The sequence below is a fragment of the Arachis hypogaea genome, chromosome 20 (assembly GCF_003086295.3).
Source record: "Arachis hypogaea cultivar Tifrunner chromosome 20, arahy.Tifrunner.gnm2.J5K5, whole genome shotgun sequence".
Lineage (NCBI taxonomy): Eukaryota > Viridiplantae > Streptophyta > Magnoliopsida > Fabales > Fabaceae > Arachis > Arachis hypogaea.
In genome coordinates this window covers 127,279,810-127,351,898 of record NC_092055.1, presented here as the reverse complement: position 1 = coordinate 127,351,898, position 72,089 = coordinate 127,279,810, and the positions used below count along the sequence as shown (strand labels likewise).

The window sequence follows — 72,089 nt, the reverse complement described above, 5'->3', positions numbered from 1 at the left end:
AAACACCTATAACCCCTCATGGAGAAATCACCCAAATTTCTCATGGAAGGATCAACAAAAGCCTCAACAAGGCTTTAATAATGGTGGAAAAAACAGGTTTAACAATAATAAACCTTTTCCATCATCCACTCAGCAACAGACAGAGAACTCTGAATAAAATACCTCTAATTTAGCAAACTTAGTCTCTGATCTATCTAAGGCCACTGTGAGTTTCATGAATGAAACAAGGTCATCCATTAGAAATTTGGAGGCACAAGTGGGCCAGCTGAGTAAAAGGATCACTGAAATCCCTCCTAGTACTCTCCCAAGCAATACAGAAGAGAATCCAAAAGGAAAGTGCAAGGCCATTGAATTAATTACCATGGCCAAACCTGTAAGGGAGGGAGAGGATGTGAATCCCAAGGAGGAAGACCTCCTGGGACGTCCAGTGATCAATAAGGAGCTTCCCTCTGAGGAACCAAAGGAATCTGAGGCTCATTTAGAGACCATAGAGATTCCATTAAACCTCCTTATACCATTTATGAGCTCTGATGAGTATTCCTCTTCTGAAGAGAATGAGGATGTTACTGAAGAGCAAGTTACCAAGTACCTTGGTGCAATCATGAAGCTGAATGCTAAATTATTTGGTATTGAGACTTGGAAAGATGAACCTCCCTTGTTCACCAATGAACTAAGTGATCTGGATCAACTGACATTGCCTCAGAAGAAACAGGATCCTGGAAAGTTCGTAATACCTTGTACCATAGGCAACATGATCTTTGAAAAGGCTCTGTGTGACCTTGGTTCAGGGATAAACCTCATGCCCCTCTCTGTAATAGAGAAACTGGGAATCTTTGGGGTGCAAGCTACTAAAATCTCATTAGAGATGGCAGACAATTAAAGAAAACAGGCTTATGGACAAGTAGAGGACGTGTTAGTAAAGGTTGAAGGCCTTTACATCCCTGTTGATTTCATAGTCCTAGATACTGGGAAGGATGAGGATGAATCCATCATCCTTGGAAGACCCTTCCTAGCCACAGCAAGAGCTGTGATTGATGTTGACAGAGGTGAATTAGTCCTTCAATTGAATGAGGACTCCCTTGTGTTTAAAACTCGAGGTCATCCTTCTATAAACATGGAGAGGAAGCATAAAAAGCTTCTCTCAAAACAGAGTCAACCAGAGCCCCCACAGTCAAACTCTAAGTTTGGTGTTGGGAAGTCTCAACAATGCTCTGAACATCTGTGAGGCCCCATGAGAGCCCACTGTCAAGCTATTGACATTAAAGAAGCGCTTGTTGGGAGGCAACCCAATTTTTATTTATCTAATTCTATTGTTCTTTCATGTTTTATTAGGTTCATGATCATGTGGAGTCACAAAATAAATATAAAAATTGAAAACGGAATCAAAAACAGCAGAAGAAAAATCACACCCTGGAGGAAGACCTTACTGGCGTTTAAACGCCAGTAAGAAGCATCTGGCTGGCGTTCAACGCCAGAACAGAGCATGGTTCTGGCACTGAACACCCAAAATGGGCAGCATCTGGGCATTTGAACGCCAGAATTGCACCCTGGAGAAGAGCTGGCGCTGAACGCCCAGAACAAGCATGGTTCTGCCGTTCAACGCCAGAAATGGGCAACAAATGGGCGTTCAACGCCCATAACAAGCACCAATCTGGCGCTGAACGCCCAGAGTTATGTGTAAGGGCATTTTGCATGCCTAATTTGGTACAAGGTTATAAATCCTTGAACACCTCAGGATCTGTGGACCCCACAGAATCACCTCAGGATCTGTGGACCCCACAGGATCCCCACCTACCTCCACTCACTTCTTCTCACCCCTCTTTCACACAATCCCATAAACACTCTTCCCCAAAACTCTTCACCAATCACCTTAATCTCTCTTCCCTATCACCACTTCACCACTCACATCCATCCACTCTTCCCCATAAACCTACCTCATAAACTCCACCTACCTTCAAAATTCAAAATCAATTTCCCACCCAAAACCCACCCTGATGGCCGAACCTTACCCCCCCTCCCTTCCCTATATAAAGCCCTCCATTCTTCTTCATTTTCACACAACCCAACCCTCTCTTCTCTTCTTGGCCGAATACACCCCCCCTCTCCTCCATATTTTCTTCTTCTTCTTCATCTATTCTTTCTTCTCTTGCTCGAGGGCGAGCAATATTCTAAGTTTGGTGTGGTAAAAACATAAGCTTTTTATTTTTCCATTACCATTGATGGCACCCAAGACCGGAGAATCCTCTAGAAAAGGGAAAGGAAAGACAAAAGCTTCCACCTCTGAGTCATGGGAGATGGAAAGATTCATCTCCAAAGCTCATCAAGACCACTTCTATGATGTTGTGGTCAAGAAGAAGGTGATCCCCGAGGTCCCTTTCAAGCTCAAGAAGAATGAGTATCTGGAGATCCGACATGAAATCCAAAGAAGAGGTTGGGAAGTTCTAACAAACCCTATCCAACAAGTCGGCATCCTAATGGTTCAAGAGTTCTATGCCAATGCATGGATCACAAGGAACCATGATCAAAGTAAGAACCCGAACCCAAAGAATTATCTCACTATGGTTCGAGGGAAATACTTAGATTTTAGTCCGAAAAATGTGAGGTTGGTGTTCAACTTGCCTATGATGCAAGGAGATGCACGCCCCTACACTAGAAGGGTCAACTTTAATCAAAGGTTGGACCAAGTCCTCATGGACATATGTGTGGAAGGAGCTCAATGAAAGATTGACTCCAAAAGCAAGCCGGTTCAATTAAGAAGACTGGACCTCAAGCCTGTGGCTAGAGGATGGTTGGAATTCATCCAACGCTCCATCATCCCCACTAGCAACCGATCTGAAGTTACTGTGGATCGGACCATCATGATCCATAGCATCATGATTGGAGAGGAAGTAGAAGTTCATGAAGTCATCTCCCTTGAACTCTACAAAATAGCCGAAAAGCCCTCTCCTGGGGCAAGGCTAGCTTTTCCTCATCTTATTTGCCATCTATGTTACTCAGCTGGAGCTTCCATAGAAGGAGACATTTCCATTGAGGAAGAGAAGCCCGTCACTAAGAAAAGGATGGAGCAAGCAAGAGAGCCCATTCATGGATCTCAAGAGACGCATGAAGCTCATCACCATGAGATCCCGGAAATGCCTCAAATACATTTTCCTCCACAAAACTATTGGGAGCAAATCAACACCTCCCTAGCAGAATTAAGTTCCAACATGGGACAATTAAGGGTGGAACATCAAGAGCACTCCATCATCCTTCATGAAATAAGAGAAGATCAAAAAGCAATGAGGGATGAGCAACAAAGACAAGGAAGAGACATAGAAGAGCTCAAGGACATCATTGGTTCCTCAAGAAGGAAACGCCACCATCACTAAGGTGGACTCATTCCTTGTTCTTACATTCTCTGTTTTTCGTTTTCTCTATGTTAAGTGCTTATCTATGTTTGTGTCTTCATTACATGATCATTAGTATTTAGTAACTTTGTCTTAAAGTTATGAATGTCCTATGAATCCATCACCTCTCTTAAATGAAAAATGTTTTAATTCAAAAGAACAAGAAGTACATGAGTTTCGAATTTAACTTTGAACTTAGTTTAATTATATTGATGTGGTGACAATACTTTTTGTTTTCTAAATGAATGCTTGAACAGTGCATATGTCTTTTGAAGTTGTTGTTTAAGAATGTTAAATATGTTGGCTCTTGAAAGAATGATGATAAGGAGACATGTTATTTGATAATCTGAAAAATCATAAAAATGATTCTTGAAGCAAGAAAAAGCAGCAAAGAACAAAGCTTGCAGAAAAAAAAAAGAAAAAAAAATAGCGAAAGAAAATAAAAAGAAAAAGCAAGCAGAAAAAGCCAAAAGCTCTTAAAACCAAGAGGTAAGAGCAAAAAGCCAATAACCCTTAAAACTAAAAGGCAAGGGCAAATAAAAAGGATCCCAAGGCTTTGAGCATCAGTGGATAGGAGGGCCTAAAGGAATAAAATCCTGGCCTAAGCGGCTAAACCAAGCTGTCCCTAACCATGTGCTTGTGGCGTGAAGGTGTCAAGTGAAAACTTGAGACTGAGCGGTTAAAGTCAAAGTCCAAAGCAAAAGAAGAGTGTGCTTAAGAACCCTGGACACCTTTAATTGGGGACTTTAGCAAAGCTGAGTCACAATCTGAAAAGGTTCACCCAATTATGTGTCTGTGGCATTTATGTATCCGGTGGTAATACTGGAAAACAAAGTGCTTAGGGCCACGGCCAAGACTCATAAAATAGCTGTGTTCAAGAATCATCATACTGAACTAGGAGAATCAATAACACTATTTGAACTCTGAGTTCCTATAGATGCCAATCATTCTGAACTTCAATGGATAAAGTGAGATACCAAAACTATTCAAGAGGCAAAAAGCTACAAGTCCCGCTCATTTAATTGGAGCTATGTTTCATTGATAGTTTGGAATTTATAGTATATTCTCTTCTTTTTATCCTATTTGATTTTCAGTTGCTTGGGGACAAGCAACAATTTAAGTTTGGTGTTGTGATGAGCGGATAATTTATACGCTTTTTGGCATTGTTTTTAGTATGTTTTTAGTAGAATCTAGTTACTTTTAGAGATGTTTTTATTAGTTTTCATGTTAAATTCACATTTCTGGACTTTACTATAAGTTTGTGTGTTTTTCTGTGATTTCAGTTATTTTCTGGCTGAAATTGAGGGACTTGAGCAAAAATCAGATTCAGAGGTTGAAGAAGGACTGCTGATGCTGTTGGATTCTGACCTCCCCTGCACTCAAAGTGGATTTTCTAGAGCTACAGAACTCAAAATGGCACGCTTCCAATTGCATTGGAAAGTAGACATCCAGGGCTTTCCAGCAATGTATAATAGTCCATACTTTGACCGAGTTTAGACAACGTAAAAGGGCGTTGAATGCCAGTTCTACGCTGCTGTCTGGAGTTAAACGCCAGAAACACGTCACAAACCAGAGTTGAACGTCAGAAATACGTTACAACCTGGCGTTCAACTCCAGAAAGAGCCTCTGCACGTGTAACATTCAAGCTCAGCCCAAGCACACACCAAGTGGGCCCCGGAAGTGGATTTATGCATCAATTACTTACTTCTATAAACCCTAGTAACTAGTTAGTATAAATAGGACTTTTTACTATTGTATTTGACATCTTTGGATGCCTGGTTCTTAGATCATGAGGGCTGGCCTCTCGGCCATGCCTGGACCTTTCACTTATGTATTTTCAACGGTAGAGTTTCTACACTCCATAGATTAAGGTGTGGAGCTCTGCTGTTCCTCAAAGATTAATGCAAAGTACTACTGTTTTCTATTCAATTCAACTTATTCCGCTTCTAAGATATTCATTCGCACTTCAACCTGAATGTGATGAACGTGATAATCATCATCATTCCCTATAAATGCATGCCTGACAACCACTTCCGTTCTACCTTAGATTGAATGAGTATCTCTTGGATCTCTTAATCAGAATCTTCGTGGTATAAGCTAGATTGATGGCGGCATTCATGAGAGTCCGGAAAGTCTAAACCTTGTCTGTGGTATTCCGAGTAGGACTCTGGGATTGAATGACTGTGACGAACTTCAAATTCACGAGTGCTGGGCGTAGTGACAGACGCAAAAGGAGGGTGAATCCTATTCCAGTATGATCGAGAACCTCATATGATTAGCCGTGCTGTGACAGAGCATTTGGACCATTTTCACAAGAGGATGGGATGCAGCCATTGACAAGGGTGATGCCTCCAGACGATTAGCCATGCAGTGACAGCGCATCGGACCATTTTCCAGAGAGGATAAAAAGTAGCCATTGACAACGGTGATGTCCTTACATAAAGCCAGCCATGGAAAGGAGTAAGACTGATTGGATGAAGACAGCAGGAAAGCAGAGGTTCAGAGGAATGAAAGCATCTCTATACACTTATCTGAAATTCTCACCAATGATATACATAAGTGTTTCTATCCTTATTTTATGTTTACTTATTATTTAATTTTGAAAACTCCATAACCTTTTGATATCCGCCTGACTGAGATTTACAAGGTGACCATAGCTTGCTTCATACCAACAATCTCCGTGGGATCGACCCTTACTCACGTAAGGTTTATTACTTGGACGACCCAGTGCACTTGCTGGTTAGTTGTATCGAAGTTGTGAATGAAAAACGATTTATTAAGACGTGCGTACAGAGTTTCTGGCGCTGTTGCCTGAGATCACAATTTCCTGCACCAGTCTTCTTCATTGGAAATTACTGCCTTTTGAGTCTCTCCAGGTTCGGCCGTGTGGGGTATATTGATGGCCTTGCACTCTCTTTTTGGATTCTCTTCTGTATTGCTTGGGAGAGTACTAGGATGGATTTTAGTAACTCTTTTACTCAGTTGACCCACTTGTGCCTCCAAATTTCTAATGGAGGATCTTGTTTCAGTCATGAAACTGAGAGTGGTCTTAGATAAATCAGAGACTATAGTTGCTAAGTCAGAGTGGCTCTGCTTAAATTCTCTGTCTGTTGCTCAGAAGATGATGGAAAAGGTTTGCTATTGCCAAACCTATTTCTCCCACCATTATTACTGAAGCCTTTATTAGTCTTCTGTTGATCCTTCCATGAGAAATTTCGTTGATTCCTCCATGAAGGATTATAGGTGTTTCCATAGGATTTTCCTATGTAATTCACCTCTTCCATTGCAGGATTCTCAGGGTCATAAGCTTCTCCTTCAGGGGAGGCTTCTTTAGTACTGCCTGATGCAGCTTGCATTTCAGTCAGACTCTGAGAAATTATATTGACTTGTTGAGTCAATATTTTATTCTGAGCCAATATGGCATTCAGAGTATCAATCTCAAGAACTCCTTTCTTCTGAGTTGTCCCATTACTCACAGGATTTCTTTCAGAAGTATACATGAACTGGTTATTTGCAACCATTTCAATGAGTTCCTGGGCTTCAGCATGCGTCTTCTTCAGATGAAGAGATCCACCAGCAGAGTGATCCAATGACATCTTGGACAATTCAGACAGACCATCATAGAATATACATATGATGCTCTATTTTGAAAGCATGTCAGAAGGACACCTTCTGATCAATTGCCTGTATCTTTCCCAAGCTTCATAGAGTGATTCACCTTCTTTCTGTCTGAAGGTTTTGACTTCCACTCTAAGCTTGCTCAACTTTTAAGGTGAAAAGAATTTGGCCAAGAAAGCATTGACCAACTTTTCCCAAGAGTTCAGGCTATCTTTAGGTTATGAGTCCAACCATATCCTAGCTCTGTCTCTTACAGCAAAAGGGAAAAGCATAAGTCTGTAGACTTCGGGATTAAACCCATTGGTCTTAACAGTGTCACATATTTGCAAGAATTCAGCTAAGAACTGATGAGGATCTTCCAATGGAAGTCCATGAAACTTACAATTCTAATGCATTAGAGAAACTAATTGAGGCTTAAGCTCAAAGTTGTTTGCTCCAATTGCAGGAATTGAGATGTTCCTTCCACAGAAGTCAGAAGAGGGTGCAATAAAGTCACCAAGCATCTTCATTGTATCTCCATCATTGTTATTGGGTTCGGCCATGTCTTCTTCTTTTTCGAAAATTTCTATTAGGTCCTCTCCAGAGTGTTGTGCTTTAGCTTCTCTTAGCTTCCTCTTCAGAGTCCTTTCAGGTTCAGGATCAGCTTCAACAAGAATGTTCTTATCCTTGTTCCTGCTCATATGAAAAAGAAGAGAACAGAAAAGAAGAGGAATCCTCTATGTCACAGTATAGAGATTCCTTTATGTGAGTAGAAGAAGAAAAGAATAGAATGAAGAAGGGAGAAGAAGAAGAATTCGAACACAGAGAAGGAGAGAGGGTTCGAATTATAAATAGAAGAGAAGTGTTAGTAAATAAATAAATTAAATAGAAAGAGATGAGAGGGAGAGAGTGTTTTCAAAAGTTAATTAAAATAAAATAAAAATATTTTTATTTTTATTTTAAATATTAGTTATAATTCAAAAATTAAAAAGAGAAATGAAATAAAATTAGAATTTAAAATAATTAGTTAATTAAAAAGAATTTTGAAAAAGGGATTAGTAATTTTCGAAAAATAGGGAGAGAGAAGTAGTTAGGTATTTTTGAAAAGGATAAGAATTAAAATAGTAAACTTTTTAAAATCAAACAAAGAGTCAAGTAGTTAATTGAAAAAGATTTGAAAATCAATTTTTAAAAAGATAAGAAGTTAGAAAAGGATTTTGAAATTAAATTTTGAAAAAGATATGATTGAAAATCATTTTGAAAAAGATTTGAAAAGGAAATTAAAAAGATTTTATTTTTGAAATTAAAGTTGATTACTTGACTAACAAGAAACTAAAAGATATGATTCTAGAATTTAAAGATTGATCCTTTCTTAATAGGCAAGTAACAACTTGAAATTTTTTTTTAAATTGAAATTTTGACTTGATTAACAAGAAACAACTAAAATTTTAAAAATTTTTGACTAAGTCAAACCAAAATTTCGAAATTTATGAGTGAAATAAGGAAAAGATATTTTTTTTATTTTTAAATTTTTAATGAGGAGAGAGAAAAATAGTAAAAATGATGCAAAACATAAAAGTTTAAGATCAAAATAGAAAATGCATGCAAGAACACTTTGAATGTCAAGATGAACACCAAGAACACTTTGAAGATCATGATGAACATCAAGAACATATTTTTGAAAATTTTTAAGAAAAGAAAGACATGCAAGACACCAAACTTAGAAATTTTCAATGGTTAGACACTAAGAATTCAAAAATGCATATGAAAAATAAGAAAAGACACCAAACAAGAAAATTTAAAGATCAAATAAGAAAAATCATCAAGAACGACTTGAAGATCAATAAAGAACACATGCATGAATTTTCGAAAATTTTAAGAAGGATTAAAACATGCAATTGACACCAAACTTAAAATTTAATACAAGACTCAAGCAAGAAACATAAAATTTTTGGTTTTTATGATTTTATTAATTTTTTTTGTATTTTTCGAAAATTATTTTGGAAAAAGAAAATAAAAGGATACAAAATTTTTAATAAGAATTCCAAGAATCATGCAATGTTAGTCTAAAGCTTTGGTCCAAAAATTTAGACATGGCTAAATAGCCAGCCAAGCTTTATGTGAAAGCTTCGGTCCAAAAGATTAGACATGGCCAAATGGCCAGCCAAGCTTCAGCATACAAATACAGACATACAACAGCCAAATAGAATGGAATCCAAAGGCTCTTGCCATGATAAGTGGAAGCCTCAGTCCAAAAGATTAGACATGGCTTAACAGCCAGCCAGGCTTCAACATATCTCATGAAACTCTAGAATTCGTTCTTAAAAATTCTGAAGAACATTTTTTTTCTGAATTTTTCGAAAACTAAAATTTTTTTGTATTTTTTTTCAAAAATAAAAATAAAAGCTTAAACATGAAATAAAATTACCTAATCTGAGCAACAAGATGAACCGTCAGTTGTCCAAACTCGAACAATCCCCGGCAACGGCGCCAAAAACTTGGTACACGGAATCATGATCTCACACTTTTCTCACAACTCCGTGCAACTAACCAGCAAGTGCACTGGGTCGTCCAAGTAATAAACCTTACGTGAGTAAGGGTCGATCCCACGGAGATTGTTGGCTTGAAGAAAGCTATGGTCATCCTTGTAAATCTCAGTCAGGCGGATTCATATGGTTATGAGGTTTTGATAATTAAAATATAAATAAAATATGAAATAAAATAAAGTTACTTATGTAATTCATTGGTGGGAATTTCAGATAAGCATATGGAGATGCTTTGTTACTTCTGAACCTCTGCTTTCCTATTACCTTCTTCCAACCATGCGTTACTTCCTTCCATGGTAAGCTGTAAGATCCTCTCAGTGAAAATGGTCCTCTACGGTTTCTGCACGGCTAATCAACTGTCGAATTTCTCGTCTCAGATGAAAAATACCAGGTACAGCTACCGCATGACTAATCATCTGTCGGTTCTCGCTAGCATCGGAATAGGATCCATTGATCCTTTTGCACAATATCACTGCATCCAACATTCGCAGGTTTGAAGCTTGTCACAGTCATCCCTTCCCAGATCCTACTCGGAATACCACAGACAAGGTTTAGACTTTTTGGATCCCAGGAATGGCTGCCAATTGTTCTAGCCTATACCACAAAGATACTAATCTCACAGACTCGGTCTGTGTATTAGATATCCAAGAGAATATACTCCGGCTGTCGTCCAATGACTACGTTGAACATCATGTAGACCGCTTGTGGTTGTCAGGCACGCGGATCTTGGCTAAGCGAGTAACGAAGATTGGGTGATTGTCACAAGTCACCCCTTCATTCTGACTTAACTGAATTAAGTACGAGAGTATATCTTTGAGAAGAAGTAGGCGTGAATTGAATAGAAAACAGTAGTAATTGCATTAATTCATGAAGAACAGCAGAGCTCCACACCTTAATCTATAGGGTGTAGAAACTCCACCGTTGAAAATACATAAGTGAAAAAGGTCTAGGCATGGCTGTGAGGCCAGCCTCCCTAATGGCATAAGATATTCGAAAAAGGGTTCAAAAGACTTAAAATAAATCTCTAAAAGTAGTTTTTATACTAAACTAGTAACCTAGGGTTATAGAAAATGAGTAACTAAGTGCAGATAGTGCAGAAATCTACTTCTGGGGCCCACTTGGTGTGTGCTTGGGCTGAGCATTGAAGTGTTTTCATGCTTAGGCTGTTCCTGGAGTTAAACGCTAGCTTTGGTGCCAGTTTGGGCGTTTAACTCCAATTCTGGTGCCAGTTTGGGCATTTTACGCCAAGATGTTTTAGGCTAACTTTGAACGCCAGTTTGGGCCATTAAATCTCGGACAAAGTATGAACTATTAGATATTGCTGGAAAGCCCAGGATGTCTACTTTCCAACGCAATTGAGAGTGTACCAATTGGGCTTCAGTAGCTTTAGAAAATCCACTTCGAGTGCAAGAGGGTCAGAATTCAACAGCATCTACAGTCCTTTTTCAGTCTCTGAATCAGATTTTCGCTCAGGTCCCTCAATTTCAACCAGAAAATACCTGAAATCACAAAAAAATACACAAACTCATAGTAAAGTCCAGAAATGTGATTTTTGAATAAAAACTAATAAAAATATAATAAAAAGTAACTAAATCATACTAAAAACTATATAAAAATAATGCCAAAAAAGGTATAAATTATCCGCTCATCAATACACATTATCAATTACAGGGACAGTAGAAAGCACGATAATATCTATCCAGTCTAGGTCGGATGGAACTTTAGAAAATATGTTGAGTATTACTGAACGAGACATAAAGCTATACCTATAACACAGCAAAAGAAAACCATCATAACAAGTCAGAAAGGTGGGTACAACAACAAAAACATTCAAACAAGTCCGCAAGAGGTCGGATCATCTTCAACGACAAAGAACTTCATAGTTCTTAAAACCTCTTGTGAACCCAGAAATCAAACCATATTACTAGAACTTGAAATGGTGCTATTTTCAGAGGTAAAAATGGCACCATTTGGGGGTACAGAGCAAAGCCCCACATCCAATACACAAATTCATAGCAAAGGAATAATTTTCAAAGAAAAGAACGCAAAAGATTAGAACAACCATGAAGATACAATTTCAAAAGAATATCAATAACCATCAACAGGAAACTATTTTTTCAATAAACATCAAGAACGATTGTATCCAGAAGCACATTATCCAGCAAAGAATAGGGGTGTGGAAAGCAAAGTAAGAAAGGCAAGATCAACCTTGATCGAATGCAAAATGAAGGAGCGCACATAGTAGCAAACACACAAAGTTCCAATCCCCTCAAGAAAGCACATGCGAAAATTCATAGCAGAATTTCAAGATGGAGAAATCTTGAAAGCGAAAAAGGGTTACAACGAAGAAAATGAAAAGCTTTAAGAGAGAATGAAGTGAAAACGTTTTAGAAGAAGCAAAAAATACGAAAGAAAAAATGGGTTGAGTATTTATAAGACTCTAGGGGTAGAATGGTAAATTCACTCCTCCCTCATTTATGATGTGCATGGTTACCAAAGTAATCATAAGAAAACATGCAAATGATTACGAAAAGATGCAACATTTCACATTCATAAAAACATGTCCAATACCCGACCTAATCCTTCGGAAGGTGGTATATCCGACGTGATAAACCGACACCACAAAAAGACCAGCTCGACCTATAAATGCTTGAGTCTGACCTAATGAAGCTCGGTCTCAAACAGAGGCAGTGTTCATGCCATGGCCCAAAATACAGCCAGGCCCAAAGTGAGCAAAGTCCAATACAATCTACATACTATGGTTTCATCAGCACCTACCTAACCTTATGCAGGTTGAGCTCGACAACACCAACCTTGGTCTTATCTACTTGAATCAATAAAACTAACTCCTACGATCAACTCTCCTTCATCTAGAAGGAAGATCCCAACAACCTCTCTAACAAAAGGGATGGTTATCCACCATCAAAGGTGGAACTACTCAAAGGAGTGGTTACAGAATTTACACTTACCATTATATGTACTCGAACACTCTCATGTATTCTTCAGACCCAATCTACAAAAAATCTGCTTAAACCCCTGCTAATTTAAGTATCGAAATCCCTTGCAGGTACCACCCCCACCTTCTCACGAGGAACTCAGATGGAGGTACCTCGATACCAGCAGAATTCGTATGCTGCCTCAAAAGGAGTCTGAACCTCACGTCTAGGCCCAAAAGACACTCAGTTTCAGGTAACCCAACAATTTTCACTATCTTTTAAAGTAGTATATACACCAATTCCCAAGGATTCAAACTAATCCTATCAGGGACAAACAAAACTTCTACCCAAACTTGATTTCGCTAGGTTCACTCTCTAAACTTACAACATACTAAGTGCTCACCCAACTTAGCAAGGGATACATCTCAAGTACGAGATACATAACAAAAATACAATCAAAAGAGACATGACATAAATCTTGATTTTTCTCTCCAAGTACCTTTCTTTGTCTTTTCTCTCAATAGTTTTTTCTTAATGCCTCTCATACATGCTTTTTTCCATTAAAGTAAAATAAAGAAAGATAAAACATACAAACAAAATATGCAATGATAAACCATGAAGGAGATGATGTAGAACAGCTCTGAAGTTATAAGATGAATCGGATTCAGCTCTCTCATATGTAGCTCTCCATCTTGGCAGAATATTCCTTTAATTTAGAAACACTGTCCAAAACATTGAGCAAGAATAGTAGAGAAGTTCTCAATGAAACCAGATTTTAGTTCACTCTGCTTACCCAAAATTGAAGTTGATTTTTCCTTTCTGTATGGAGTTCAGTTGCCAAGGCTAGGGTTTGCTGAACTAAGTCAACTCATTGAATCTTGAACCAGCTAAAGTCTTCTCTTTCTTTTCGTCAATCAGACTATAAAATTAGGGATTGAGATCAGAGTTAAGCAACGTAGAAGAGATATGAGTAACAACAGCTTTATTGATTTGGGTTCCTTAATGAGTTTGCCAAATCCAAACTCTATATGGTGCTTTGGCTCTAAGTTTCAATATCAACTATTAATTTACAGCAGAACAAAGTAGCTTTTACTGTCTTCTTGTTACCCGAAATGCTTGTGCAGAGAGAAGGTGAAATCAACAAGTAATTGACTTGCATGTTAATGAAAATCTTTTACCTATTTCTTCTGATTTTGCTTGACTTGAGCACATTGATTTTGGCTCCATTTTGATTTGACATATCCTCCAAGATTTACTTTTTTTTTTCTTCTTTGATGATAGATAGAAAAAGTAAACCCCTATTTTCTTCTCTGTGCCTTACTCGAAACCACAAAGCTCCACCTGCATCACATTAATTTTCTTTTTTCTCTTCATGAAGCAAGTGAACTAGGTTGTGGACTTGGTCCCAATCAGCAGCCTTGGATGCACATATTTCTTCTTATTGGGTTGCTGGTTTTCTTTGTTTGGGCTGCACAATAAAATTTGGGCCTGAGATGGTGAGGCTCTAGCTTCAATAGCTTATAGAACTCTTATTTCCTTTGATTAAAGATCAGCAACTTTGTTTCTCAAAATTATTACTACCCGAACTGATTTGGACATAGTACAGCATCAATGAGTCTCAATGTATGTTTTCGTTAGATCAGAAAAGGCATCAGCTTGTAACTCCATTCAATATTCAATTAGCCCAAAATAGTTTAGCCCATTTTGTCAACTATCATATAGGCCTGCATAATCAACATTCATATCAAACAAATTTTTGGACTTTTAACCCAACCGAATATATATTTGTTATCACCAAAAATATAATTAATGTTTCCTAAACTCAACAGATACTTTTAAAGATTCTGATTAATAGAAGTTAAGTTCTCTTCCAATTATAACTTGCAAATTCTTACTAGGTTTTGTTCAAAGCCTTCGATTCAATTTAGTTTAGAGTTATTTGTTACTAAGAAGTCACATTTGAAATTCTTTTTTCTTTACTTTTCTTTTTCTTTACTTATCTTGTTTCAATGGGTGTTAATACTCATGAATTAGCCTCTTAAGTTGAAAATTTAGATTTTTGTACAATCAGTTCCTACATTCTTTTAACTACAATATATAATTGGGATTCATTTTTACAAGTTTATTGATATAAGTTTTCTTTAGCCTCTATACTAACTAGAAGAATGTAGTTCCATCATAACGTATGATTTTTAATGTTTGCTACTTTTTTATATCTGGCTTTATTGTTGAAATAATTTAATATGTTACAGATTTATTAAGATCATAAGACTTTAGTTAATATGATGCTTTAAATTTAGATAATATTTAAAAAAAAATTATATTAGATTATAATTATTTTTTAGTGTGTTTATTTATTATTTTATTACAAAATAATTATTCCGGTTGAACTATGATTGAATTGGTTGAACTAATAAATCAGTAAACTAGTAATTAAAACGATTCGATGATCAATCTCATTTTTAGAATTTTGTTAAACTCAACTGCATAGGAATTTTGTTTGATTCAGAAATTAGGGATTCATTAGAAATGGGTTCTGGTTAACTAGTGAAAAAACTAGTATTTATAAAATCAAAACCCAAATAGAAAAAGATTAAAATTTATAAATTGTTTGAAAAAATTGGTATTTTAAATCTAGTTAAGATTCTTTAAATGGTTAATTAGCTTTTTTTTTTTCCGAATGAAGCTCTGTTTACAAAATGTTAAGCTATTTTAATGAAAAAAGTTGAAGCTAATATATAGTTTAATTTTGATGTAATGATGTATTTTAAAGAATTGAATTTAAAAATAGATTACTTTCTTTCACGGTAATATAACATTATCAAGTTATTTTGATAATTAAATTTAATTAAGTTGGTCTAATAATTTAAGCATTGATAACTAAAAATTTTAGTTGAAAAAATAAAAGAGAAGAGACATAAGAAGAAGAAAGATTTTATTGGACTTGTTACAAAAATAATTTATTTATTTAATATTTCTCTTTTACTAATATAGTAATACATTATTTGATAATTATGTAAAAAAATATATTTTATGTATAAAAATTAAATTCTTATTTTTAATTTTTTTTCTATCTCAAAAGTTGTCTGAAATACTTTTTAGGTGTTATTTTTGTGTTAGATATAATCTTTAAAATAATACTCAAATAAATAAAATATATACTCAATTATATAATCTATTAAATTCATTAAATGAACATTGTAACTTTGTTATTGTGATATTATGATAAAGATTCAATCAAAATATTCTCAAATAAATAAGATGTACTCAGTCTGTCTGTCATATTAGTCATACTCAGTTATCTTTGTTATTATTTTGTTTATGTAATATATTTTATGTAATGTGTTTTCTTTTAATGTTGTTAATCTTAATTAGGTACTATCTTAAAGTCTAATTCGCGTGTAATATTTTTTAAATATGGTATATAATTATTAATTTGTAATTCTATATATTTTTTTAGTTAAATTTTTAGAATTTAATTCAAATTATTTAAAATAATTAAAAATATTTAAAATAATTAAAAATAATTTAAATTAAAATATGACTAAGCATTATAGTGATAAATCTCACATTGAGTTTAAATCAATTTTTATGATATATAGTTTTTGTATGGATTTACAAAAAATTATATGACAATTCAAATGAGAAGTCTCGTAATTATTCTTAAAGCTTGTTTGAAAATCATTTAACATAAGAAAAGAATTCTATTTCTTTTAAAAAAAGAATTCATTTCTATTTGAAATTCAATTCCATGATTTAAAATGACTATAATATATTAATAAAATAGAATTCAAATTTGATGAGTGTGTGAGTGGATTTGGAAATCAAATTTCTTTTAGTTTGATTTACAAATGAAGTAAAATTGAGAATTAAAATTTAAAAAAATTTAAATCTATTTTAAAAATAAAAATTAGGGTTTGAGGGAAGGAGAAGAGAGAATAAGGAGAATGATAGGAAATTCTATTATTAATTATATATGTTAGAAAATAGGATTTGGATCTTCTAAATTTTGAATTTCACTTTAGAGAATAAAGTGTTATTTTTTACTATTTATTTTATAGGTGGGACCAAGAGTAAATATGAGAGAGAAACCATCAAAGAGTTGGAGATCACATTTTATTCTCTAAAATAAAAATCCAAAATTTAGAGGATCCAAATTCTAAAAAATATAAGAGGAAGTCTAGAGTCAAACTCTTAGCCAAGAATCCAACTCTTATATTTATAACAAAATTATTTATTTTTAGTTGTTCAAAATGTTAGAGAATCGTTAGAATCAATTTAGATCAATTAGTATCGTCTATATTTACATAGTATATCTGTATATTAATTGTAGGATTCTATGTCTTTATTACTTTGATTCATCTAGCACCTATAAATAGCTCTTGTATATTGTACCTTTGCATACACTCAATAATACACTTTTCAGATTACTTTCTCAGTCTCTTGTTTCTAACATGGTATCAAGAGCCTAAGATTTTTTTTTCAATGAATTTTTTTTCATAGCCTTCTTGTTTTTCTCCTCCGACCGTGCCTCTTTTCTCTCGTTTTTCGATCTGTTTTCGACGCTTTGGTTCATCACCTCTGGCATCATCGTATTCTTCTCTTCGTCAGCTTTCCAATGCCGCTGAGATCGCCGCCAGCAGCCACCAGACGCGCCGTCACGCGCCGCCGGAAGTTCGTTGTCCACCTCTATTGTTTCTCCTTCCAGAAGCTTCAGCAGCCGTTAGATCTCGGCGCCGATCGGACGTTCCTCGCACTCCCACGTGTCGCGACGTCAGCCTTTCTCGCCCTTCAGTTGTCAGCAGCCGTTGATCTTGGTGCAGATCCAACGCTCCTGGTGCTGCCACATGTCGCAACGAAGCCATCCTTGGTTGACCCGCGCGCAACCCGGCCTAACCCGCGGTTGACCCGCGTCCACCTCACTGCCAGCGTGTCTCTCTCGCTCCTCTCCAGTGCCGCCACGTGTCATCGCTTCTCTGACGTGGTGCTGACGTGACTGCTGACGTGGCGGACAAGCGGGACCCTCCCTAAGATTTTTTGGTGAGCTCTTTCCGATTCCGCGCCCTATTTTCTCGTTTTCTGCCCCGAATTTACAGTTTTCTTCTTCCTTTTTCTATTTCTTCTATTACTATAGAAAAACCGGATGTCTTTCAACCTATCCCTGTTATCCTTAATGGCTCCAACTATGCACATTGAATTGAAGCTATGCGAGGATTTCTTAAAGGGCGAAAATTATGGCGATATGTGACTGGTGATATTGTCTGTCCTATTAAGCCAACTGTGACTGACAAATCCAAAGATGGTGCCTCCAAATCCAAGGAGGATGCTAAGAAGGAGAAGGACTATGCAGAGAAATTGGAAGATTGGGATAGTAAAAATCATCAGATTATCACTTGGTTCCGCAACACTTCTACTCCTAGCATTCATTTACAGTTTGGGCATTTTGAAACTGCTAAAGAGGTATGGGATCATTTGGCGAAATGTTTTTGATTTTCTTGCTCCGATGGAGATTATTTGGGATCAGTTGACCTCTTGTGAGCTTGTTCTTAAAGATCCCACTGATGCTAAGGCATATGAGGATTATCGGAACCGGACACGTCTCATCCAATTTCTGATGGCACTTACTGATGACAATGAGCTGGTCAGGGCTTCTCTTCTTCATCAGAATCCCTTGCCTAGTCTTGAAGATGCTCTTCCTCGTCTTAAGTCTGAAGAAACGCGCTTGGGATTGCTTCGTTCTAAAAGTGAAACTGTCTTTGCTGCCATCGACAGAAAGGGCAAAATCTGTCGCAACTGTAATCGGCCTGGACATTCCTTCTCCGACTGTCCTTCTATTGAATGTCGTAAGTGCAAACAAAAAAGCCACATTGGCTCCAACTGCTCGAAATTGTTTTGCCATTATTGTAAGCTCTCAGGTCACTTGATTGCTACCTGTCCTACTCGACTACCACGCTCAGATCAGAACACGTATCAACCTCATCCCAACAACTCTCTGCATGTGCCTGCCTCTACTGCTGCTGCTGCTACTGAGTCCACCTCTTCCACATCTCTCAACACACCTTCTGTCTCTCCATCAGATATTGAAACCCTTCTTAGGCAACTTCTCTCCTTTCCTGGTAATACTCTCGCTACTCTTTCCACCCCTCAAGATAATTCTAAATGGTATTTTGATTCTGGTTGTTTCAATCATATGTCTCTTTTGCGTCATCTTTTTTCGTCGTTCTCTCCCACTACAAATACACCTTCTGTCAACACTGCTAATGGTTCCCTCTTGCATGCAACACATCACGGGATTATTTCACAGTCCAATATTCATCTTTCTGATGCTTATTTTATTCCAAAATTAAATTTTAATCTTATCTCTGTCGGTCAGCTTGTTGAACTTGGTTTTGATGTCATTTTTTCTAATTCTGGTTGTCGTGTGCAGGATCGTCGGACGGGAAAGATCATCGGGACTGGATGTAAGGTCGGACGCTTATTTGAGCTCGAGAACCTTCATGTTCCCTCTACAAATCTCTGTGTTGCTTCCTCTCTATCTACTCTTCACTTGTGGCACCATCGTCTTGCCCGTAGCTCCTTAGGAAAATTGCGTCCTCTTATATCTACGGGTGTTTTAGGTCAAGTTCAAAATGAGTCTTTAGATTACATTTCTTGTCGCACTGCAAAACAACCTGCCTTATCCTTTAATAATAATTCCTCTATTGCATGCTCTCCTTTTGATCTTATTCATTCTGATGTTTGGGGCCCCGCTCCCACCGCTTCTATGGGAGGGGCTCGATATTTTGTCGTCTTTATTGATGATTATTCACATTTTACTTGGGTCTATTTGATGACTAATCGTTGTGAGTTGCCTCAGATTTATATTAACTTTGCCACTATGGTTCGAACTCAGTTTTCAAAGGTCATTAAAATTTTCAGACGTGATAATGCTATGGAATATCGTGACTCCAAACTTTTAAATTTTCTCGCTGAACAGGGTAATTTGTCCGAGTTTTCTTGTCCTGGTACCTCTCAACAAAATGGAAGAGTTGAGCGTAAACACCGTCATATTCTTGACTCTGTCCATGCGATACTTATTTCCTCTTCCTATCCTGAGCATGCTTGGGGTAAAGCTGTTATCACTGCTGTTCATGCTATCAATAGACTCCCTTCTTCTGTTCTTGGTAACACTACTCCCTTTGAGCGTCTTTATCGTACTTCTCCCGATTACAGTTCTCTCCGTATTTTTGGTTTGTCTGTTTTGTCCTTCTTCAGCCTCATGAACACAATAAGCTTGAATCTCGGACTCGCATGTGTTGTTTTCTCGGTTATGCTTCTGAACATAAGGGTTATCGTTGTTGGGATCCTATCTCTCGCCGTATTCATATATCTCGTCATGTTGTCTTCTGGGAGCATCACATGTTCTCTAGTTTTTCCTCTTTTGAGTCCATTCCTTCTACTCCGTCACCGTTTTTTACTAACCCAAATGTTGATCTCTTTCCTAGTGATGATACTACAGGGTCTACCCCAAGTCCACCCTTCGAGGCTCTTGCTCCTTCTCCTTCTCCATCTCCTGATGATTCCAGTCCGGACAGCGATCCCGCTCCTACCGTCATGCCTCCTCCTCCCACTCGTTCTTCTCGGGTAAGGAATCCACCTCCTCATCTTCTTGATTATCATTGCTTTTCTACTATTCTTCATCAACATAAACCTAAGTCATTCAGAGAAGCCTCTACAAATCCAAATTGGCAACAAGCAATGCAGGAAGAAATACAGGCACTTGAAAAAGCACACACTTGGGATTTGGTTGATCCTCCTTCTGAACAGGAAGTTGTGGGCAGTAGATGAGTATACAAGATCAAGACGCGCTCTGATGGCTCTATTGACCGTTATAAGGCACGCTTGGTTGCTCAAGGTTGTACGCAAGAGTATGGTATTGATTATGAAGAGACATTTGCTCCTGTCGCTCGCCTTACATCAGTTAGAGCTCTCCTTGCCATTGCCGCGGTTAAAAAATGGTCTCTCAGTCAGATGGATATGAAGAATGCATTTCTTAATGGGGATTTGAAAAAGAAAGTCTATATGAAACCACCTCCGGGATATCCTTGTCCTTCTAGTAAGGTTTCTCTCCTCCGCAAGGCACTTTATGGACTTAAGCAAGCTCCTCGTGAATGGTTTGACAAGTTCAGCACTATCATACGCAGTCTTGGTTTTATTTCTAGTCCTCATGAGAATGCCTTTTTTATTCGTAAAAGCGAACGTGGAGTTGTTCTTCTACTTTTATATGTTGATGACATGATCATTACTGGAGATGATGTTGATGGTATCTCTAATCTCAAGGCCTCACTTCACCGTACCTTTGAAATGAAAGATCTTGGTTCTCTCAGCTATTTTCTTGGTCTCGAGGTCATCTCAACAGATGATGGCATCTATCTCTCTCAGGCTAAGTATGCTTCAGATCTTCTTGCTCGCGCTGGGATTACAGATAGTCGCACTGAGTCTACTCCTATTGAGCCTAATGTTCAATTTACCCCTATGGATGGCACTGTTTTGGATAATCCGACTCTCTATCGACAGTTAGTTGGAGGTCTCGTCTACTTGACTGTCACCCGACCAGACATTGCCTATCCAGTTCATGTCCTCAGCCAGTTCTTGTCAGCTCCTCGTACTACTCACTATGCGGCAGTTCTTCACATTCTTCGCTACGTCAAAGGCACTCTATTTCATGGCCTTTATTTTTCTACCCATTCCTCTTTGACCCTTCAGGCATACTCCGATGCTGATTGGGCTGGTGATCCCACTGATCGTTGTTCTACTATTGGTTACTGTTTGTTCTTTGGCGACGCTCTCATTTCTTGGCGTGCTAAGAAGCAAACGTTCACTGCTCGCTCAAGCACAGAAGCTGAGTACCGTGCCCTCGCTGACACCACTGCTGAGGTTATCTCGGTTCGTTGGCTTCTCGAAGATCTGTGTGCTCCTCAGTCGTCCCCTACTGATGTTTTCTGTGATAACCGCAATGCTATTCAGATTGCCCATAATGATGTGTTTCATGAACGCACCAAACACATTGAGATTGATTGTCACTTTGTTCGGTAGCGTATCCTTATTGATGCTGTTCGTCTCATTGCTGTTGGAACACTGGATCAGACTGCTGATATCTTCACGAAAGCTCATCACCCGACTCGTTTCCGAACTTTGTTATCCAAACTCAAGTTGGTATCCTTAGCTCCCACTTGAGTTTGAGGGGGATATTAGAGAATTGTTAGAATCAATTTAGATCAATTAGTATCGTCTATATTTATATAGTATATCTGTATATTAATTGTAGGATTCTATGCCTTTATTACTTTGATTCATCTAGCACCTATAAACACCCCTTGTATATTGTACCTTTGGATACACTCAATAATACACTTTTCAGATTACTCTTTTAGTCTCTTGTTTCTAACACATAAAAAAAAAAAAAAAGAATTTAACTCTTAAGTAAATTGACTAAATTCTAATTTTTAACATTCTAAAATCTAAATAAGCTTTAATTTTCGATTCCTCCCAATTTTGTATTCATGAACTAGTAAATTGATGAACTAGTAACTTAAATGATCGGTCGGTTTTCAGAACCTTGCTGGTTACGTTTTGGCTTTCACTTGCTCTGTTGCCTGCCACCCCAACTGAATCTGCGATCCAATCACCTCACCTATGGCCGTCGATGACAAGTGGTGCGTCGTCACCGGAGGTCGCGGCTTCGCCGCCCGCCACCTGGTGGAAATGTTGATCCAAGACAACACCTACTTCGTTCGCATCGCCGATCTCGGAGCCACTATCGAACTCGAACCGTCCGAACAACTCGGGACTCTAGGCCAAGCCTTGAGCTCTGGTCGCGCCCAATACGTCTCTCTCGATCTTCGTAACGAGGAACACGTCCTCAAAGGTTACCTCTCCTAACTACTTCAATGTCGTTTATCAACACGTATGGTGTTTAACGGCGTCGTTTCTCGTTGCAGCATTGGAAGGTTGTGAGATTGTTTTCCACATGGCTGCTCCAAACTCATCCATTAACAACTATCAGCTTCATCATTCTGTCAATGTCCAAGGTAAAATGCTCAATCTTATGTTCGTTTTTCTTCATGGAATGCCAACTGTTTGATGGAACGTTTGAAAGAAAAGTAACTGACACTGAGATTTTTGTTTCGCAAGGAACACAGAATGTCATTGATGCTTGTGTTCAACTTAGAGTGAAGCGGCTTGTTTACACCAGCTCATCTAGTGTTGTATTTGATGGCGTTCATGGAATTCATAATGGAAAGGAATCAATGCCCTATCCACCTAAGGTACCTGCCATAACTACTCTCTATGTTTCTTGTAACATGAGATAATGCATACATTTTGTATACTGGCTTGGTGGATGGTGCATTTTATATTATATTTTTGGCGACTTGAAATGTTGCTCAATCTTGTTAACCTGTTCTTTTATGTAATTGGCACGGTCCTAAACTGAGTTTTGCACTGCTTTCAGCATAATGATCATTATTCTGCCACTAAAGCTCAGGGTGAGGCTTTGGTTTTGAAGGCTAATGGAACTAGTGGGCTCCTGACTTGCTCGCTACGTCCTAGTAGCATTTTTGGGCCTGGTGATAGACTGATGGTGCCTTCGTCAGTTGATGCTGCCAAGGCAGGGAAAACCAAGGTAAATATTGCTGTACCTTCTAATTCTGTAGATATGGTTTTGTGTGTGTAACTTTGTTTCTGGCCTCATCATTGTACTTTGTGTTCATGTAGCAATTTGAGTATGGGCTATAGAATACATTTTTGTAGCTTTTGCGTGATTTAGGCAGGCTTAATATTTATTAGGTCTGTTCTATGCTTTTATATCCTATCCCCTTTGTGCTGAGCAGAATGAGAACAGTTAGCAATTAGCTTGACTTTACTGCTTTGTGGAGCCCTGTAGCTTATTCTATGGCATACTCAGTCATACTTCCTGACTCTTAATGTGAGTTTCTGCTGAAGGCTATGCTTTGCACTGCATATGTAATGAGTGTCCTAGTAAATTTTGGTACTCTCCTTCAATAGCTAATTAATCTGGACAGTTAATCTTGAGTGGGACATAGCTTGCTGATTCAAATTATCCATGAATCGAAAGAAATTGGCTTGTTGCAAATAATAGAAAATCATTGTTCTTCCTGAAATAAAGATGGATTTGGACAGAGCAGTATGCACATGTAACTTATTACCAGAAAATTTCATCAAGTCTTTATTTCTTTAATTTATAATTCTCTCTTGAACAGTTCATTATTGGTGATGGCAATAACATGTATGATTTCACTTATGTTGGAAATGTGGCTCATTCCCATTTATGTGCTGACCGAGCTCTAGCTTCAGAGGGGGAAGTTTCAAAAAAAGCTGCAGGAGAGGTACCTTTGGAAGATTCTGTCATTACAGTTTTTGGTATATAAATATTTGTTTAATTATGTAAATGAAGATTAAACATGGACATCTTAGAAGGTGGTGATGATGATCCTGCTCTATTGTCGAGGGGTTGTTAGTTATTTGCAGGTGTACATTCTTTTAGAAACCACAGTTGCTAACATGATGATGAGTTGATGATACATTTAAGGGTAGATTTCTTCTTTTGGGTGGGTGAATGACAAGACCTAGAAAATATACGTTTTAGCAAAGACATTATATTTGACCTAGTTAGTTTGATTCTAATTTAAACAAATTATTCATTTCATGAAAGATTCATTAGGCATTTGCATACTGAAGGAGGGGGTGGGGAAGGAACTTGGGCCGCGTTTGTTTCTGAGAACAGGACAGGACAAGATACTGAGAACAGGATATGACAAGACATTGATGGACAGAGACACAAAATTTTGTGTTCTTGTATTCTATTTGGTGATAAACTAGAACAAATTATAAAAATCTAATTTATTCTCATTTTTTTTATTCAAAAAATTTGAGATGAAAAATATAATAATAAAAAAATATAATTATGAAAAATTAACAAAAATAATGAAAAAAAAAATGAAAAATAAGTCGTGTCCCTTATTAGTGTCCCTGTGTCCTTCCTGTCAGGATGGACACAAAATATACTAATTTAGTGTCTCTGGACACACTGTCTCTGTCTATGTCTCCTCTATGAAACATGATTTTGTGTCTCAGTGTCCATGTTTCAGTGTCCTGTCTCTGTAAACAAACGCAGCCTTGGTTATTAGCACGATTAGGTAGGAATTTAGCAGTTTCTGTAGTGTTTTCGTGCTGAAGTTTTTTTCCCCCTCTGTTTCCTGTAGGCATATTTCATAACAAATATGGAACCTATAAAATTTTGGGAATTCATGTCACTTATTCTAGAAGGTCTCGGATATGAAAGGTATACTATGAGTCATTTGATATTTCTTGCTCTCATTTTGCTTATGCTATTTTTTGAATGTAAGATCTCATTTTTTTATTGTGACCCTCTGGATGTAAAAGCAAAGTTTCTCAATTCATGTCAATTTAGCATGAAAATTAGCATTGGTCCATTATTTGCGAAAAATACAAATAAGAAAATACTCAAAAAGAAATATTTACTATCACAATGTAGACTAATAGTTAAATCCTAATCAAATACTTATGCTAAAATAAGAAAAATATACAACAAAAAAACCTTATTCCACTAGGTAGGGTTGACTATATGAATCAAATAACATCATTGTGCCTTATCATGTATCATGTTTGCGGTGAGATAGTTTATACAGAGATCTCGCTTGACCACTTTATGTAGAGCCCTTTTAGGTCGTCGTCTACCTCTAACAACTGGTTTATCTACTATCTGATCCACCATTCTCACTAGATGCTCTACTGGACTTCTTTTCACATGTCCAAACCACCTAAAATGAGATTCCACAATCTTTTCAACAATGGGAGCTACTCCAACTTTTTCTCTCATATCCTTGTTCCTTATTACGTCCATACGCGTATGACTGCTCAAGTGTTTATCCATCGAAGCATACTCCTTTGAGTCACATTGAATTTAAATTCATGTTCACTTTTTGCCGGTCAACACTCTGTTCATACAACATGGTCTAATGGCAGTGCGATAAAATGTACCCTTAAGTTTTAGACGTACTTTTTTTGTCACATAAAAATTGAAGCACTCTGCCATTTTGACCAACCTCCTTGAAAATCCTATGATTTATACCGTCATCTATTTCTCCATTGTCTTGAATAACACCACCAAGATACTAAAATCTCTTGTGGTATAGTATCTTTTCCGATTTTCACTTCTGTGTAAGTCTTTCCCCTTCCGCTGCTAAACTTGCATTCTATATACTCCATCTTAGTGTGACTTATGCGCGAACCATGTACTTTCTCTACAAGTCCAACTTCTCATTCAATTCTTCTTGCTATTCTCCCAAAGATGATGTCATCCGTGAAAGGTGTGCTCCATGGTACAAGTTCTTGAATATGCGTGGTAAGCACTTCCAACACAAGTGTGAAAAGATATGGGCTTAGAGATAACCCTTGGTGTAATCATACACCAATAGAAAATTATTTTGTTACACCATATTGGGTTTCACATCAATCATTGTAATCCCATCGTATATGTCCTTAATTATGTAAATATATGTAATTCTTACTCTCTTCCTATCATATGCTTTTTTTCAAGTTAATAAAAACCACATATAGATTCTTTTGTTACTTCAAAGCCTCTCCATCATTCTCCTTAACAACTGTATAGCCTTTATGGTATATCTTACTAGGATAAAGACCAAACTCCAAACTCCGAAACCTGAGTCTCTTGTTTCACCTTTACCCTATCACCCTTTCCCACAGCTGCATAGTTGGCTCATGAGCTTGATCTTTCTATAGTTTTCACAACTTTGTATATTTCCCTGATTCTTGTAGATAAGGACTAAAATGCTCTTCCTCCATTTGTTTGACATCTCTTAGACCTTAAAATATTATTAGAGAGTTTAGCTAACCAACAGGCGCTTTTTCTTCCTAAACTTTTCTAAACTTCAATAGGGATATTAACCAGGCTCACTGCTCTACCATTCTTATTCCTTTTAGAGTCTCCTTAACTTCAAAATCCCGAATTTTTTGATAGTAAATGAAGTTTTGGTCCTCCTCCCTTGTTTGTAACCAACCTGAGCACGAAAGAGTCTCATGTCCATCATTAAATAACTTGTGAAAGTAGCTCTTACATCTTTTGTTGACGTTCTCGTTTGTGGCCAAAACTTCACCATTATTGTCCTTAATGCACTTAACTTGATCCAAATTTATATTTTTTCTTTCTTGACCCTTCACTATCTTGTAAATGCATCTTCCCATCTTACATACCCAAAGAAAAGATTGATAAAACTCTAATAAACTCTCGTTCTTACTTCACTTACCGCCACTTTTGTCTCCTTCTTAACCGACTTATACTTATTCCGATTTTCCACGTTGCGGCATAAAAACCATACTTTAAAACATTCCCTCTTCATGTTTACCTTCTCTTGCACACTTGTCGCCCACCATGATTCTTTATCTCTAGCTCCATTACCTCTAGTCTCTTTGTTTGTCACCTTTCATTTGCCACCTCCTAGTCCTTGGGTTCCTTTTTTGTCTACTTCTCCACACCTTTCGCTAAACACACAAATCCATAATTAGCACCCTATGTTAGGTAGTCAAACTCTCTCGCGGGATAATTTTGCAGTTAGTACAAAAATTTTTGGTCGGATTTTTTTAACACCCTATGTGCTGTTCATCCTACATGACCTCTGCCATGTTAATAATACAACCATTCTGGCAAACCATCAGCTTGTCACTAAAATTTTGTGACACCACATACTCAGACAAAAACTACATGTTATTTGTTCAAGAATGTGGAAAGTGCAACCCTATGCTGAGCATAGGTCTGAAGTTGCTATTAAATAAGGATATGGGATTATTGGAAATTTTCATCTTATCTTAGCTGTTATTTGGTATCCTTTAAATTTTTAATTATAATCAGATAAAATTCCTTTCTGCGACCTCTCTTTTTGTGGGATTGTTCACTGTTGCTCTGGTTTTTCTTTTATATGTTAATGTGAATGTTGGTTTCTACTTTTCTATCATTATTAATAAATAATAATTTCTATATTCTCTTATAGTTAAATTGAAAAGAAATATGGGATATAGTTTTGCTTATCCCACCAAAAAACTGTAAAACTATAGTCATGGCTCTATCAATTCCTTTTATCTGTTAGCTGAGTTCATTTAGTTTGCAGGCCAAGAATAAAGATCCCTGCCTTTGTTCTCATGCCAATTGCACTATTGGTGGAGTATACATATAAGCTGCTAGGTCCATATGGTATGAAGGTGCCTCAGTTAACACCTTCAAGAGTAAGACTCCTATCTTGCAACAGAACTTTTGATTGCTCAAAAGCAAAGGAGCGCCTTCGATATGAACCCATTGTAACGCTAAAGGTTTTGTGATATTTCTTGATTTTATTATGCATTGAATATTTTGGTTTATTGTTATGTAGAACCTTTGTGTAGTTTCTAAGTTTATGTATATCCTTTGTGATCTATATTCCTTGCAATCTTGGCACATTGATAAAATAAAGTAATGTTCAATTCTGTAATTCCACTCATTGATAATATTGAGTTAATATCATTAACTTCAAGTCAACTATTGGATTTGACTTGTAAAATATATGGTGTTTTATTGCACAAAGGTTCATGTTTTTATGGTGGTGAGTGTAGATGCTAGTCCTAGTTGTTGCCTGGTGTTTCATTTCTAGTGTGATTGCATTTTTTTTTTCTACAGGAGGGTTTGCAGAGGACGATTGATTCATTTTCACACTTGAGGGCTGAAAATCAACTTAAGGCCAAAAGAGAAAGGGCCTCGAAAGCTTCAATATATCTTGGGAGTGGAAGAGGTATGAATAATCAACTATAATCCATTTAACTTATTTGATTGGAAACTCTGGATATGCTGATTTGTTTAATGCTGTTTTTGGTTTGTTGTAAAAGAAATCTGAAAGGCATATATTCATTTTCAAAAGACAAATAAACTTCGAGAAATCATGACTGCTAATGTGCCATTTAGCCTCATACCCGTGGGCCAGTCTTCATGAAATACTTCTATTCTATATAGGTCTATGTTGATATGAAGCATTGCATTTTACCTTTGTAATTTCTTATTGATGTGAAAGTGCAAAGAACAAGTGTTGGAACTTAGAAGTTCCAACTTAGAGTAGGTATTCTAACTCAATCCATTATCATAATCTATTAAATGGTAATGGTTTCATATCGCTTTTACTTAATATACAAACACAACACAGTTACCGTTTGGTGCTGGGAGTGATTTTGCAATTTACTTTTATCTATCTATTGGTTATAACTTGTAACTGATGTACTTATTTGCAGTTGCTGACACATTGCTTTGGAAGGACAGAAAGCAAACGTTCACCACATTGTTAGTCTTGATTGCAATATACTTAAGCTTCATTGCACCCGGGAATACTTTCATTACTGCTCTCTCAAAGCTTCTGTTGTTTGCATCGATCTTTTTATTCATTCATGGGATTCTACCGGCAAAGATGTACGTATACTATTTACTGTTCAGTGTTTAGTTGTCAATTACATGATGATATTGATATATGTTAAGCTCACCCAATAGTGAATGATATATATAATTTGTAACCATGAAGATGATTGTTTTGAAGCTTTGTAGTCCAGCTTCCGATGGGAAGATAAATGCTAACTATCTCTTGTACTCTTATGTATATGAAGATTGGGGTACACTGTTCAGAAAATGCCCAAATCCTGGTTTCACTTATCAGAAGACATGTCACATCAACTTGCTGTCTCCGTGGTATCAATATGGAATATTCCTATGAATGTTTTGAAATCCCTTGCACAAGGGACCGAGTGGATGCTATTCTTTAAGGTACCTAAACTGCATTGCATTTTCCCCCTTGCCATTGCTTGCTGCTGCAATGCGTATGGAATAATATAAGATGCATTTAGTGATCTACAACTTAAGTTGTGAAATTTGCTGAAAAAGTGAAGGCCTTAATTTTGGAACTGTCATTTCAAAATTTCATGTATGTTAGATTTTGATAATGGGGAGGATTAGAATTAGATATCCAGATTACTTCAATTTACTGAGGATAAAGTTTCTCAAGTATCTAGTGCGCTGAAATATCTTTGCCTTGATCAATAGGTTGTTTTCTCTTCGCTCCTTCTTAGCTTCTTTGGTGCATTTTCACTTCAGAACTTATATAAGATAGGTATATGCTCTCTCTCTCTCTCTCTCTCTCTGACAGATTTTGCACATGTATGTACCATTTGCTTGCACAAAAAATTATACTGCTAGACTTGCCTCCACTTAAAATGATTGAATCTATTCATACTACATGCTTCATACTTGTATTTGTTTATTATGAGTGAACTATTCATAGGCAATTCTAAATTGCTGCCATACCCATACCCATACCGGGTAATTACCTACTAGTGGTCCTACTTATCAACTAAGTATTACAATAAACAAATACTTTCTAAATATAAATTACTTTTCATAAAACATCAATCATGCACTTCAAAAATGAGAATCTAAAAAATTTAATTTTTCATTACTTATTGTGCATTTATTAAAGAACAAAATTTTAGAAGTTTCTATTCAAAGTAATCTGAACAAGTGCCCTAAGGGCACTAGTTAGCAAAACCTTTAAAATATATGTGATTTGCGAGTAAAGTAATATTAACGTGTTTGAATCTGCAGTTCCTTGATGGTAAATTGGTAATGAATAATGATAGTAATTTCTCTTTTTCTTGTCATTTACAGGACTTACCACTGCATTTATTGCTTTCTACATTTATGAAAAGAAGGAGGAAGAAATTGATGACTTATTCATAAAAGCACTTTCTTTTGGGTGCAAGTTGAAATCTGATGCCATAAGGAAGTTCCTTCCTTCTAAGAAGAGTGAGTGATAGCTTGTAACCCCTGGTTTTTTCTTGGATAAGGGGGATGAGCACTATCTCAAGTTGTGTATGCTGTGGAGTTCATTGTATGATTGTACAATACTGGGATTCTTTTATTTATATTCAACTAACCTATAAAATGTTAGTATTTATTTGTTAAAAATTCTTAAGCTGGTTTGGAATTCAAAATTAGAATGCGTAGCAATTTCTCTACTAGAGACATGATGTAGCATTCTTGGACTAGAAAATGCAGAGTTTGATTAGTTTCTTTATTTTAATCTGATTGCTTCGGCATTTAAATATCTTTAATTTCTTTGGTAGAAGACGTTTAAATATCTAAATGATATATTCATCATTTGTGCTAAAACCCATGTTTATTATGACTTTGTGAGCAAAATTGTAAAACCATGAGCTGGGAATAGAAAGAGTTGTGAGACGCTCTGATATTCAAAGTATTTCTAATGTCAAATTGATTCTTAGGTTCTTAATATGGGAGATTTAAGTTCTTGTTAATGTTACCTGTTTAACCAATTTGGATTAATCTAGTAGTTAGTTTACTAGTCTATTTAATCAAATGTTAAGAGTTTGAATTCTGTTTTATTCACACAGCAATCCATTGGTTAGTAACAAATTCTTAAATAGAATTTCGATTTGTGACGTATTAGTCTTCGGCCTTCCAAATTGAAGGATACCGTGGCGTGAAGAAACCAAAAGAGTTCTTGTTATCCATTTAACTCGTGAGCCTCCCTTATAAAAACAAATTTGGGAAAACAAATTGTTATATAACATATTTTTATATTAAAGTATATTTTATCCAAATTTCATTAAAACTAAATTGACTTTATAAAATCAAGTAATGTTTTTTTGAGCTAGTGTACGGTCCAAATAAATCAGATATAATACGTATACATGTCTGAAGGTTGGTATTCCGAGAGTTATCTGAAATGGATGAATTGGACTTGAATGTGATATACAGACGCTTTCTATTGAAAGGTTCGACGTCTTCTACTGCAGGAATGAATCCGTCCGAAATCCTCCTGAGGAGGTGGGGAGTAGTGCCTACAAGGGACTCCAATACTTAAGTTAATAAGGGTTTTAGACAGGTTTTTAGTAGATTGGATTCGGAGTATATTTGAGGGTGTTAGTGTATTTACAGTAGTAGAGGTAAAGTCACTAACCAGTTTTTAGAATGGCTCCACCTTTAATGCTGGATAACCGTTTCTTTTTGTTAGAGAAGTCTTTGAGATCTCCTTTCTAAATGAGTAGAAGAGATTGTAGGAGTTAGTTATTGCTTTGGGCAAGTAGGGCTTATATAACATCGTCGCGTCCGACCTTTTTTGAGGTCGGGCGAATGTCGATCCGGCTGATGTCTGTTGATTAGACTTTGCTTACTTTGGGTCTGGCTAAGTAGTGGGTCAAAGTATGAACAGTTGACTATATGGATCAAACGGCATTATTGTGCCCTATCTATTCTTATTATATAAAAGTTGATACCTAAGTTTTTCTATATTGTGTTTAAGTCATATTTTTCTTTCTAAAGATGTCATTGAGCAATTTTACTTATTTGACAAAACTTGAAAATCAATCAATCATCTTTTAGTAAACGATTTAAAAAAATAAAAAAAAATTCTTATCTATTATTATTCAATTAAAACATAGAATACTAATTAAATATAATAAATATACATTGAAAGTGTCATAATAATAATAATTATAAAAATTTTCAGTTACAAATAATGAAATTCTATAAGTTATACATGTTAATACTTTTACTATTACATTATTTGGTCTACTTATGCATGTTATATAAGGCTCTACTACTCTTTATTTCTTAATTTTTCGAACCAATTAGCGAAAACTCCTTCAAGTAAGTTTGAATTTGTCACATTTTTTTACTAAATACATTCAAATATATCATGATTATAAAATTAATGTATAATATATTTATATTTTTTGCATTTTTCATTCTCATTCATTTTTCTAAACCCAAGTAAGTTTAAATTTGGCACATCTCCTTACTAGGTATATTCAAATATATCATGATTATAAAATTAATTTATATTTTTTATATTTTTCATTCTCATTCATTTTTTTAAATTTGTTTCTTTAATTACTTGCAACTCAAAAACACCATATAAAAAGATAAAGTATGACAACTAAAAGAATATAAAAACAAAAGTAACACATAAAGATATAGTTTTGTATAACTCTAAAATAAAAAGCCTATGTTTTTTTTAAGAAATGAATTCAAATTTTAAAATAATAAACTATATTTTAATTTATATTACATTTTAGTTGAAAAATTATATGAAATTATATTTAAACTATCAAATAAATATTCTGTAAAATATTTTTAATATAAAACAATTTAAATTTAACATTAGTTTATATATTATCTAATTAATATCTAAATAACATAATACTTATTAAAAAAATATTATAATATATAATTGTTGTAAAATAAATAATTAAGGAAGATATAATAACTATAAAATAAAAAAGTGTAAATAGAAAACTCTAGTATTAATATTCACTACAATTACTATCACAATATAATTAATATATGGTTAAATTACACAGTTGGCCCCTATACTTTTAGTGAAATTGCAAATTAGTCCTTACACTTTAAAGTTTGTAATTGGGTCCCTAAAGATAATTAAAATTTGTAATTTAGTCTCCGTCGTTCAAAAAGTGTTTGATTTAACAGAATATTCTCAACATATTCTCTATTTTAAACATGTGAGCTGCACATGCTTGCAATAGGGACCAATTTGTAACTTTAGTGAAAGTATGGGGACCAACAGTGTAATTTAACCATTTGAAAATGACCAAAAACTCCCTAGACTATCTGAATCCACCCTACCCCTCCCCAGCTCTCTCACTCTCACTTTCTCACTTTTCAAAATGGCACCCCAACCCCAACGCTCTCTGTCTCTCACCTCGGCTCACCATCGTCGTGCCTCTCGCCTCCGTCACCGTGCCGGATTCACTAATAAATTGAGTTGCTATTTTTGTGTTGATTTGTTGCTATTTTTTCTTAGACATTAAATTGTTCTCTTTGAGCATGCTTGGAATTAGAATTGTTCTCTTTCATTTATCGTCGGTGTTCAGTATTGGGATTGGAAGAGAAGAAAAAATTGTCAGAAGAGAGAGGCGAGATGGAGAAAGGAGGCGAGACCCGACTCGTGAGCACAAATGCAGTGGATCTGGCGTAGCGACAGTGAACCGAGGTGAGAGATAGAGAGGGGTGGGGTTCGGGTGTCGTTTTAGAAAGTGAGAAAGTGAGAGTGAGAGAGTTGGGGAGGGACGGGGTAGGTTCAGATAGCTTAGGGAGATTTTGGTCACTTCAAATGATTAAATTACACAGTTGGTCCCCATACTTTCACTAAAATTACAAATTGGTCCCTGTTGTCAAACATGTGCAGCTCACATGTTCAAAATAGAGAATATTCTGAGAATATTCTGTTAAATCAAACACTTTTTGAACGGCAGGGACTAAATTGCAAATTTTAATTCTCTTTAGGGACCCAATTATAAACTTTTAAAGTGTAGGGACTAATTTGTAATTTCACTGAAAGTGTAGGGACCAACTGTGTAATTTAACCTTAATATATTTACTAATATTGTAGTAAAGAATAAAAGAGAGAATAGTATAAAAGAGAGAGAATGAAGAATATTTTTATTACTATCAGTTGTTATTGATGTGTGTCATCAGAGGCTTAAACCTCTATTTATACACGTATGGAACTTTGTTTTTCCACACTTCATTTATTGAAAAACAAAAATTTTTTTCATTGAGAAACTGAGCCGTCCATATATTAATGGGCATCCAAATCAGCTTCTTATCACAATACTCCCCCTTGGATGACTATTTAGGATTATGCCTCGTTAAAATCTTACTAAAGAAAAACCCAATGGAAAAAAAAACTTTAGTGAAGGAAAAGAGTACAAAATCTTTGTGATGGAGACTACCTCATTAAAAACCTTGTCAAGAAAAATCCAATGGAAAAAAAACTTGACCAAGGAAAAAAGAGTATAGTCTCCCCCCTCTTATCGACATCATTTAATGTCTCGAAATCGGCGCATCCCAATTTCATGTACCAATCTTTCAAAGGAGGATTTTGGGAGTGACTTTATGAATAAATCTGCCAAATTGTCACTTGAGCGGGTCTGTTGGACATCAATTATCCCTTGATTTTGAAGATCATGAGTGAAGAAGAATTTGGGAGAAATATGCTTTGTTCTATCACCTTTGATGTATCCACCTTTAAGTTGAGCAATGCATGCTATCTTATCTTCAAACAGGATAGTTGGAGCTATCTTATGATTAATCAGTCCACAGGATGACAGAATATATTTGATCAAATTTCTGAGCCAAAAATACTCGTGACTAGCTTCATGAATCGCTAGTATTTCGGCATGATTAGATGATGTTGCTGCAATCGTCTGTTTTATGGACCTCCACGATATAGTTGTACCACCATATGTGAATAGGTATCCTGTTTGAGATCTCCCTTTATGTGGATCAGACAAGTATCCAGCATCTGCATAGCCAACTAATTGTGACTTTGATCCATAGGGATAAAACAATCCCATATCAACTGTTCCATGAAGATATCGAAAGATTTGTTTGATTCCACTCCAATGTCTTCTGGTTGGAGAGGAACTATACCTTGCTAATAAATTCACAGCAAATGATATATCGGGTCGTGTGTTATTAGCAAGATACATTAGCGCTCCAATGGCACTAAGATATGGTATTTCAGGACCAATGATATCTTCATTCTTTTCTTTAGGACGGAATTGATCCTTCTCCACATCCAAAGATCTTACGATCATTAGGGTACTCAAGGGATGTGACTTATCCATATAAAATCTTTTCAAGATCTTTTTTGTGTATGTCGCTTGATGAATAAAGATCCCATTTTTTATATGCTCGATTTGCAGGCCGAGACAAAATTTAGTCCTTCCAAGATCTTTCATCTCAAACTCTTCTTTTAGAGTTTTTATAATTGTTGAAATCTCTTCAGGAGTTCCAATGATATTTAAATCATCAACGTACACAGCAATTATAATAAATTCAGATGCAGATTTCTTTATGAAAACACACGGACAGATATCATCATTCTTGAATCCATTTTTGGCCAGATACTCAGTAAGACGATTATACCACATTCGTCCAGATTGCTTCAGACCATATAAAGATCTTTGTAATTTGACTGAGTATAACCCTTGCGAATATTCATTGGATGGTTTAGATATCTTTAGTCCTTCAGGGACTTTCATATAGATATCCCAATCTAATGAATCGTATAAATAGGTTGTTACTACATCCATTAAATGCATATACGGTTTATGATATGCAAATAAACTGACCAAATAACGCAATGTTATCGCATCCACTATAGGGAAATACGTTTCTTCATAATCTATACCGGGCCTTTGTGAAAAACCTTGTGCCACAAGTCGGACTTTGTAGCGCACAACTTCATTTTTCTTATTTCGTTTCCTCACAAATACCCACCTGTATCTAACAGATTTTACATCTTCTGGTGTACGGACTACAGGTCCAAAGACTTCACGTTTTGCAAGTGAGTCTAATTCAGCCTTCATGGCTTCTTCCCATTTTGGCCAATCATTTCTTTGTCGACATTCTTCGATTGATCTTGGCTCAAGATCCTTACTTTCATGCATGATATTTAACATCACATTATATGCAAATATTTCATTGAAAATTGTCTTATTTCGGTCCTATTTCTTTCCTGTAAAGACATAATTTATCGAGATCTCGTCATTTTCACAATTTTCAGGTACCTGAATGTCTTTTGGCGTTAAAATTATATCAGAATTTTGGACAACTGCAGGTATCTTTACTATGTCTTTTTCAACGGGAATAGTATTTACCTCTTTTTTCTTTCGAGAATTTTTGTCTTTGGAATCGACAGGCCTGCCACGCTTCTGGCGTGTATTTGCTTCGGTGGCAATTTGTCCAACTGGGACATCAATTTGAATTGGGACATTTTTCGCTGTTATATACGACTTGGTTATCCTCTTTGTATCGGAAAATGCATCAGGCAATTCATTTGCTATTCTTTACAAATGTATAATCTTTTGAACTTGTAGTTCACATTGCCCTGATCGATGATCTAAATGCATCAATGATGATGCATTCCAATTAAGTTCCTTTTCAGGAAGCTTATTGTCTCTCTCTAATGTTGAAAATTTTGATTCATCAAAATGACAATCCGCAAACCGGGCTTTAAATACATCTCCAGTTTGTATCTCAAGATACCTCACTATAGAGGGAGAATCATATCCAACATATATCCCCAATTTTCTTTGGGGTCCCATTTTGGTGCGATTAGGTGGTGCTATGGGACCATATATCGCACACCCAAATATTCTTAAATGGAAAATATTTGGCTGCTGGCCAAAGGCTAATTGCATAGGAGAGAACTAATGGTAACTCGTTGGCCTCAATCGAATAAGTGCTGCGGCATGTAAAATAGCATGCTCCCAAACCGAAGTTGGGAGATTTGTTCTCATAAGTAAGGGTCTAGCAATTAATTGGAGGCGCTTAATGAGTGATTCTGCTAACCCATTTTGTGTGTGAACATAAGCTACTGGATGTTCAACACTTATTCCACTAGCCATACAATAAGCATCAAAAGTTTGGGAAGTAAATTCACCAGCATTATCAAGACGGATTGCTTTGATTGAATTTTCTGGAAATTGTGCTTTTAATCGAATAATTTGAGCCACTAATCTTACAAACGCCAGGTTGCGAGAAGATAATAAGCACACATGTGACCATCTCGAAGATGCGTTTATCAGGACCATAAAATATCTAAAAGATCCACATGGTGGATGAATAGATCCACATATATCACCTTGAATCCTTTCTAGGAATTCAGGGGACTCAAATCCAATCTTTACTGGTGATGGTCTTAAAATTAACTTCCCTTGAGAACATGCAGCACAACAAAATTCACTAGATTTAAGAATCTTCTGGTTCTTTAGTGAATGTCCATGGGAGTTTTCAATAATTCTCCGCATCATGGTTGTTTCTGGATGACCCAATCGGTCGTGCCAAGTTATGAATTCATTTGGGCTAGTAAACTTCTGGTTTATAGTGGCATGTGATTCAATTGCACTAATCTTGGTATAATATAACCCAGATGAAAGTGGGGGTAATTTTTCTAATATAACTTTCTTATTTGAATAATGAGTTGTGATACATAAGTACTCATAATTTCCCTCATTCATTGTTTCAATATGATATCCATTTCGGCGAATATCTTTGAAACTCAACAAGTTCCTCAGAGACTTGGTAGATAATAGTGCATTGTTTATTATAAATTTTGTTCCTCCAGGAAACAAAATTATAGCTCTTCCGGAGTCTTCTATCACATTGCCTGAGCCAATAATAGTATTAACACATTCTTCTTTTGGCACAAGACGGGTAAAATATATATATATCACTTTTGAGAATGGTGTGCGAACTTGTACTATCCGCAAGACAAATATCTTCGCTATAAGTCATTGACATTCTCTTCAAAGACAAATAATAATAATACAATGAGTAGTATGCACAGGCAAATTGAATACTTGATCGGAATTATTTTTCTAATAAACACTGTTCATAAAAATAATGTCATATACTGAAATTTTATTTTAAAACTTGACACATTTAATGATTTCAAAATTCATAGACATTAATATTTCATTATTTATATACATCATATTTAAAACTTAAATACATATAAAATAAAACTTAACAATAAGTTCTTTACATTATTTATTTACATTGATACTTAACAATTTCACATATTAAACTATTCCATCATTGATCAAATGACCAATATTTCCTTCAGGGTTCTCAGAGAAATCAGATACATCATAATGAGTGGTGGAATTTTCAACATCATTTGAAACGAAATTCGTCTCCTTTCCTTTGTCGTCTTTTTTCAAAAATGCTTGATAAAGATCAACTTGGTGCCTTGGTGTACGACAGGTACGCGACCAATGGCCCTTTCCACCACAACGGAAACATTTATCCTCTATTGATTTATTTTGGCCAATATTTCTTTCTTTATCCCACTTCTGGTAAGATCATCTCTTTTGAACATAATTCATTTTCCTTCCATAATTTTTCTTGTTACTAAAATCTTGCCATCTACCTCTTCTGGGGTAATGATTTGCCACATTTACTTCATGAAATGGGGCGGCGCCAGCTGGGCGCGCTTCGTGATTCTTTAAGAGCACCTCATTGTTGCGTTCAGCAACAAGAAGATAAGAAATTAACTCAGAATATTTTTTAAACTCTTTTTCTCGATACTGCTGCTGCAGGAGCACATTCGAGGCATGGAAGGTTGAGAAAGTTTTCTCCAACATACCATGATCAGTTATCTTTTCCCCACATAATTTCATTCATGAAGTGATTCGAAACATTGCAGAATTATATTCATTTGTGGATTTAAAATCTTGCAGACGCAAGTGTGTCCACTCATATCGGGCTTGAGGAAGTATCACCGTTTTTTTATGATTATACCTTTCTTCAAGGTCTTTCCAAAGATCTGCATGATCTTTTAATGTGAGATATTCATTTTTCAATCCTTCGTCAAGACGACGACGAAGAAAAATCATGACTTTGACTTTATTCTTCTGGGATGTATTATTTTCAACCTTAATAGTATCTCCAAGATCCATTGAATCAAGATGGATTTCAGCATCTAATATCCATGATAAATAATTGTTTCCAGATATATCAAGAGTATTGAATTCAAGATGAGAGAGCTTCAACATAATGAAAATTTGTTACCTGAGTCTTACTAAAAATTTGATCAGAGTTTCGTGCTGATAACGTGTTGTAAAATAAATAATTAAGGAAGATATAATAACTATAAAATAAGAAAGTGTAAATAGAAAACTCTAGTATTAATATTCACTACAATTACTATCACAATATAATTAATATATTTACTAATATTGTAGTAAAGAATATAAGAGAGAATAGTATAAAAGAGAGAGAATAAATAATATTTTTATTACTATCAGTTGTTATTGATGTGTATCATCAGAGGCTTAAACCTCTATTTATACACCTATAAAACTTTGTTTTTCCACACTTCATTTATTGAAAAACAAAAATTTTTTTCATTAAAAAATTGAGCTGTCCATATATTAATGGGCATCCAACTTAACTTCTTATCACAATATAATTTACCATTCTATGCACACGTGAGTCTCGTTCTAGTTATATTTTATTTCTATAATGAAAATGCTAATATCTAAATCTCTTTTAACCACTTAATATATAATCTTTTTAGATATTTCTTTCTTATTTACCACGTGTAAATGTTATCCTAATAAAAATAATTTGCTAGTTAGGACCTTGAATAACGAGTCAGGATTGAAAACCTTACTTTTGTGGGGCTTTTTTTTTTCATTGAGTATCTATATTGTTTTTAATTTTGTAATTAAATATTTTTTATATTAAAAATATTAAAATTAATAAAATATTTTTTTAAATATATAATTAAAAATTTAATTAAATTTTTTATTTTAAATATATTTAATTTATAAAAAAATATTTAATTAATTTTAATATTTTTATATTAAAAATAATTAAATTATAAAATTAAAAATAATATAAAAAATTTAATTATTTTGTTGGCCAGTATAATAATAATTAAATTTTTTATAGTATAAACTTGTAGAAAACAAACGGTGTATATAAAAAAAATTAAATTAAAAAAATACTCTTCTGATTTTCTGGTACAGTGGAAGTTACTCTTTAACTATTAACTCTTGCATTCCTAGTTCAAAGAGTACTATCTACTGTACCAGAAAACCAGAAGTTCCAAGTTCCACAGCTTCTTACTAAGTATTGAGAGTAGAGAGTATTATATTAGTATATACCATTGGATCAAGTTCAAGAAGTTGGTTGATCACTTTTAAATTGAGATAGTGTTAGTGTGGTAACTGCCTGTTAATGGCGTTTTCAGCGGCCTCACGAATAAACAATCTCCGCCGACACTTGGATTCACCTAAGGTCTCCGATCCTCCAATTTTTTTCTGCCTAATTTTATTTATATATAACATCTTTTTCTCATTACTTGTGCTATTATTATTATCATTATTATAGGATGCACTTGGAGGATATTCAATCAATCTGAAGGTAGCTCCAGAGGTTTCTGAAGCCTTATCACTTGGCCGTGCCGTCGTGGCTCTCGAATCCACCATCATTTCACATGGTTCGGTTCGGTTCTTCGCTTTTCCCCTCTATATTCTTAGGGTTTAGGGTTTATCGATTGAACAATTTTGATGCTGTGTTGTTATTTAGGAATGCCTTATCCTCAAAATTTGGAAACTGCAAAAGAGGTAGAAGATATTGTCAGGAAGAACGGTGCTGTTCCTGCAACCATTGCAATTTTGGATGGCACCCCTTGCGTAGGTCTTTATTATAATTCTCCTTTATTTAATTAATTTATTTATTTTCGTGGTATTGGTATGCTTTCAATTGATATCACAATTCTTGTAACTTGAAAAAGCATAAGCCATGTGGTAGAAGAAGTATGATGGAATGGTTTCACTTAATTACTTCATGTTGTTTTTGTAAATGAAGTTTGATCTGTGTATATTTATAAATTTTGTATGTATACAACGTTGAAGAAATATGCTGAAGGGTTTGTCACCCCCATTTGATGGGTTTTTGTTAGCTTGTTACTTGATTTGGATGGATTTTCTTTTCTTACTCGTGTAACGTGGATAGGCCTAAGTGTTGAAGAACTTGAGAAGCTAGCTACTCTGGGAACCAAAGCTCGGAAAACAGCTCGAAGAGACATTGCACATGTTGTGAGTACTTTTGGCATCAGTACACTGTATTCATGTTGTATTCTCCTTTGTTGACAACTATATATATATAATGCCGACATTTATAAGAATCTATTTATGTAATCATATGTTTGTGTCTGTGTCCATGTGAATCTTAGCAACCTCATGAAAAGAAAATTGAAATCTGACTTTAGCCAGATTTATGAATCTTCTAACACTGAACTGGAAACCATTGAGATAAATAATTTGTTTGCTTTATGCCCACTCACAACTGCTTTTATCCAGGACCACTGTGATCCGTCATTGTTTTTTCAAACACTAACATGTACTTTTTAGGTGGCTAGTGGTGGAAATGGTGCTACTACTGTTTCAGCAACAATGTTGTTGGCTTCTATGGTATCTTATATAATTTTTCATCTACTCTCCTTATGCAAAAATCTATTTCATGCTCTATCCTTGGACCAAGTCATTTTGGCTTCACCGTTCTTTTATATTTACTGCAGGTTCATATTCCCGTCTTTGTGACCGGGGGCATTGGGGGAGTACATAGAGATGGGGAACATAGTAAGTTAATTTCTTATATCTTAATGTTAAAAGAATTATTTTCCATGATAAATGCAACATGTTCTGGTTTGGGACCAAATGAATCAACCTGTGCATGTTAACTTATTATTGTTGTTTTGGAAGGTTCATGAAAGTCCTGTAATTTCAGTTAAAAATTCAAAGGGAGATTTATGGCCTGGGACTGAGTTTGGCTTTTCAGACGAGATCTTAAAAGTTTGTTTTTAAAAGGCTAATAATACCCATTGTTCAGCATTTTGTTTGTCGGGCAGAAAAAAATTGCAAAGCTAGCCAATTTTTAGTCGGAATTTTACTAGTTTAGATTGAGAATGCTAAATGCTAAGTTTAGAATGGGAACTTGATACATAGGTCCTTTTTATTTTTCTCTCACTGGGACTACAACAAATGGATCTAGCGTTTTTATATTATCTTCATTTTTCTTTGGACAGCTATGGATATATCTTCAGATCTCACTGAGCTAGGTAGAACTCCAGTAGCAGTTTTCTGTGCTGGCGTAAAATCAATATTAGATATTCCCAGAACCCTTGAATATCTGGTACCGACTTTTGCGTTAATAGTCACTGAAGTAGTTCAACTATGCAAGCTAAGTTGTATCTTGTATTCATGTTTTTTTTCCGTATCTTGGACAGGAAACACAGGGAGTTTGTGTCGCTGGTTACAAGACAAATGAGTTCCCTGCATTTTTCACGGAATCAAGTGGCTGCAAGGTATGTTTGGTTGGGTTTTCCCATGGCTGTAACATGCTGATTCTGAATACTTGAAGTAGCAACAGATGTTTTGGCAATTAGATTGATATGTTGGCATCTTTCCTGATTTAAATAATTTATTTAGCTCATGGTATGTTCCAAAACTGACGTTTATTCTCATTTAGAGTGTAGACTTTTGATAAGTTTGTATGCAAGGATTGAATGTTAAAATATAATGTACCTATAAACAAGCTTAATTGAGTATATATTATATTTGGTCATGCCATAATTTTCAGGTTTCATGTCGACTAGATAGCCCAGAAGAGTGCGCTCGCGTAATAGGCAAGGACTATATTACTTTTCCAGTGTAAATTTGTATATTGTTTTTTTTTTTTTTTTTTTTTTCCTTTTTCAAATACAGCTTCATACCATTCATTTTATTTTTATCCTTCAAACAGAAGCAAACAACAAACTCAAGCTTGGAACTGGAATTGTAATAGCAGTTCCTATTCCTCGAGAACACTCAGCATCTGGACACATAATTGAATCTGCAATCCAAAAAGCCCTTCAAGAAGCTAAGTAAGCTTTTTATTTTCTCTTTCTGTCGACATCACATGCAAGTTGTAAAATAGTATTGATTAACTGGTTTTCTTATGTTTTCATCGCACCATTTGCAGGGAAAAAAATATAACAGGAAATGCTGTAACTCCGTTCTTGCTTGCTAGAGTAAATGAGTTGACAGGGGGTGCCTCACTTGCATCCAGTATCCTCATTTAAAGTTTTTCCAACATTATGTTATAACAAAATCAAGTATTAGAAGCATATATCTTTAAATAAATGAATATATTATATTCTAATTTCTATTAATATGGTTTAAACTGGTTGAAGTCTTAACCATATTTTAGACATTGCTCTTATGAAGAATAATGCTCTTGTTGGAGCTAAGGTTGCTGCTGCCCTTGCTCAACTAAGAGAAAGAGAAAGAGAACATGGTCAGAGATGAGCTCATATCTTGAATTAAATTGAGCCTTACCTAGCGGTGGTGGTGGACAAAGGTCAGGGTGTTTGATTAGATAATTCACAAAAATATTTGATGTAGTTGGTTATGATTAAAACTATAAACAGATTCTGAAGTCTTTGACTAGGCTTGGAAGCTTACTTTAATGTGTAAAAATTTTGTTGGAGATCATTGTCTTTCATTTAGGAATTTTTTTTTAAAATAAATAAAAAAATGTTTTATTTAGGAAAATATGTAATTTGTAATGTTTTTACCAATTTGCACTGTATTATTTATCTCGTTTATATTGTATATCTCGTTTACAACACAATGTTATTTCAAGATAAGTGATAAGTTATGACGTTTACAGTGTAAACGAAATACGGTTTAACAAATTTTTGGTAGCTATAAAAAGATGTACAACCATTTGTATTCTCCACAAATATTTGTATTCTCAAGTACCAATGACTGAAGTGCTGATCTCCACTTTAGATATAACTACATAAGAGATGTAGCAACTGTGAATGACAAGAAAAATCTCGTTAGGGATTTTTATCTATTTGACGTACAAAAAACTTCTGAGCATGTTACAAGATGAGATATTCTAAAATAGTAAAATCAGAGAAGAGATTAACATTAGCTATTGTAGTTTCTAAAAAGGACATGGAAAACTTACATGGCATAAAGTATACTCGTACAAAGAATAATCTACCTCTATATTCTGTCTATAAACAACTTCACATAATCGAAAGTTTGTGAATTACCAATAATCATTGCAAGAACATTTTCCATCCTTGATATGATGAAACCGGTTTGCATCTCGCACCACAATTTCTCTTCCAGTGACTACTGAAATATACTTTATTGCCATATGGCAGTCACCACAAACCCTTAGATTCTTAAATATTCTTATAGGTTTGGGTTTTCTGGTGCTGATCAGTGCAAATGCCACTGCAATTTTTTCACTGTGTTGAAACAGAAACTGTTCCTTCAGTTCTTCCTCTACATCATGAAGAACAGAATCTGTATTTGGGACATAACCCAAGTTTCTTATTTTAAAAGTCAATTCATCAAGCTTATCATATATCTTTTGAGCTTTGGGGTGTGAAGTATCCCCTACATGGAACTTGTGCACCTGGTTTTCAACTTCAATCCAGCTACACCCAGCTTCTTTTGTTAATTTTCTCAGTTTCATGCTTTTCCTAATGGCTGCTACATCGTCCCATCGCCCTTCTGCAGCATACAAGTTTGACAATAATATGTATGCAGCTGGATCATGAGGTTCAAGCTCAAGAACCTTTTTTGCAGCGTGCTCTCCAAACTTGGAGTTATGATGAATCCGACAAGAACCGAGAAATGTGCGCCATATCAACGCATCAGCACGGAAAGGCATCGAGTTAATAAATTCTATGGCCTCTGAAAGCAAGCCAGATCGACCAAGCAAATCAACCATGCATGCATAATGTTCCATCCTTGGTACAATATCATGGTCGCTGCGCATGGAAGCAAAGTGTTTCCATGCCTCGTCGATCAAGCCAACATGACTACAGGCTGATAAAACTGCAATGTAAGTGACCCCATTAGGCTTTACACCTGCTTCAAGCATTTCGCAGAACAATTCTAAGGCTTTTGTAGCGAACCCGTGTTTTGCAAAACCACTTATGATTGAAGTCCAAGAAATGACATTTCGATCTTTCATGTCACTGAATGCTCGTAAAGCAGCTGCTTCATTTCCGCACTTTGAATACATGGAAATCAATGCATTATTAATGCATAAGTTGTTCCCAAAGCCGGATTTCAATACCCTGGCATGAATTTGTTCACCCTTACTAATTGTACCAATACAAGCAGCAGCACTTAAGAGGCTTCCATATGTAAAAGCATTAACTCCATTACCTGTGCCTTCAGTTTCAAGGTTGAATATATCATCTTTAGGATCCAAATTTTTCGCATTCCGATCAACAGCTGTGTCATACAAAATCAAGTTCTTCTCTAATAGAATATCAAAGCATTTTCGAGCACACTCCATTCTTCCAGACCTTGCATACATGTTAACAAGACCATTCCCCACGCAATTAACTGCAGAAACGCCTAGCTTAATTGCTTGACTGTGAAGCTGTTTCCCTAAGCCGAATTCAGGTAGGTTTGCACAAGCCTTGAGAGTGCTGGCAAACGTGAAACAATTTGGCACGACATAACCCCAAATCATTTCACAAAACAACCCAATAGCTTCCTGTTCTAGTCCACCCTGCACATATGCCGCAATAATCGCAGTCCAAGACACAACATTCCGTTCCGGCATTCTATCAAACACCTTCCTAGCATCTTCCACTGATCCATCCGCGCCACATTTCGCATACATATCCACCAAACTAGACCCAAAAAATACATCCAAACCCATTCCAGACTTAACACCCCAAGAATGTAACTGTTTCCCAAAGGCCAACAAGTCCAACTCGGCGCAAGCCGACAAAACAGAGCTCAGAGTAAACCTATCAGGACCAAACCCACTCTCCACCATGCTGAAAAACAAGTGAATTGCATCACCATTATGACTAAACTGAACAAACCTAGTAATCATAAGGTTCCACGTGACCACATTCCTCTCCGATATTTTCTCGAACACCTTGAATGCAGAACCCAAATCATCACTACCCTTAACAAACATATCAATCAACGCGCAACCGACGCAAACATCAGCGTCAAGGTAACCAGTCTTCAAGACGAAACCGAAAACCGCAAGGCCGGTGGAGAAAAACTCCGCGTTGGAACATGACCGAAGCGACGCCGTAAAGGAGAACTCATTAGGGTAAAAATCGGTGGTTCGGAGCAACTGGATGAAGGTGGAGAGGGAGTGGCGGTGCATGCGGTGGTTGGCGAAGCAAGAAATCATGGCGGTCCATGAGACCAAGTCTCGCATGCTGGGGTCCATGGATTGGAAGATGGAGAGAGCTTGTTGCCATTGGCCGGATTTGGAGTAGAGGGTGATGAGTGAGTTGAGGAGGGGAGAGTCAAGGGTGAGTTGTGACTCAGTGAGTTTGCGGTGGAGGAGCTTGCCAAGGGCGAAGTTACGGGAACGGATGCAGGATTTGAGGAGATCGTGAGGTTCACGCGCGAGGTGGAGCGTGGAGATGGCTCTCCGGAACTCCGAGTTGTTGGTGTTGTTGAGAGGTGGAGGTAGAGATAGGCTTAAGCTCAGGCTCGGCATGGGACACACATGACACATCTACTCTTTCATGTGTTTCTCACTAAGGCCGTGTTTGGGTGAAGACAAATATAGGAACTTGTTAATACAAGATTTTCTGTTCCTGATTGAATAAATGTCTTTATTTATATGTGTTATTTACTTATTTTAAGCTTTTATAAATAAAGGACAATCTAGAAAGAATTTGAAAATATAAAGCATTTCTGCTAGACTATTATTTTAGCCTTTTAGGGATTTAAGTGAAGAATATTTTAAGAGTATTTATTGAGTTAAAATTAAAATAGTTCCTAAAATTATATTTGAATTTTAAATGATTTCTAAAATTAATAGTTATCTAATTTCATCTTTGAACTTATACTTTATAATTTATAATAGTTCTTAGACAACTTTTTGTTAATAATATATCACCAAAAAACTAATATAAATTTACTTCGTCATGTTGATATTTTTTTGTCAATTTGTTCTCTAATTCTTGTTTAAAAATCTTAATTTCTAAATTAACTCTACTATCTCCAAAAGAATCAATATAAACTTTTGATACTAATTAAAATTTTCAAATTCTAATAAATATCGGAAGCGTAATCATTGTTGGTAGGTTTCCAACTCAAATGGAAGCTACACTTTAAATCAAAAGAAACAATAATAATAAAAAGTAGTCGTTTATAATAATGGGTAATAAAAAGAAAAAATGAAGAGAGTGTGAGTCCTTCCTTCATTTTGAAAAGAAAAAGAAAATAGAAAGAGTGAGAGAGAGTTTGTCAAAGAGAAGAAGAAATTAGGGGAAATGACAGTCCCAATTTGACTTCATTAAACTGGTAAACTTGCTCTATTTTTTTATGAAATTTTAGTATATTATTCTCGGTGTAGAGACGAAAATTAGGATATAATTTACTAGTTGTATTGTCTTTTCTTTCATCTGATTTGAAATACCTACTTTATGGAGAATTTATGTTGATTCTATCAGTTTTTATAATATATTTTGTTGATTGTTGAAATGCCTTAATATTATTAGGAAAACTGATTGTGTACGCATTATTTTGATAGTGGAAGATTTTACTGGACTAGGTCCCGTGAAATTTTTGTCCCTCTTTTTAAAGGTTTTTTCACGATAAAAATTCTGATGTTTGATTATTTAATTTCTGTCATTATATTTGATGTTTGGAGTATCTTTAGAGTTGTCTATTTAACTGCACAGGTTGTGAAAAAAATATTTTTTGTGCTTTCATTGTTAGATAGGTTCTTATTGAACCTCAATTTTTTCAACAAAGTGGTATTAGAACTTTGGTTATTTATTTTTGTGCTGATTAAATAGAGGAAAATACTCATGAACCAAATATGGTTAAATTGAATTCTAAAAATTATTCGATTTGGAAGATCCTCATAAAAGATATGTTGTATAGTAAAGACGTGTATGATCCTATGAAGGGGGATAAATTCAAATATACTAAATTCGATGTTGAATGAAAGAAGTTGAATCAGAAGGCAGTTGCTTTGATTAAGCAATTGCTCGATCTTAACGTATATCCACATGTTGACACTGAAACGAATGCCAAGAAGATGTAGAAGAAATTGAAGGAGTTATATGAGAGGAAGAATGTGCAAAATAAAGCATTCTTGATTAGAAAACTTGTTAATATGAAGTATATTGAAGATAAATTAATGTTATAGCACTTGAGTATTTTTTAGGAGACGGTGAATCAACTGACAAATAATGAAATCACTTTAAATGATGAGTTACAAGCCTTGTTGTTGTTGAGTTCTTTGCCAGATAGTTGAAAAATTCTAGTTGTGATACTGACTAACTCAGCTCCAAAAAGAAAGTTGACGTTAGCAATGGTTAAAGAGAGCATGTTGAATGAAGCAGTTAGAAGAAAAGAATGGGTTTGATTAATGCCTCCTATCAGTTAGAAGCACTTGTTTCAGAGTCACAAGAGAGAAATTAAAGTAAAAAACCTCACAGTTCTGATAGGTCAGAGAGTTTAAGCAAGTCAAGAGAAAAGTAAAAGGTAAGAAAGGAGTTCAATTGTCACCATTGTGATAAGTCGAAGCATATCAAGAGGTATTGTAAGTTCTTGAAAAGAGAACAATCAAGGAAAAAAAACAAAGACAAAGGTAAAGATAGTGATAAAAAAACTACTGCTATTGTTTATAAAGATGTTCTTATCATCTATGATAAAAATTATGTTAATCTTGTCTGTGATGATTTCACTTGGATTATGAATTATGGTGTCTCATGTCATGTCACTTCGAGGCGTGAATTTTTCACTTCTTATACTGCTGAAAATTTTGGCAAGATCATGGGAGATAAAGAAGTGTGTGATATCATTGGTATGGGTGATGTGTGACTTGAAATCAATATGAAATATAAGTTGCAGTTGAATAATGTTAGGCATATGCTAGACGTGCGGTTTAATCTGATTTCAATGAAGGCATTGGATCAAGAGAGATATTGCACTTCTTTTGTTAGTGAAAAATACAAGATCATCAAAGGGTCTCTCATTGTTGCTAAAAAAAGACAATAGTCTTACTACTATCTACCAATTACAAGTAAAATTATGCAAAGAAAAAGTGAATGTAGTTAGTGATTCCACTTTTGATTTGTGGCATATGCGTCTTGGTCACTTGAGCGAGAAAGGACTAAGCGTCTTAGTCAATAAGCACTCGCTTCCCGTGAAAGGTACAACTTTAAATACTTGTTCTTATTATTTTGTTGGAAAGCATGTTAGAGTATCATTTCATAGTTTTGGATATCATAGGATATCACATATTCTGATTTAGTTCACACTGATATTTGCACTATGGATGTTAAGACACTAGGTGGTGCATCATACTTTGTTACTTTTATTGATAATTATTCTCGAAAAGTGTGGACTTTTGTTTTGAAATCTAAAGACCAGGTGCTCGATATCTTCAAACACTTTCATGCAAGTGTTGAATGAAAAACTAGAAGAAAATTGAAATGTGTTTGAGCAGATAATGGTGGTGAATACATAGGCCCATTTGAAGAGTATTATAAAGGACACGAGATCAAGTTTGAAAAGACGGTTCCTAAGAATCCTCAACATAATGGAGTTGCAGAGGGAATGAATTGCATTATCAATAATGGAGTCAGGTGTATGCTCTCTCATACAAAGTTATCGAAATCCTTTTGGAGTGAAGCGATGAGGACTGCGGTAGATTTGATCAACCTTTCTCTTTCAGTTCCACTAAATGGTAATACTCCAGAGAAAGTTTGGAGAGAAATATGTGTCTCCTATAGTCACTTGCGAGTGTTTAGCTACAAGTCTTTTATTCACATTCCAAGATATGAAAGGTTAAAACTTGATGGAAAGTCCAAACAGTGTATCTTCATGGATTATGGTCATAAAGACTTTGGTCACAGATTATAAGATCCGCTGAGCAAAAAAATAATTAGAAGTCGAGATGTGATTTTTTTTTTCTGAAGACCAAACTATTGAATATCTTGAGAAGACAAATAAACCAACTTCTGCTAATGATAAACCTGGTCCTTAAACGTATTCATCTAAAATGCGAATGGAATTATTAAAATTGAAACTCATATCTTTTTTTTTCTATCACAACACGAGAAAAAAAGCCTAAATTCCTAAATCCACTCACAACCGAAACAATTTCAAAGAAAATAAAAAGTTTCACCAATAATTTCAGAGTCAAAGTGGGTTCGATTCCTTACTGCAATCGCATCCGTCTAAGGTGGTTCAAGTTCTCTCTCCTATCGCACTGCCCAGATGGGTTCCTTTCTCTTTTGCCAAGTGCCGCTAAAATTAGCAAAGTAAATTGGAATTGGTTGCAGTGGAGTTAATTTTGGACTAATTTGAGAGAGATAGTGGTAGTAGTGGTGGAGACTGGAGAGAAGGATAATTTCAAATTTTTTGTTAGTTTTTTGAGGTTTAGATAGTTTATCGTACGAACCCGATCTTTTATGGATACAACTTCAATTTCATTATTTTATCAATACATTTGTCAGTATTTAAAACTTTCGTCGATACAAATGATGGTTTATTCTCATTGAATCAACATCTGAAATAGATAGAAAGTGTAATGATATATAAAGACCAGAATTTAATATATACTTGTAAATTATGTGTCTAAAATTTTGATTCATTTTGAGATACAAATAACATTTTCCTTGATATGTAAGGGCTCCCATTGCTAATTGTATCTATAGATCAAATTATAAACTCGCATACAAACAAATAATAATTAAAAAACACTATACTGTTGTGAACAAAACTAGAGTCTCTTTATGGACAAAAACATTAGTCTTCGAATGCCAACCTAAGTGGAAAAAATTTTGGGTTAGAAACAACCAATTAGATGTAAGGCACCATTTAGAACTTCGGTCCAAAAGCCTTGGAAGGCATAGAAGTGCAGAAAATAGAAACATACATGGGGCAATGGTTTATTGGTGGATTTGTCCCTCCGGGTTGAAGACTTTGCAGTAGGAGCCAAGGAACCCGCCCGTGGTGTATGTGAGTGTGTGTATGTGTGTATATATATGAATCTGGGTTCAGAGAAATTGGATTTGACTATGCAACTCAACCATTCCTTTTTTTTTTTTCTTTCAACCCTATCAGATAAATACCAAGTCAATAGCCTCGTTGCTTCGTAAGTATATATTTCTCCAAATTCAATGGCTATGTACACTAGAAAAAAGATTGCAAATTATGAAGCCATTGTTTTGGATTTGGCTTAAATAGCTTCAAACAGAACTCGGTGCTCAAGGAGTTCTGATAAAACACCCCTCATTTTGTCAACAGAAAGAGGTTTCAGTATAAGGCCATCCATACCGACCCTCATACAGTTCTCTTTTGTCACCTTGTTTGTGTTCCCAGTAAGAGCAACTATTAATGGCCTATCTTGGCGTTTCTTAAACTTCTCCTGTATACGCATCGCTAGTTCATATCCGTCTAACCCTGTACACACATCCATGAAGACCACTCTGTGTTCTGGCGAAACGATGCGCAGACACTCTTCACTTGAGCCTGCAGTTGTAACATCGCATCCTAAATGAAGTAGTAGTCCCTTTGTTACTGACCTGTTAACCCTGCAACACAAAATTTTACCATCAGTTACGATATGGACTTTCAAACAAGGCAATGAAGTTCAATTCCTTATTTTTGGATCCACTCTTCCTACACGAAAACACCACGTCTGAAACCTTGATGTTTAGTCTTATTTTCTGGATTAGAGACAAGAAATGTTTTCACTAATAATTACTAAAAAAAGATCCATTGCTTTCTTTTGTTCTTATGTAGTAATGTTCAAACTTTTGTGCTTCATTAGTCCACTAAGTCTTTTTTTTTTTTTTAAAAAAAAGAAAAAAATATATATATAATTTCTTTACCAAGTTTGGAAAGAGAAAACAAAGACAAGACAAGAAGCACTTTCAAAACTATGAATGAAACAGAGAAAAACAAATAGCATTGAAGTTTGGGTAGGATTTACCAAGAAGTTGGGGGTTAAGCAATCAACTAAGAGTTTAGTTTTTCTATGAAACTAATGGTTTTTACCGTTTTATTCAAATAATTGATAAGTGGCAAAGCAACAAATACCAGAACTGAAGATGCAAAAATGAAGCTATGCTACTGACCCATTATCATCCATGACAAGAACCTTGAGGCCTCCAAAGTTTGTAGATACATGATTTCCAGGAACTTTAGGAGCAAACGCCAATTTAGATTCATTTGGTCGGTCAGGGATTCCAAGCTTCACAATAAAAGTGACTGTACATCCTTTACCAATACCTTCACTTTCAATCCAAATATGTCCTTCCATGAGATTTACAAACCTGCTCACAAAGTTGAAAAGTAAATGAGTGAAATCACAAACAAGAAGAATTCAAGTGAGAACCTAGTTCCAATTTTGCAAGAAATAAGAAAACAGTACCTCCTACAAATGGCAAGGCCAAGTCCACTTCCAGCAGGACCTTTAGTCTGTACTGCTTGGCTTTGTGCAAACTTGGTGAATAACTTTGGAATATCTTGTGGGTTAATTCCTGATCCTGAATCCTTTACCTATAATGTGGGGAAAAATTAGTCAAAGTCAAATAACAAAGCATGCAATGCTCCTACAAGGAATAATGCCGATTAAGCTTTAGGCAACAAACCTGTACACGCAAATAAAAGTGACTGTCACTTGGCACTGGAAGAAACTCAGGAATTCTAGCATCCTTGAAGGATTCAGGCTTCGCAACAATAGCAGTGATGGAAATGCTGCCCTCTTTTGAGAACTTCACAGCATTACCAACAACATTAAGAATAGTTTGCATTAGACGTTTTTCATCGCCAACTGCATACGCTGGCAAATCTGAAGCTAGATGTAAAGTGAGAGACAATCTTTTGACAGATGCAACGGGCTTAATCAAGTTAAGGACCTGCAATCAAAATAATATGGATCTTACAGCATTTGGATTTTGAAGAAACTCCAGATCATAAATTAAATTATGGGCTAAAAGACTTGTATCATTATAATTGACAATGAAAATTATACCTCTCTAAAAACAGAATGAAGGCTAAATGTTGTTGTTTCAAGTTGAAGACTACCATCTTCAAGCCGTGAAAGATCCAAAACATCATTGATGAGAGTAGCCAACAAATTGCTGCTTTTCAATATTGTCTCTACCATCAGACGTTGCTCAACCGTCAACTCTGTTTCCTGTAACAAAGAAGAGAGTGCAATAATCGCATGCATGGGAGTTCTCATCTCATGGTTCATAACTGCCAAAAAGTCATTGCGAGCATGGATTGCAGTTTCTGCTTCTCTTCTTGCTAGATCAAGTGCAACATTCTGCTCTATCAGCAGATTCCTTGCCCTCATTGATTCTTCTAAGATTGCAGCATGTGAAAGAGCAACAGCTACCTAGTGTGGAAAGACAATTGTGATTAATTATTGTACATGGATGGTAGTAATTTTTCTCACTACTTAGGTTTCATCACTTGGATCAATCAATATGATTAGGTAATTATAGTAAATAATTCATATCAAAGGTAGAAAATGAGCAAAATTAGTATACCAATTTATTATAGAACAATGCACGTAAATTTAGAAAACAATCGTAACTTGCGATGTATATTAAGGATATTACTCTTTCCTTTCTACAGTGTATGTCATATAAGGCACATGAAGTAAGAAAACAAGTTAATAACACTTTGATTTTTGGGCAAAAGTACAATTGAAAGACTATATTGTACGTTGTGTTTGTTGATTAAGAAGTTAATTATTTTGTAGCAAACTTAAAGTATACCAGACTTTAGCTAGAACTGATGCTTGTGACTAATATGTTGTTCCATGTGATTTGTACAGTATCAGGAATAATAGGAACACTAGATTGGAAATAATCAAAATCATGGCCCTAAATATGATTATTAGGAAATAGTTTAAATAATCTCTATTAATCTATTAATCTCCTATTTATGTGTATTTAGGCTGCCTTTGAAACAAGAGATTAGGGAGGGACAGGACATTGAGATAGCAACACCAAATATAGACACACTAAAACGGTGTATTTAGTCTCAACATGTCTTTGTCTCCGTCTCAACCAAACATATTTTGAGTCTATAGATACTAACCAAACGTAAACTTAGTCTGGGGTATCTATACCTAAGCACCTAAAAACTAAATGCACTTTGTGCCACACATAATTGCATCAGTTGTATGATCCATCCGACCATCCCTCCTCCTCTTCCCCACACAAACTTAAGAATGACATCAAGTGCAAATAATATCACAAAATATGAAATCACCAAAACATAGAAACTCGATGCAAAAAGTAACAATCGTAAATGACAAACATATCCAACACCATCAAAGTGTAACCTCTTAATCTTCAAAAAGCAAAAAGGGAAAGCAGCTCACCTGATCAGCAACTACCTCAACCAACTCTAGCTCATGTACATGCCATTGTCTAGCACTGTCCGATGGAAGCATCAACACCATCAAAGCATAGCTTCTCGTCGAAACCTCCGGCCAATCATATATTTGGAAATTAGACAGATTCAGTAAAGGTACCCTAACAGCAACCACTTCTCCTGGCAAGTATTTCCCAGTATGAGGCCTTAATCTCGCAACCGGGCAATTCGGCGAAATCTTCACCGCCCGGTTGCTACTAAACACTTGATTAATCACAGGCAGATGAATTGGCACGGTATACCCAACCGGATTCTGCTGCCGCAACGTATAAGCCAATTGAAGCTCCAACCCTGTTCGTGTTGGCATCCATAAAGCACACTCCTCAAGCGCCAAAGTTCTTCCCAACTCTATAAGCGTAGTTTTCAAGATTGTGTGTCTATCCAAAGTGCTTCTAATTTCATGAGTTAACATCCTAACATGCCTTCCAGTTTCCTCCTGAGTACGAATCAATCCCATTTCTCTATCAAGTTCTGCAGCCTTGTTCTTCAAAAATAGCTCTCTCGTCTTAACGCTAAGTAAATCAGGAATAATATGTACAAGCATAAGCGCAGTAGCGCAAGAAACAACGGCAGTTAGAACCTTAGCGGCGGTCATTACCATAGCGACGGTTCTCGTGTGAACAGCGAAGGTCCAGAGGTTAATAAGATGCGTGGCTCCGCATAGAACAATGAAGGCACCGAACTGCACAAGAACCCATCTGTACGGAAAAACCGCTGATTTCTTAACGAAGTAGATGAGTTCGAGAGGGATTGAGAAATAGGCGAGCGCGATGAAGAAATCTGAGATGTATTGGTATTTCACCAGTAATTCATCCGCAGGCCATTGCGGCTCTATACAGTTGCAAGATTCCGTAGCTTTGAACCACATCTTCGGAGCTGATTCTTCTTCTTTCTCACATAATCATGGATGATGATGAATTGAGTTGAATTGAATTGAATCGAGTAGGGTTTTGGTAAAGTAGGCCCAGGGAAGGAGAAGACTCAGAAGAGAGAAAATGAAGAGAAAAAAGAAAGAGGAGGCATCAAGTTACATAAGTTGAAGAAATTATATTTGATTATTTAATATTAATAATAATTAATAATGAATAATTTAATAGCGTATGGTAGATGGGTATGGCGGTCAAGTTCAATGAATTCATTGAGTTGAGTTGAGTTGAGTTGAGTTGAGCTGGCTAAGTGTTACCGCTAATGATGGAGACATATAGATCTCTGGAAGTCCAAATGGTCAAGCTTTCTCATGCGCTTTCTGTTTATTTATCTTAGTCAATTTTTTGTTATTTTGGGTTAATTTTGAGATATACTAACAAAATATAAACGAAAACAAAAATCTCTAATTATTGTTTTTAAGACATCTCAAATTTTTTGACCCGAAAGATTTTTTTTTTCTTGCACGAAAAACAGAGATTATATGATCTCTAAAAAATGAGAATTTTTTTATACTATTTATTTTATCAATATACTAATTATTAGGATTATCTATATAGCTACATATTTAAATATTGTATCACATCTTACATACAATAGGTACAATTTGAAAAGGATTCCGCTAGGGAGACAATGGATTATTTGTACAATGTGTATAATAGGCTATTGAGTTATAAAATGAATATCCACATACTATCTAGAATAACCATCCGAGTACTAGCGATAATAAATATCTTTCCAAAAGCTTAAATTGATTTTGGAGTTCACCAAAGATCAAACTCTTAACCTTTTGGATTTAACACTCTAATACCATGTCATGATACCACTCATCCCAAAAGTTTCAGCTGATGAAAAAAGTAACACTAATGATTATATCTCTAATACTCACTAAACCTCTATTATATACATTGTATAAATATTCCATTGGCTCCTCATACTTTTCCATTTAAAAATAGCTAGAGTTTTCAAAAGACAGAAAGATGGGCACGGATTCCATGTGCCGAAGATCTTTGGCACATCAGTGCGCATAGCATTTATCTTTGGCTGACCGGTGCGCTTTTAGATGCTGTCCGTCGGATCTTTCTCGTTTTCTTAATCCAATGGTAGAGATCACCTTTTTTCTTCTCTCCTTTGATTGGTTAATGGATATCTTGTGTCAGAGGGACTATTTTACAAATTTATTTTGTTGCTGGTTAGTTTTGTTAGATCTGAAAACTATCTGGGTTTATGTAGAATTAGTTAACGATTTTTAAGATGGAATTATTTGAAGTTAATGATTCTGCGTTACGATTAATCAGAAACCATGGGATTGGACTGGAAAGGAAGGAGTTTCACCGTTGACGTCGTTTGACGCATACTAGAATCGCGCGGACGTTTACGTTTCCGTCACTGACCATCAATGGAGTTGCAGGAAGTTTCTCCCACCCCATCCTCGCGGAATCACACTGCAAAGCTGCCTACTCTCCGAATGGCGCATCTGTCGCGACTCGTTGGTTCGGAGGATGAAGATCTGCATAGTGTCCTCGCCGGATCTGAAAAAGATCACCGTCGGATAACAATGGGAAGTAAACAGTCGCGTGTCGTGGTAAGTGTAGTTTGGTGGCCAGCGAAGCAAAGATTGTTGTAAACTGATGGGTACTAGTAACTGGCGAGACCACAGGCACACGTTACGGAGGACCTCTGTCATTTAATATATATAGAAAATCTGTTAGACACGTTAATTCTCACCATATTTTGAATGTGAATTTATGTATATTTACATTGATTAACCTTTGGCTTTTATTATAGATTTAAATTCAATTAAATATTAAATTTCGATTTTCAAATAGTTTTAAATTTGATTTTAAATTCATGAGTAATTACCCAAATCAGTCCCCGAGGATTTTAGAATTGGACATTTTAGTCCTCAAGGAAAATTAATACACAGATCAGTCCCCAAGGTTTTACTCCGGCAGACAAATCAATCCCCAGTTCATTTTCCGGCAGAGTAATTACCCAGACCAGTCCCCAAAGATTTTAAAAACGGACATTTTAGTCCCCAAGAAAAACTAATGTACAAATCAATCCCCAACATTTCTCTCTGTTAGACATAATAGTCCTCCGTCCAAAAATAAAATAAAATAAAATAATTATTATTATTAATTGCACAATAATATTGTACTATATTTTTTGTATTTTTTTAGACAAAAATAATGATAAATTTATTCATTATATATATATATATATATAGTCACTCAATAATAATAATAATAATAATAATAATAATAATAATAATAAAATTATTAGATATTATTTTACAAGAAATTCAAAGTTAAAATCATTTGATATTTTTGTATTTAATATAATTAAAAGATATCCTATGTAAAAAAAAATTATATATGTTTATATTAAAAAATATGTATTAAAATAAAATATTTTAATTTGAATTTATATTAAATACATATTTTTAAAATAGTACATCTTTTGATTATATTAAATACAAAAATATCAAATGATTTTAACCTTAAATTTCTTATAAAATAATCTCTAATAATTTTATTGATTATTATTATTATTATTGAGTGACTATATATATATATATATATATATATATATATATATATATATATATATATATATATATATATATATATATATATATATATATATATATATATATATAATACATATATAAGAATCTAATGAATAAATTTATCATTATTTTTATCTAGAAAATACAAAAAATCATGGTATAATATTATTATGTAATTAATAATAATAATAATAAATAAAATTATTAGAGATTATTTTACAAAAAAATTAAGGTTAAAATTATTTGATATTTTTGTATTTAATATAATAAAAAAATGTACTATTTTAAAAAATATGTTTGTATTAAAAAAATATGTATTTAATATAAATTCAAATTAAAATATTTTTTTTTAATACATATTTTTTAATATAAACATATATAATTTTTTTTTACATAGGACATCTTTTGATTATATTAAATACAAAAATATCAAATGATTTTAACTTTGAATTTCTTGTAAAATAATCTCTAATAATTTTATTATTATTATTATTGTTGTTGTTGTTATTGAGTGACTATATATATATATATATATATATATATATATATATATATATATATATATATATATATATATATATAAGAATTTAATGAATAAATTTATCATTATTTTTGTCTAAAAAATACAAAAAAATATAGTACAATATTATTGTGCAATTAATAATAATAATTATTTTATTTTATTTTAATTTTGGACGGGAGACTATTATGTCTAACAGAGAGAAAAGTTAGGGATTGATTTGTACATTAGTTTTTCTTGGGGACTAAAATGTCCGTTTTTAAAATCTTTGGGGACTGATCTGGGTAATTACTCTGCCAAAAAATGAACTGGGGACTGATTTGTCTGCCGGAGTAAAACCTTGGGGACTGATCCGTGTATTAATTTTTCTTGGGGACTAAAATATCCAATTCTAAAATCCTCGGGGACTGATTTGGGTAATTACTCTAAATTCATTTTGGAACTAATTTAAGATTCGGATCATACTCATTGAACACATTGATATTTTCAATACTCAGCATTGATAATTACGTTTGCAGTTTATTCGATACTCGTGCGAACTCAGCGTTAATTAATCCTTTGGAATTCTAATGAATAGTAGTGTTCGATTTGTTGGATGATTAATCCATTTTGAATTTTTTATTAAACAAAAAGTTAAAAATAAAGTTAGTCAGATTCGTCTACTAGTCATTAATTTTTAAAGTTTTGATAAGAATGAAACACTTTATGAAAAAAAATTACATTTTAAATTAATTTTATATTCTAAACCAATTATTATAAGCTAAGTAATTCGGTTCAATTAATTTTATTAATTATAGTTATATGATATCAAAAATAATTTTATTAACTATAGTAAGATATCATATAAAATTAGTAATTTTTTAGAATAATTGTATTGATTATAATAATATAATTTAAAAAATTAGTTATTTTTTTAGTAATTTATAAATTATAGAAATATGATATGAGAAATTAGTAAATTTTTAAATTAATTTTATTAATTATATTAATATGATGAGAAATTAATAATTATGTTAAATTAATTTTATTAACTATAGTAATATATCATGAAAAATTATTAATTATATAGAATATTAATCATAGTAAGATACTATAAAAATTAGTACAAATAGAGAATACAAAGAGAGGACAGAGAATACATAAAAAATTAATTTTTTTAATAATTTTATTAATTATAGTAATATGATCTAAGAAATTAAATTTTTTTTTAAAATAATCTTATTAATTATGTTAATATGATATGAGAAATTAATTATTATGTTAAATTAATTTTATTAATTATAAAAATATGTCATGGAAGATGATTAATTATATAGAGTATGAATTATAGTAAGATGCTATAAAAATTAATAAATAAGATAAATATATTTTAACTAAGTTAGACTAGTCTAGTCATCTAGTGGTTAGATCAATAACTCCAAACCTTCTACTCTAACCCCTAACATCTAACTCCCAAACTCTCATAATTAGTGTTTTATTTTTTTTAAAAAAAAAGATAAATATATTTTGTTACACAAATAAAAACTTCATCAACCTTAAAGATAAATTCAAAATTAGTAATTTTAAGAGTAGTTTAATTAATTTTATATATATTGAAAATTAATAATTTTATTACATTAATTTTATTAATTATGGTTAAATGATATAGAGAATAAATTTATCAATTAAAATTTTTGTAATATTTTCTAAAAATTATTTTGTTTTTCACAAAATCTAATAAAAGATAGACAAAAAAAATAATAAGAGTGATATTTGTGCTTACAATATTCTAATATTTGTATCCACGTATATTTTAATATGATATCAGTATCATTTTAAAGATAATATCTAATACAAATTTTAATTTTTAATTTTAAGTTATTTTAGTTATTATAAAAGTAAAAAATAATAATCAAAATTAATTCCATTAAACTGCTTAATAATTTATTTATGAAAAGATATAATTGTATTTGTATAAATGATAATTCATGGTTCAAAAGATATAATTCATGGTTAAAAATGTCGAATCTCATTTTAAGCTTTGACGGAATATTTGAAACGGCAGTTGACAGTAACAGTGTGGGTGTGTGGCCATGGTGAATCAGCAGAATTTGACAAGGAACAGAACATTCTAGAACAAGAAACTCTCAAATGGGTCTTCGTTTGGTTGCAAAAGTGGCATTGGCAAAACTACATGCAGCTCAATACTCTCATTCCATTCTTCTCGCCACTATTCGCGACTCTGTTCTCATAATCTCTACCGACCCAACGCATTTTTAACAACGATTCACAAAGACTCCAAATTTGGTCAATCGCTTCACCAATTTCTATGCTATGGAAGTGAATCCCACTGTTAAGCATGAGGATGTGGGCACTTCTAAAGGGATGGACGGTTTGAGTCACTGAAATTTTCAGTAGAATGTGGACAATAGACTTCAGGCGTGCCCAATAAAAAGCTGTCGAAGCCACCATGACTGAGTGGGGGAGGAGGAGTTGGTAGCGTAACGAAGAAGCGAGTAAGAGAGGTCTTGGGGATTCAGTCGTTGTTGGCGTTGGAGATAATGGAGGAGGCCATACGCTTACGATGGTAGGGAAAGGAGAAGAAGAAAACTTGGAGAAAAATGTTAATGGCAGTAATAGATAATTAAATATGGATATTCATTTAAAAAATAAAAAAATGACCCCTTTATTTTATGTGCAATTGCAAAAAAAACCCCAAAAAACAAATATTTTTATTTTGATATTTTTTGGCTTACCGGTACGCCAAACACATTTTTGGCGTTTCAGGGAGCGCGTACCGAATCCATGCCCCAGAAAGATTCAATTTGAACGCATTTCGATTGCATCCTATAATTAATTTGCATATTTGAAAAACAAGTCATATCTCGGATAAAAATTTAATCGAATTAAATTAAATTATTAATTTAAATTATATTTATCTAAATTTTAAATTATTTGAATAAAATTAAATTAAATAAAAAATAAAAATCAAACTAATACGTTTTCCAAATCGTAACAAATTATTTTATAATAAATTTTTTTTATATGTACTATATTCCGTAGGCATAATTTTACATGTATCTAGGATGTACTCGAAAATAATACAACACACATATCGGATACACACTGTATTTGATATATAAATAAGAAGAAAAGTTATATGTTTTTCTAAACAAATTAAATAAAATATAAATAAATACATAAATAAAATTCAGTAAGACACAAATATTGAGTGAATTACTAATCCAGTTTTTGACCATTTTACACAATAACAAAGTAATTTCTGACAAATACTGTAATCTACTTCGGTCCTTGTCCCATACCTCCGTCACACAAGCCCGTTTTTGTGGGTGAATTTTCGGTAAGAATGAACAGAAAACGCTGAGCTGTCACGATGAGTGTGTGTGAGTTTGCTGATGTGGACGATTGCTTTAGACGTGGACACCTGAAATGGTCATGGAGTTAATTGTCCACATCCACGTCAACATATAACGTGATCGTTTTGAGGGAAGGTGACTTCTTATTCGTTGTGGGTGTTCGTCCCCCTCCTTTTGACTAATTTGTGAAGTCCTAAGTCGCCATGAGCAGCATGAGAGAGCTCACTTCAACGTCCCTTCACGAAATTGGAAGAGACATAGTCAACGACGAAAGCAGGAGTGCAACCACCGGCTCTGTTGGAAGTGTTGGACCGCGGAAGACGACGAAGAAGAAGAGATTCAATGCTCCGCGGTGCTATTGTGGAACTCATGCAATTCGGTTCCTATCTTCGACAGAGCTTAACTCTAATAGGTTGTTTTATGGATGTCCCAAATTTAAGGTGATTTGAATTTATGGTAAGTTCGTTTAATGTGACTCCTGGTAACATGTTCTTACCATTATTTGTATATACTCCAGAGTTCAGGGTCACACTGCAAATACTTTGCGTGACTTGATGATTTCGTGGCGCTGTTCGATTTTGAAGGCTCAAAATCATTTGGTTTTGATAGTGGAAAGCAACCCGAAGATCAGCACGTGGCTGCAGCTGAGATGCTTGGTGGAAAAGTGAGGGAGCTAGAGCATACAGTACATGCTTTAGAATTGCAAGTTAAGAGATGCAAACATATGCAAAGTGACCATAGGTGTTTTAATGTTCCTGCAATTGTTGCATTTTTCTGTGGAATTATAGTTCCAAACTTTCTTAGGACATTAAGTTAGAGGATGACTATGTAAATTGATGTTAAGACTGTTATCTTGTTATGATATTTTGTTTGGAGATAATGAAACACATATGTTGTTTAATATTATTATTGTTAGTGTGGACATATGAAGCTGACAATAGGCTTAGGAAAAGCAAACACAATTCATATATTATATTAGGTTAATGCATTGAAGAAGCAATACAAAAAAAAGTTCTGAAAATGTAGCAACACATATTCAGGGGCAGCATATAACCCTTTACAATAGTGGGATAACACATAATTTATCAGTTTTCTACTTGGGGCCTAAATTTTCCAAAACAAAGCCAAATTAACATTGGCGAAATGTACCAAAGTAACAGACAAAACATATGAAATGAGTTTGTCATATCCCTGCATAGATTATTTATTTCTTGGTGGGATGAACCCAGGAGTTGGAATAAACTTGAAGAGCCTTGAAGCAGTCCCAGTACTTGCTGCGTTCACTGTCTCAGTGGATATGCTATTTGGCGGTGGTGGAACAGAAGGCCTGATCCCCATTTTTGGTTGAGCAGATTGGTTAACCATTGGTGGAGCAGAAGGCCTGACCTCTATTGTTGGTTGAGCAGATTGGTTAACCATTGGTGGAGCAGATGTGGGAGGCATTGGGGCCTTACAATAGGGTGCTTCCTCATTTGCAACTGGTTCACCTGTGGTGTAAAGATGGGTGATGAGCGGAAAATTGGTTGGTAAATAATGTCTCAAATGAATTCTCGTTGCAAGTATAGTTCTAAACCAACAAACAATCCTCTCATACAAAAATTTGGTTGTCACAAGTAACAAACCCCAATAAAAATAATAACCGAAGTATTCAAACCTCGGGTCGTCTCTCAAGGAATTGCAGGGTAATGTTCTTATTATTGGTTATGAGTTGTATATTTTGGGGTTTTGGATAAGAGACAAGAAAAGTAAATGACAAAAGAAAGAAATAAACTAACAACTAAGAAAGCTCTTGGCAAGGAATGAGAATTAGAAGTCCTATCCTCATTATCATCATCAATTGTGACAAGAATTGTCCATTACTTCCACTTAGTCAACCTCTAACTACGAAGGAAAGTCAAGTGGATAAATCAACTTGAGTCCACAAGTCCTAGTCAAATCCTAAGGAAAGACTAGCTTTAGTGGCATTCAAGTCAATTAGCAAATTCCAATTTGAAGGTTGTGGTAGGCTTAGAGAAGGAGGGATTGAATCTATGCCTTTCTTTTAAGTTACTGAAACAACTCTTTAAAAACAAACTTTGAATTCTGATTCTATTTGAACTCAACAACGGAAATTTATGAGACAATTTATTTTTGTCTCATGAATATCAGAAAACAGAACATTGCAGAGAAGAGAGAAGCTAACACCAGCATGTATCCTGGTTCGGTTGCCTTGTGCTATGCAACCTACATCCAGTCTCCTCCACAACAATGGAGGAATTTCTACTATAGTTAAGAGTATTACATACACCAATTCCACAGGATTGACACAATCCTTTCACACTCAAGTTCTAACCTAACTTGACATTGGCTATGCTAATACCTAACTATTCACTCTTAGTGCTAACCCAACTAAGAAAGGGGTACCTCACTGGTACTAGATATAAGACACAAACTCACCTAAAAAAATCTGAAAATAACTCTAGGCTTTTCTCTCAAGTGTACCTCTCAGCCTCTTTCCACTCATGGCTTTTACTTGAGCTCTTTCAATATGCTTTTTCACTCAAGAAATTATAGAAAGATAAACATTGAAAAGTAAAATACAATCTGTAACAAACATGAAGGAGATTGACTATATCAATAGCCTCTTTGCTATGTGATAAACCAGATTTGCTAGTCTCTGATTCAGTTCTTCATTCTGGTGGAATGCTCCTTTGGCTAGGAAACACTGTCCAGTTAGATGAACTTCTTCAAAGAATACTTCTCAGAACAAAACCTCAATACACTGGTTATCTCTCCTTGGCTTCTGAATGAACAGCAAACCTCTTTTATCTCCTTGCATGTTGCTTGGTTGCTCTTCCTAGGTCAACTTCTTGAGCAGTGTGCTTCACCAACCCCTGTCGTTCACTTTCTCCCATTTTTACTTAAATTTGGGACTTTGCTTCTGACCTCTTTGTTGACCTAAAGCCAGAAAATAGCAACCACAAAAGTCTTCCAATGGTAAAACGGATCTGAGCCATTGAGAAGCTACTTGGTCCCCAAGAATCACTTGTGACCGTAGATACACAGCAGATTAGGGCAAAAAATAACTTTCTCTTGTATGCCATTTTCGGACTTGCAGAGAGTTGAGAAGTAGAGAAGAAAGCAGTTTGCATGTAATAGGAAGTGGTTTACCTTTAACCTTTGCCTAAGCTTGATTTGGTTTGAACTTGCTGATTTGACCTCTGTATTTCAAGCTTAATCTCTCTCTTTCATGCTTCTTTGGTGATTAGCATAGGAGAGAAGCTTTCTTTCTCTTTCTTTGAGTTCTGACCATAGCAGGCAAAAGTGTACGTTGAGTTGGTAAAGCAAATGAGAGGAGTCTGCTTGCTGAATTCAAATCGGACTTGGATCTGGATATGATTTGCTTGGTCCGTTTTGATTTCTCAGCTTTGTTTCCTTTTGGGCTTCGTTTATGTTATTGACCCACCAGCCTTGTTTTATTTTCCATTCAGTTTGGGCTTCTTTGATGTATTGATTTTGGCATGCATCAATAAATAATTAGCCACATCTAATCAAAGAATAATCAACACTAATTATTTACTTTGCTAAATAAAATAATATTTGTCATCATCAATTATATTAGTTAATTTCTTAACTCAATAATCTCCCACTTGATGACAAACATATTTAAGCAATAATCAAAAGGAAATTAATTTGAGTAAGGTTTAGGAACTCCCTTTGATTTTTTGTTATTTGCTTTTATGTTGCTCCCCTTTTACTTTTCAAGATTAACTCCCCCTGGATTTATGCTCTTCTCTTCTTTCCTTTTTACATATGCTTATTTGGAACCAAACAGATACTATATACTAACCAAAGATGCAGCAAACAGTGATAACTTTAATAGCTCTTGACAGATCATACTTGAGTCAAATCAGAGCATTAAAACTTCAGGGTTAGGGTTAAAACAGCAACCTATCATAAAGCAAGTTTCCAAACTCATGCCAACAACATTCAACAACATTGTAGCAGCAGCAATTAACAAAAAACGATCAAGTATATCGCTATTACTGTTCCTTTTGTCATCAAGGGTGGAAAATAGGCAAGCATAATCAAAACATCACCTTAAAACCTGCAAGAAGGTATTAGAACACAGTTCAAAATACCAAATAAATTAAAAGTAATTGTAGCAATTGTTAAGGTATTACAGTCATCCAGAAATAAGAAACATAAGTTCCAAAGTAGCAAAATGAACAAAATTCATGAGACAAAAACAACAGACAGCAGCAGCTTCATGTAGCAATCCTAGGCATCCAAACCATTTCCCTCTGAATCAACTTCTTCATCAACATCAGTGGCAGGATCTTCATCTTGATTAAGGTTATCAATGAACTTCATAAACACAGCCACTCTATCCCTTGATTTTCAGAGAAAATTCTTATGTTTGCTGGCTAGCTTTCTTTGCTCTTTGCTCATAGCAATCATGTGATTAGATTGGGAGACAAACTCCTGAACAACATCCTTGACAAACATTCAGCAGGGCAGATTTTTGGCCAGTTGAGATGGAGGTACTCTCGGTGGAAGGAGGAGGAGATTCATCGGGAATGAACTCTTCATCATCATCATCTAGAACCACTCTCTCAGATCGAGTAGGTCCTTTTGCTGTTTCACTGCACCACCTCCTTTTAGATATGAATGTCTATTTTCATAATCCTCATTGGTCAAGTCAACACCAAAATGCTCAAATATGCAAGTTAGAAACATACCATAAGGAAGAGCTTCGTCTTTTTCACTCCTAATAGAGTCAAACATGTATCTAACCATCAAATATGCAAATGAAATTTCTGTTCTGGTGAGAAGGGCATATAAAACAAGAGTGTCAGTGTAGAAAACCCTTTGATATGAACCACTTTGAGGAAGTATGATGTGGTTGACGATTCTGTGCAACTGAGCACGTTCATATCCTAGGGCTTTGTGAGTGGGTGTAATGCCATCAATCAAGGAGACATGTTCACAAATATTAGATAAAGCATCATTGTAGGAAACACCAACTCCTTCATCCCACTTAACATAAACATAAGCACAAGGTCCAACATCAGTATATTTCAATGATTCACTGATAGTTTCATTATTTAACACTATGTCTCGGCCCTTTACATATGAGTGAACAGTGCCTTCATGACATGTCATGTTTGCATAAAACTCTTTGACCAAAAGAAGATAAACTGGCTTTTGATGTTAAAAAGATGATTCCAGTCCAGAAATTCCAAGTTTTCAACAAAAGGAAAGCTTTTCTTTTTCAAAGTGGGTAAATCAGCAAGAAAAGAGGGGCATAGGGTCCGGTACCTAATAACACCTTCATAAAAGTCATTGTTCATAGCAGACCTAAATCTAAAAGGATTATAGTTGGAGTGTGATGTCATGAAGTGGGATTTATAAGCAAAAGGATCAATGTCAGGTTCTCTAACAAATTTAAGAGGAACTCGAGTTTTACCTCACTGAGAACGTAATGGAACAGACCTCGACTTGGGTTGATGGGGCTTAGAGGCAGGTTCAGGCGCTGCTGATCTTTTCCCTTTTGAAGAACTCGGCTTCGATGATCCAGGCCTTGAAGGAGGTTCCTTTGGAGGAGTTGGCTTGGCTGAAGATGGAACCCTAGATGGGTTTTTAGTGCGTGCCATAGGATCAGTCCGAGGAGGTGAGGTAAGAGAAGAAGGAAAGGGAGTGAAGGTTCGGTCTTGGGAGCGAGTTGAAGGTTTTGTAGGAAGCTTGTAAAATTTTTCACGAGGAGGCCTTTTAGGAACGGTTTTCTTCTTCATTTGGTTAGTTTTAGGCTTTTGAGGGAAGAGAAGCAGTAAAGATAGTGGGAAGAAACTGAAAGGTTTGAGGAGGAGTTATGGAGGGAAGAGAAGGAGTGTTGGTAACTGTACCCAAAAGAAAATTTCTTAAACCATGCAACTACATCACCTTTTGATATGACTTGAAAAGACATGACCTCATGAAAAGAAAGATTTTATTTGATTTAAAAAAAAGAAAATTAATTTTAAATTTTTAAAAACCATTTTGAACAAAAAATTAAATCAACCTGAAAGCCTTTTTGGACAAAAAATCTGAAACACACAAGCTAACAAAAACAAATATTAAAAATTGTAACATTCATATTGGGCCCAGAGGTGGTTTGAATTAAGGAAACATATAGGACCACCCATGATCTGATTTTTGAAGTTGGCCCAGATCAACTTTCACTTGCAACAAGCCCAGAACACGCTGATTGAAGGGAAAGTTCTTCATATACCCAGAATTGTCTCATACCTGTTTATGAGACAAAAACTCCAACAAACACATCAGTAATTTTTAAACAATGAATCATAGCTCAGAATTCCTAGGCTAGTCCTAAGCATGCAGAATCTGTCCTCAACAAGTGGTTTTGTAAAAATATCTGCTAATTGCTCCTCCGATTTAACAAATTGAATGCTAATATCCCCTTTTTGGACATGTTCTCTTATTGAGTGAAATTTAACTTCAATATGTTTAGTCCTAGAGTGCAAAACTGGGTTTTTAGAAATATTAATGGCATTCATATGATCACACAACAAGGGAATATTTTCAACATTTAATTTGTAATCAGCAAGCTGTGTTTTTAACCACATAAGCTGCGAACAACAAGAAGAAGCAGCTATATACTCAGCATTTGCAGTGGATAGAGCCACTGTTGGCTGTTTCTTACTTGACCAAACATTCAAGGACTTTTCAAGGAAACAATATAAGCCTGATGTGCTTCTCCTATCAACTCTATCACCGGCAACATCTGCATCACAATAACCAACTGCAGAAAAATCATTAATCTTAGGATACCAAAGGCCAAAATTGGATGTGCCATGAATATATCTAATGATCCTCTTAACTGCAGAAAGATGTTACTCTTTTGGTTTGGATTGGAACCTTGAACACAATCCAACACTTTGCATAATATCGGGTCTAGAGGAAGTTAAGTACATAAGAGAACCAATCATTCATCTATATCTAGTCTCATCTACATCTTTCTCAGTTTTCCCTTATCTAATTTTGAATTAGGGTGCATGGGTGTTCCCATGGGTTTGGCATTTTTCATACCAAATTTCTTAACTAATTCCTTGGTATACTTCTCTTGATGAATGAAAATACCATTTTCAGTTTGTTTAATTTGTAGCCCAAGAAAAAAATTAAGTTCACATATCATACTCATGTCAAATTCACTTGTCATGAGTTTTCCAAATTCAGAACAAAGGGATTCATGAGCTGATCCAAAAATAATGTCATCAACATATATTTGGACTAAAATAAAAGAATCATTAGAGTTCTTGATAAATAGAGTTGTGTCTGTGGTGCCTCTTTGAAAACTATTTTTCAAAAGAAAAAAGCTAAGTCTCTCATACCAAGCTCTAGGAGCTTATCTTAAACCATAGAGAGCTTTTGATAATTTGAAAACATGATTAGAATGCTCTTTATTTTCAAAACCAGGTGGCTGCTCCACATACACTTCTCTATCTATCACACTATTCAAAAATGCACATTTCACATCCATTTGATGTAATTTAAAACCACAAAACGCAGCATAAGCTAAGAGAAGTCTTATGGCTTCCATTCGGGCAACAGGGGCAAAGGATTCATCAAAGTCTATTCCTTCTTCTTGGTCATATCCTTGTGCCACTAGCCTTGCTTTGTTCCTTGCAATGCTACCATCCTCTCGTAGCTTGTTCCGAAAAATCCACTTGGTTCTGGTCACTTTTTTTCCACTTGGCCTTGGAACCAAAGTCCATACTTGGTTCTTCTCAAACTCTTGGAGCTCATCTTCCATTGCCTTTACCCAAGAAGGGTTACCAAGGGCTTCATTGACATTTTGAGGCTCCATTTGAGAGAGAAAGACAATGTTTGTTCCTTCATTTGTCTTTCTAGTTGAAGACCGAGTTCTAACCCCATGAGAGACGTCTCCAATAACAAATTTCTCAGGATAATTCTTCAAGAATCTCCATTCACGAGGTCTGGTGGACTTGGAGGCAGATTCAGATACCAAGGGATTCAGGGTGCTGCTGGCTTCAGGATTTTCTTCAGATTCATGAGACAAAATGGAATTATCTCTTGAATTTTCAGCAACTGCAGTTTTTGGTTCAGTTTGAACAGAATTTCTATTTTCTTGATTTTGCACAGTTTCAATGTCCTTTTGAGCTTGATTTCCTTCATCACAATCTTCCAAAATACTTTGCACCAAGTTAGTATCACAAAATGTAACATGTATGGACTCCTCAATAATCCTAGCATCTTGATGATAAACTATATATACTTTACTAGTTGTGGAATATCCTACAAACAAACACTCATACGCCTTTGGATCAAATTTACCCAAATTATCCTCGTTATTTAAAACAAAACATTTGCATCCAAAGATGTACAAGTAGTCTAAGTTTGGTGGGTAACCTTTCCGAAGTTCATAAGGGGTTTTCTTCAAAAATTTCCTTATGATTGTTCTATTCAAAATGTGGCAAGCTGTGTTAACCGCTTCAGCCCAAAGGAATTTTGGAACATTACTCTCATAATGCATAGCTCTTGTCATTTCTTATATGCTTCTATTTCTTCTTTCCACCACACCATTTTGTTGTGGTGTCCTTGGACAAGAGAAGTTGTGAGATATTCCAAATTCCTCACAAAATGATTCAAATAAATTGTTTTCAAATTCAGTTCCATGATCACTTCTTATAGAAGAGATCTTCAAATCCTTTTCATTTTGAATTTTCTTGCAAAAAGGTTCAAAGGCCGAAAAGGCTTCATTTTGTGTGCAAAAAATAAAACCCAACCAAACCTAGTATAGTCATCCACAATCACTAAACCATAATATTTACCACCTAGGCTTTGAGTTCTTGTTGGACCAAATAAATCAATGTGTAGCAACTCAAGTGGCCTTTAAGTAGAAATGTATTCCTTTGGTTTAAAAGAACTTTTTGTTTGTTCTCCCATTTGGCAAGCATCACAAGTGATGTCTTTGTCAAACTTTATCAAAGGAAGACCTCTTACTAACTCTTTCTTTACAAGTTTGTTTATTTGAAACATACTTGCATGGCCCAATCTCTTGTGCCATAGCCACTTTTCAGATTCTTTTGAATGAAAACAAGCTACATTTTGATCCTTTAGTTCATCAAGGGTAAGTCCATACACATTATTACAACACTTGGCAACAAAAACCACTTCATTTGTCTTTTCATTTACAACACAGCATTCAAGTCTTTTGAAAATCACTAGATATCCTAAGTCACACAGCTAACTTATACTCAAAAGATTGTGCTTTAAACCACATACCAAAAATACATCATCAATGAAAGTAGATTGTTCATTACCTACTTTTCTAACTGCAATAATTTTACCTTTACCATCATCTCCAGAGGTCACAAAACCTCCATCATACTTGTTTAGTTTGATGAAGTAAGTTGACCTTCCAGTCATGTGCCTTGAGCATCCACTATCCAAGTACCACATATCCTTCTTGTTCTTGGATGCTAGGCAAATCTGCATGAGAAACTTCAAGTATCTTTAGGTATCCAAATTAATTTGGATACTTTGAAGTTAATCCATCTTGGTTGCCCAAGTGCATTGAAATCACAAACAACATTGTAAATTTTGTTTTCCACAACTCTCTTTTCAATGAAACATTATGCATATGAGTGACCAAATTTCTTGCAATTTACACAATAATTTTCTGATGTGTATCGCTGAAATTGAGGTAAGTTATTTTGCTGAAAATGATTAAAGGGTTGAAATTTTCTGGTTTTTGGAAGAGGTGCATTTTTTTTGACAAATTGATTTTTATTAAAATTATTCCTCCTTGCAAAAGCTTTTTCACCAGAATTTTTTTAACTTTTGGACTTTTTGAATATGAGGTTTTATTGCAAAATGGTGGTTTCTTGAAAGCAACCTCATTTTTTGAAATGTACCCCAAACCTGGCCTGTTTGAACTAGGTTCAGTTCTTGGTGAAGGCTCAGTTTCACTTGTGTATACTTCATCAAAATTTTCTTCAAATGTTGGAACATATCCAATACCAGATTTGTTTGGTGTGGATTTAGTATTTGATGAAGAAGTCACAAATTTCATAGGGGAATCATTGAAAATTGCACTTTCCTTTGCTAT

General features: G+C 35.0%; 4 protein-coding genes across 6 annotated transcripts; 2 read left to right on the top strand and 2 right to left on the bottom strand.

Annotated features, from left to right (window-relative positions):
- Nucleotides 1-21,955: 21,955 nt before the first annotated feature.
- On the top strand, nucleotides 21,956-30,644 carry LOC112783971 (3beta-hydroxysteroid-dehydrogenase/decarboxylase). 2 transcript variants are annotated; one of them, XM_025827063.3, is made up of 12 exons: nucleotides 21,956-22,372; nucleotides 22,446-22,535; nucleotides 22,639-22,772; nucleotides 22,958-23,128; nucleotides 23,727-23,852; nucleotides 24,729-24,808; nucleotides 27,672-27,870; nucleotides 28,214-28,325; nucleotides 28,816-28,990; nucleotides 29,182-29,338; nucleotides 29,615-29,681; nucleotides 30,236-30,644. In XM_025827063.3, exons 1-12 carry the CDS (start codon nucleotides 22,141-22,143, stop codon nucleotides 30,379-30,381), a joined length of 1,689 nt encoding a protein of 562 aa, XP_025682848.1. In that variant the 5' UTR covers nucleotides 21,956-22,140; the 3' UTR covers nucleotides 30,382-30,644. The 2 variants fall into 2 exon arrangements, with proteins under 2 accessions (XP_025682848.1, XP_072086076.1); XM_072229975.1 differs by having other exon boundaries at nucleotides 22,003-22,372; nucleotides 22,647-22,772.
- A 9,494-nt stretch (nucleotides 30,645-40,138) lies between these two features.
- On the top strand, nucleotides 40,139-43,725 carry LOC112782960 (pseudouridine-5'-phosphate glycosidase). Its single transcript, XM_025825657.3, has 12 exons — nucleotides 40,139-40,426; nucleotides 40,520-40,628; nucleotides 40,718-40,828; nucleotides 41,147-41,229; nucleotides 41,545-41,604; nucleotides 41,712-41,772; nucleotides 42,219-42,325; nucleotides 42,420-42,497; nucleotides 42,773-42,818; nucleotides 42,935-43,055; nucleotides 43,154-43,239; nucleotides 43,382-43,725. Exons 1-12 carry the CDS (start codon nucleotides 40,367-40,369, stop codon nucleotides 43,477-43,479), a joined length of 1,020 nt encoding a protein of 339 aa, XP_025681442.1. The 5' UTR covers nucleotides 40,139-40,366; the 3' UTR covers nucleotides 43,480-43,725.
- Nucleotides 43,726-43,741: 16 nt separating this feature from the next.
- Nucleotides 43,742-46,907, bottom strand: LOC112782959 (pentatricopeptide repeat-containing protein At3g49170, chloroplastic). Its single transcript, XM_025825655.3, has 2 exons — nucleotides 44,238-46,907; nucleotides 43,742-43,991 (listed from the first exon to the last, which is right to left on the bottom strand). The coding sequence occupies exons 1-2, from the start codon at nucleotides 46,697-46,699 to the stop codon at nucleotides 43,928-43,930; spliced, it is 2,526 nt and encodes an 841-aa protein (XP_025681440.1). The 5' UTR covers nucleotides 46,700-46,907; the 3' UTR covers nucleotides 43,742-43,927.
- A 3,831-nt stretch (nucleotides 46,908-50,738) lies between these two features.
- On the bottom strand, nucleotides 50,739-55,832 carry LOC112782678 (ethylene receptor). 2 transcript variants are annotated; one of them, XR_003816252.2, is made up of 7 exons: nucleotides 54,554-55,832; nucleotides 53,189-53,557; nucleotides 52,806-53,072; nucleotides 52,586-52,713; nucleotides 52,290-52,487; nucleotides 51,086-51,743; nucleotides 50,739-50,974 (listed from the first exon to the last, which is right to left on the bottom strand). XR_003816252.2 is itself a non-coding variant. In XM_025825185.3 (6 exons), exons 1-6 carry the CDS (start codon nucleotides 55,472-55,474, stop codon nucleotides 51,389-51,391), a joined length of 2,238 nt encoding a protein of 745 aa, XP_025680970.1. In that variant the 5' UTR covers nucleotides 55,475-55,832; the 3' UTR covers nucleotides 50,739-51,388. The 2 variants fall into 2 exon arrangements, 1 of the variants encoding a protein (XP_025680970.1); XM_025825185.3 differs by having other exon boundaries at nucleotides 50,739-51,743.
- Nucleotides 55,833-72,089: the final 16,257 nt, after the last annotated feature.

Coding starts and splice junctions, on each gene's coding strand:
- LOC112782678 (XM_025825185.3), bottom strand. CDS start 55,474: ATGTGGTTCAAAGCTACGGAATCTTGCAACTGTATAGAGCCGCAATGG. Junction 53,558..54,553: donor TTGAGGTAGTTGCTGATCAG/GTGAGCTGCTTT, acceptor TTTCCACACTAG/GTAGCTGTTGCTCTTTCACA. Junction 51,744..52,289: donor CTTGTCATGGATGATAATGG/GTCAGTAGCATA, acceptor TTTGTGTTGCAG/GGTTAACAGGTCAGTAACAA.
- LOC112782960 (XM_025825657.3), top strand. CDS start 40,367: ATGGCGTTTTCAGCGGCCTCACGAATAAACAATCTCCGCCGACACTTG. Junction 40,829..41,146: donor GGATGGCACCCCTTGCGTAG/GTCTTTATTATA, acceptor TAACGTGGATAG/GCCTAAGTGTTGAAGAACTT. Junction 41,230..41,544: donor GAAGAGACATTGCACATGTT/GTGAGTACTTTT, acceptor TGTACTTTTTAG/GTGGCTAGTGGTGGAAATGG.
- LOC112782959 (XM_025825655.3), bottom strand. CDS start 46,699: ATGTGTCATGTGTGTCCCATGCCGAGCCTGAGCTTAAGCCTATCTCTA. Junction 43,992..44,237: donor TGTTCTTGCAATGATTATTG/GTAATTCACAAA, acceptor TGTCATTCACAG/TTGCTACATCTCTTATGTAG.
- LOC112783971 (XM_025827063.3), top strand. CDS start 22,141: ATGGCCGTCGATGACAAGTGGTGCGTCGTCACCGGAGGTCGCGGCTTC. Junction 23,853..24,728: donor CAAAAAAAGCTGCAGGAGAG/GTACCTTTGGAA, acceptor TGTTTCCTGTAG/GCATATTTCATAACAAATAT. Junction 29,339..29,614: donor AGTGGATGCTATTCTTTAAG/GTACCTAAACTG, acceptor CTTGATCAATAG/GTTGTTTTCTCTTCGCTCCT.